The sequence below is a fragment of the Castor canadensis genome, chromosome 11 (genome assembly GCF_047511655.1).
Source record: "Castor canadensis chromosome 11, mCasCan1.hap1v2, whole genome shotgun sequence".
Lineage (NCBI taxonomy): Eukaryota > Metazoa > Chordata > Mammalia > Rodentia > Castoridae > Castor > Castor canadensis.
Window position 1 is genome coordinate 77343149 of NC_133396.1, and position 72089 is coordinate 77415237.

At 38.1% G+C, this 72089-nt stretch overlaps 1 protein-coding gene, 1 long non-coding RNA gene and 1 other non-coding gene across 3 annotated transcripts; 2 read left to right on the forward strand and 1 right to left on the reverse strand.

Moving 5' to 3' along the window:
* Nucleotides 1-747: 747 nt before the first annotated feature.
* Nucleotides 748-9069, forward strand: Ptgs2 (prostaglandin-endoperoxide synthase 2). The gene is made up of 10 exons (XM_020161849.2): nucleotides 748-937; nucleotides 1702-1818; nucleotides 1937-2080; nucleotides 2848-2991; nucleotides 3399-3580; nucleotides 4350-4433; nucleotides 4555-4801; nucleotides 5034-5320; nucleotides 5922-6069; nucleotides 6234-9069. Exons 1-10 carry the CDS (start codon nucleotides 853-855, stop codon nucleotides 6641-6643), a joined length of 1848 nt encoding a protein of 615 aa, XP_020017438.1. The 5' UTR covers nucleotides 748-852; the 3' UTR covers nucleotides 6644-9069.
* A 6460-nt stretch (nucleotides 9070-15529) lies between these two features.
* Nucleotides 15530-28272, reverse strand: LOC141414081 (uncharacterized). The gene is made up of 3 exons (XR_012439176.1): nucleotides 28116-28272; nucleotides 20326-20500; nucleotides 15530-16238 (listed from the first exon to the last, which is right to left on the reverse strand). It is a non-coding gene; the product is annotated as an uncharacterized lncRNA (long non-coding RNA).
* Nucleotides 28273-65390: 37118 nt separating this feature from the next.
* On the forward strand, nucleotides 65391-65596 carry LOC141414235 (small nucleolar RNA U3). The gene has a single exon (XR_012439303.1). It is a non-coding gene; the product is annotated as a small nucleolar RNA U3 (small nucleolar RNA).
* Nucleotides 65597-72089: the final 6493 nt, after the last annotated feature.

Sequence of the window (72089 nt, forward strand, 5' to 3'; positions counted from 1 at the left end):
GCAGTGCAAAAGGCGCCCAAGATGCGGAGAACAGCTTTTCCTAGGTTAACAGCAACTCGGCGACACATGGCCTGTGTGGACACCGAGTCCAGCTGCTACGTTTCATTAGGCAACATACCAAATCAGAAAAAGGTGTATGTTTGTGTGTGTGAGAGCTCCGTATCCAGGAGCGTCAGAATCGTCACTAAGATCAAAATGAGCCATGTCATCCGTTCTGTCATGACAGTGACTCCCCGGCCCCCAAAACAGAGATGCGGACTCGGGGCGGCGCGAGGGGTGAACTGCGCTCCGGAAATTCGGGGCCGCTGAATGAGGATCAGGGATGGTGGATGAGGGATGAGGGGAGAAAGCCGTGTCCGGGCTCCCGCCCTCGGCTCTGTCACCAAAGAGGTCAGCCTAGGCACTGGCTCTCGGAAACTCTCCGGCTGTGACCCGGAGAAAGGAAAGGAATCCGGCGCAACCCCAGCGCAGGACGGAGACCTTTGGAAGAAGAGAGGGATGAAAGAGAGGAGGCGGGGACAAATCCAAATCGCGTGGCACCCACCTTGGGGCAGCAGACGGTCATTTGCTGGGCTTCCGATTTTCCCATTTGCGTGAGTAAAGAATCTGCCCCCACCCGGGCTTACGCAATCGTTTCAAGTGGAGAGGGGAAAAAAAGTTGTAGGGGGTGCGGGTAAGGAGAGGCGGGCAGAAGCCGTCATTGGTCACGTGGGCTCGACGTTCAGGCATAAAAGGCAGCTTCTCTCCGTTAGTGACCAGTTGTCAAACTCCTCGCAGTGACTTTCAGGAGCTCGTCTAACTCCAGCTCTCCAGCCAGAAGTCCGCAGCCCGTCCGCGACGCCTCTGCCCACCATGCGCCCTGCGTCCCGCGCCCCACGCCCAGCGATGCTCGCCCGCGCCCTGCTGCTCAGCGTGGTCTTGGCGCTCAGCGCTGCAGGTGAGTTCTAACCCCGCGCCCCGGGGGTCTCCTGCATTTCCTGGGTCCAGGCTGAGTTTCCACCCAGATCTCCTCCATCCTGGTGCCCCGATTTCCCTCCCAGGGAAGGGGCTGCAGAGCTGGAAGGGAGAATGAGGCCAAAAGAGCTGGGAGGATCGCGCCGTTTGCCACCAGCTCTTATGGCATCTCTAGGACCAGTTATTGCACCGGTCTGAGTGTCAATCATCTGCGAATAGAAATACTGATACTAACTTGCAGGTGTCATTATGATAAGACTGGATATGATCAGTATATGTGACATGGGCGTGTGCGGTGGTGCAACTGTTACCCACTGGGAGTAAATGTTTCAAATGAGGTTTTAAATGCTTTCTTGTCCTGGGAAAGCCCAGATTCTTTTCTAAACTTTTTTTCTTTGAATTTCCCTTAAATTTTAACTAATGTACTAGATCCGTTCATTTTAACTGTGAAAGTGTGACTTATATGAACTTAAAAAACGCTAACTTGAACATCTAAGGTTAACTGTGGAAAAGGTTAGTAATGTAAATTATCAGGTTTTTACCCTTATTTAGAAAAGGATATTGGTATGTCTACATTATGAGCATTCTGTGAGGCGGGGTTTAAAAATTCTTTTTCCATGACTGCCTGTGTATTTCTTGAATTTATTACTGTAAAGTTGACCCACAGTTAGTAAAACAATTAAACATTTACAAACGCTAGGATGATCCTGAAGAATGACTTGTGTGCTCTTCCTCCTTTTATTGTAGCAAATCCTTGCTGTTCCAACCCATGTCAAAACCGAGGGGAATGTATGAGCATAGGATTTGACCAGTACGAGTGTGACTGTACCCGGACTGGATTCTATGGAGAGAACTGCTCCACACGTAAGGCTTCCCTGGGGTTCCCTCATTTGGAATGGGGCAACATACAGTTACTATCTTAGAGATTTGCATCCCATAATGAGCCCTGTTAATTTCTCCCTCTTGTTTCCTCTTTTTGCAGCTGAATTTCTTACAAGAATAAAATTGCTTCTAAAGCCCACTCCAAACACAGTACACTACATACTTACCCACTTCAAGGGAGTCTGGAACATCGTCAATAACATTCCCTTCCTGCGGAATTCAATTATGAAATATGTGTTGACGTGTAAGTACAAATCTCTAAGATCTTCAGCTTCCTCAAAGGAAAATAATGCATTCTAATTCTGTGCATTACTAAATCTAATTCAAAAGAATAGTTCTAGCTCTGTCTAAATGACTTTAAATATACTTTTTACTTGCCTTCTACCTCAAAGGCCCAGAATACTGACATTTAGTCCCATATAGTTTATACAGTTCTGTCCAGCAGTCAGAATTCTACTCACAACCCTACCCACCTCTAACCTCCACTGTTGGGCCAGATTTGTGAAGGAAGTGTAGCCTTTTTGTCTCTTGAACACCCATGGACCACAGAATTGTTTTGTTGTTGTTTTTTCTGGTGGAATTGGGAATTAAACTCAGGGCGTCACTAGGCAGTCACACTCTTACCACTTAAACCACTCCATCAGTCCCACAGAATTGTTTTAAACATGTAGCACCCATTTAAATAAACAGTTACTTTGAACTTGAGTCAGCAAGAAAATGACTTCCTATAAATCTAAAGTGCTGTGGCCAACTCTTTCTGTCATAGGCTTCTTAAGCAATGAGTGGACAGTACCTAAAAACCAAGGCTGCTGGAGCATAATGCCCTGTGTGAAGCCTGTATGTTTTATTAAAAGATTTACTTCAGTGGCAGTTGCACTTTATAGAGTGTAGTCTTTGTAAATCAGAGTATCATTGTTGGATTTAAACTCAATCCAGATTTTACAATAAACGTAAGCAATGAGTTGTTTTACATATGGAGCCTAATGAAACAATTTTTCCTTAAAATTTCAGCCAGATCACATTTGATTGACAGTCCGCCAACTTACAATGCACACTATGGCTACAAAAATTGGGAAGCCTTCTCTAACCTCTCCTACTATACCAGAGCCCTTCCTCCTGTAGCCGACGACTGCCCGACTCCCATGGGGGTGAAAGGTGAGTGCAAAGGGATGGTTGGAAATGTATTATTTGTAACAGGAGGTGCATTGCTACCCAGATAGTTTGGCCTTAAACTACCATTCATTTTTAACAATAGTATAGTTTTTTCTTTTTTGTGGCTATTCATAAAGAACTCTTAAAAGACTTAAACTATGCCATGAAAGTAAGTGCACATTTTGGTATAATGTCCTAAACTGAATTAGTGCTAGTTATATAGATTAAGTTAGTTAATAAATTGTTTCACAATTTATTATTATTATTAGAATTTTCATTTATATTATGATCCTCTTCTTAACTGTGTTTACTCTGTGAATGATGAATTTCCTCCTACATTTGCCTCCTGGCAGTCACTGACTCTGTCACTGAATCCATACATGGAATTTTACCTCATTTTCCTCCTTCAGGGAAGAAGGAGCTTCCTGATTCAAAAGAGGTTCTGGAAAAAGTTCTCCTAAGAAGAAAGTTCATCCCTGACCCACAAGGCACAAATATGATGTTTGCATTCTTTGCCCAACACTTTACCCATCAGTTTTTCAAGACAGATCAAAAACAAGGACCTGCCTTTACCAAAGGACTGGGCCATGGGGTAAGATGGAGTTCAATCAGAAGTATAGCAAATCATAATGAAATGCTAAATGTTCGCCATACCAAATAACTCACCCTCATTTTCTTAAAATGTCATTTCTATAAAAGCCTGAATGATGCTTTTTTCCATTTTGATTTGCTGGTTTAGTAAAAATATGCACTCACACAGACACTCCATATATAGATGAAGATGTTTTTATAATTTTGCATTTTTATTAAAAAATTTAAAAAGACAGCATTGCAAAATTGCTGTCTTCTAAAACATCACTATACTATGATTTTGCTGCTATAAAAAATAAAAGTGAGATTTTTATAGTATTATCTCTTGGATTTCAATAACATAGCTTCAATTGATAAGATTTTATTTTATATTAATAATAATTTTCTAATGCTTCTTTTTCGTGGTGCTAGGGATTTAACCCAGAGCCTTCCACATGCTAGGCAAATGCTCTCCAACTGAGCTGTCGCGAGGCATTTTTCTGACACATTTTTAGACATGACATCTGATTATAGTGAAACATGATATACTTTAGTTCCCTAAAGTACATGAAACTGACACCCATATAGGATACTAACATCTTTAAATACAAAAGAAATATATAAGTGTATAGCTCTGATGGATAAACAAATTAATTTGCCATTTTATGAAAAAAATTGTTTTCTTGAAATATTTTAAAGAAAGTTAAATCATCAGAATTTAATGATGAATTCTGTAAGATGCTTCATAAGATTGTTCAACAAGAAATTGAAATTTTTCCATAATTTTCTAGGTGGACTTAAGTCATGTTTATGGTGAAACCCTAGACAGACAGCACAAACTGCGTCTTTTCAAGGATGGAAAAATGAAATATCAGGTGTGTTCCCTGTGACTATCAAGAATTAGTTATGATTCATCCTCTATGCCTGTATTTTAAAGTCACCAGTGATGAATTTTTAAACTCTTTTATTAACATTTATTACTGTTATTTTTTTCAGATAATTGATGGAGAGGTGTATCCCCCCACAGTCAAGGACACTCAGGTAGAGATGATCTACCCGCCTCATATCCCTGAGCATCTGCGATTTGCCGTGGGGCATGAGGTCTTTGGTCTGGTGCCTGGTCTCATGATGTATGCCACAATCTGGTTGCGGGAACACAACAGAGTATGTGATGTGCTTAAACAGGAGCACCCTGAGTGGGATGATGAGCGGTTATTCCAGACTACCAGGCTCATACTGATAGGTGAGCAAGGAGAGAAGATAATTTGAATAAAACCCTATCCCCAGAGATATTGTGAATAAAGTGTCCTCTACACTATTAACTCAGTCCAGGACCATGAGTGCTAATATAATACCTTTTCTTTTGATATTAAATGGAAAAAGATATAGAAGTGAAAGAATAGCAAATCAACAAAATTGCTTGAACGTTTGTGATCAGAAAGTTAAGGCTTTTAATTCTTTGTGTTTGCAAATAGGAGAGACGATCAAGATTGTGATCGAAGACTACGTACAGCACTTGAGCGGCTATCACTTCAAACTGAAGTTTGATCCTGAGTTGCTGTTCAACCAACAATTCCAGTACCAAAACCGGATCGCTGCAGAGTTTAACACACTCTACCACTGGCATCCTCTGCTGCCTGACACCTTCCAGATAGATGAGCAGGAGTACAACTTTAAACAGTTTCTCTACAACAACTCCATCCTGATAGAACACGGACTTACCCAGTTTGTGGAGTCGTTCACCAGGCAAAATGCTGGCAGGGTAAGCATTATGACAAAAATCAAGATAAGACACTGGTTGGTAGTTAGAATTTCTGCCACAGAAATTATTTTTCCTGTGTTATTAAAAGAATGGCCAGTTATTTTGGTAGTAAATTATTTTCTTGCTATAAGAAGCCTAAAAGATTTTTGAACAATCTAGTTTTAGTTCATGATTGTTAAATAATAATATACCATATGTGTCTGTATCCTAAAAATAGATATTTTCAAAAACTTTTAAGACTTACAGATTATAGAAATAAATATTCAGACTTCAATATCAGCTTAATTTTTGTCATTTTAAAAGGCAAAACGATGATTCTGAACTAGTGTCTCATTGAATTTTTTTATTGTTTTTTTTTTAATTTTGTGGTACTGGGAATTGAACCCAAGGCCTCCTGCATGCTAGACAAACACTCAACCACCAAGCTACATCCCTAGCCCTGCCCCATTGAATGTTAAGCATGGCTTCTGCTCCCATGCATGTAAGCATCTTTCCAAGAAATGCAGTCTCTTTCTTCCCTACTTTCTGCCTAAAGAATGCTTAAGGCAGGAGTAAATGTGCCTAAAAATTCCTGTTTTACACTTTAATCCCTTCTCCCCAGGTGGCTGGTGGGAGGAATGTTCCACTTGCTGTACAAACAGTGGCAAAGGCGTCCATTGACCAGAGCAGAGAGATGAAATACCAGTCTCTGAACGAGTACCGCAAACGCTTCTCACTGAAGCCCTATGCATCGTTTGAAGAACTTACAGGTGAGAACACTTTCTGAATGTCTTAAAAGAATCCAGCATCATATGGAAACAACCCAGAAGGTGGAAGCAAATTCAGTGAAGGGATAAAATGATTTTTTTTTTTAAATTTTGTGAGGTTTTACATTCGTTGTATCTCTCTCTCTCTGTTTTCATCACCTCTGCAGGAGAGAAGGAAATGGCTGCAGAGCTGGAAGCCCTTTATGGTGACATTGATGCTATGGAGCTCTATCCTGCCCTTCTGGTAGAAAAGCCTCGTCCAGATGCTATATTTGGGGAGACCATGGTAGAAATGGGAGCACCGTTCTCCTTGAAAGGCCTTATGGGTAACCCCATCTGCTCTCCTCAATACTGGAAGCCGAGCACTTTTGGGGGAGAAGTAGGTTTTAAAATCATCAACACTGCCTCAATTCAGTCTCTCATCTGCAATAACGTGAAAGGCTGTCCTTTTACTTCGTTCAGTGTTCAGGATTCCCAACTCACCAAAACAGCCACCATCAATGCCAGCTCTTCCCACTCCAGACTGGAGGACATCAATCCCACAGTGCTACTAAAAGAACGTTCGACAGAATTGTAGAAGTCTATTGATCATATTTATTTATTTATATGAACAATCTCTTTTTAAGTTAATTATTTAATATTTATACTAACTGCCTTATGTTACTTAACATCTTCTATAACAGAAGGCAGTAGTCTTCTTGAGGAGAAAGGGTTATGGTTGTAAAGATTTCTGTGTGACTCATTCTGTTTTATAAACCAGTGAGAAATGAGTTTTGACATCTTACTTGAATTTCTATTTATACAATGTTTTAACAAGAACACAAGCAAAGCTGTTTGAACACTTGAATGTGTTACAAGTTGGTGAAATGCTGCAAATGTCTATACTGTCCCTATTTCCAATGTATCTTTCATGATGCATTAGAAGCAATTAAGTTTGCATTAAGAACTTTTGGGCATTTATCTGTCACCAAACTACCCAAAAAAAGGGTACAAGTGCATTTTTAAACAAATTTTTAAAGGAGACTAAAACAATCACTTCATGTTTTTGTTAAAGCAGGCTTGAAACCATAATTTGAAATTTCTAAATTCACTTTTGAAAGCTTATTTTATTTCTCAGACTAAAGTTATTAAACTTGTACCCACATAAAGAAGTTCTCACAGATTTTAAATACCTAAAATCAGGAAAAACTATACTACAACTGCTGCTTAAAATATTGTATGAGATTTTGCTTTTTCACTAGGGAGTGAAAATCTATTGGATGTGATTGTTATGACTTCCTTTTAAATCAAATGCCACTGTGCCAAGGTGGTAGAACCACTGTACTACTACCTTAAAATAAGGATTTTCTTTTCCTTAATAAAAGATTTCAGAATTTGTTTATATTTACAAACAAAATCTGTAGCAGCAAAACCAAAAATCTATTTCTACATTAGAAACAAAGAATAAGAAGAATTCCAAATTAAAGTTCAACTTTGGTTTTAAACTTTTGAAGGAGACTATCTTTCCCTTGGATACTGTGCGCCTAGCACTCAACAGATTTCACTGTGAGGTTAATGAATTGCAAAGCCGGACTTGAGTAACAGCTGTCTTCGCAGATTTTCAATGGTACAGTGTAATTTAGCAGTCCATATCCCAGTGCAAACAGTAGCAGTGTCCTCATAAAACTTCCTAACTGCTTCAGTGTATCTCACACCTGAGTCTTAGCTGAGGATCCATTCGCCAAGTCAATCTCACCATTTAAATGCAGCCTGGCCATCTGCGTGCATGCTGCTTCTTTGACTGTTTTTTTTTTTTACTCTCCCGAACACTGTATTTCTTCTGTTTTCATTTTCCCAACTTTAAGATCAGAACTCTGTCTTTGAACTTCATTAATATTTCTTACTTGAACTTTTGCACATTTTCAGGAAAACCTCAGCTCAGAACTACTGTTTAACTCCTCTTGGTAGGAATAAAAGAAAAAAAGGTACTGTTTTAATGAAAGACCCCAAATTTTATTTATAACTAATTCAATAGGTTAGTACCTTGGAAAGAACTGTGAAGGAGTTCCTTCAGACAGGAAGAAAGTTCTGTTCCTGTTCTAATGATTACCCTTTCTTATTTGAAAATAAAACCAATTAGTGAGTAGTTCTGAGCATCAATAATAAAAAACCAAAAAATAATAATGATAGTAGATTTCTACATCTCATTGTCAGTTAACATTTTATGGTACTGTATATGATTTAATTTATTGAGGATTGTTATTTATGTTTTATTGGATATTGTATAAACTGTTTAAGCCTATAATCATTGATTTTTTTTGTTACGTCAGAATCAATATATCTTTTTGTGATTACCTCTCTGAATTATTATGTAAAATATCAAAGGAAAAGATTGGATTAAGACTCACAAATAAAATTTAAGGAACCTTAAAGCTTAGATTGAGATTTTTAAGAATAGAATTTATGTTGTTGGTATTTACCTGTACCAGACCACAGAGAATATAGTCTTGTTAACCAAAATGTACATTTCGAAGGTCTCATGGATGCTTTACTAACTCATTGAAACAGAATTTATTGAGAAAAATATTCTGTGCAAAGCACCCAGGATTTCACATTTTCAAATCAACCATTGATTATGGACAACATCAATATTTGTGTAAGTAACTGAAAAACTGTTAAGAAGGGGAAGGAAAGGAAATTTTAGTGAAGAAAAATTACTCAGGAAAATTTTCCTTTTAAGAGTTCATGTTTAAAAGGTTTAAATAATAGTCAACATTCTTGTATAAAAAATTTAATGACACTGATTGTTTAAAAAAACAAAACAAAACAAAACAACTCGATCATTACTAACATCAACCTGCTGACTGAACCTGGAATTCGGGTTGTGTGTGAATGTTTCAGTGTCTCAAACAAATGGGTATTTAAGTTATGTAAAATATAAGTTTTGACACAAATGTTTGTTTATTTTTATACTATTTAAGAATTGAAATTTTTTTCTGAAAATAAAATTTGATTGTTTCTATATGTCTTTGTCATGTAGCATTCTTTTCTCTAAAGCATGAGCCCTAAACCATAACCTTATGTTCCCGATCCATTCTATACTAAGCTAAGGGCTGGGGAGGTGGCTCAGGAGTAGAGTGCTTACCAGGTGTGTGCAAGGTCCTGAAATTGACTTCCAGCATTACAAAAAACAATAAAAACCTTAATAAAATGGTTCTGCCCTCAGATACATAGAGACTTCCCAAAGTCACTATTATCTCTTATTCACTGAAAACCTGTTGAAAATACATGCTACTGGACATAGGAACAGGCTTGTTTTCATTGCCCAGTCTAGAAGAAGAAAAGAAAAATATCATGAAAGGCAAAGAATAAAACAAATGTTGCTAAGGAGGTATAAAATAAAAAATGAAGTTCAAAAATGAAGAGATTAAACTGAGTTGTGCAAATCGTTGATACCTTGCCCATTGACTTCCTGACACTACTTTTGACATCTCCTTGGTAATTTCAATATCTCTGTGAACCATGGATATTGATATGGAACGTGGTACCTGGCCTCTCTCTGCCTTCTCCATTCCAGTGATGCCATCTTCCACCCTGTTCTCCACAATCGGACATGCCTTGATCTCATCATCATTAATTACTCATATCACCTCCAAAATTTTGATTTGAAGTATGAAATCAATTCTTTCAGCTTATCTATTTTAGCACTCGCAACCTAACTCACCAATTTCACTGAGCGTACCATCCATCAGCCTCACCAATTCATTCGTTATCACTTTTGTGATCTTCATTTATTTCCTGCCTTGTGCATCTAGCTCAGATTCCCTTGCCCATTCACTACCCATTGGTACAGAATTCTCTCCTGCTATTGTATGAAATTTACACATTTGCTTAATTGCAGCCATTCTCCTAAAGTTTCTTTTCTGGTTTCTCAGCAGCACTCACCACAAATGTCTATCTCTTCATTGAACTTTTTTTAATGGCTTCATGGTTTGATACTCTCCTGGTCTTTGTCCATCATGATAGAGCACCCTACTCTACATTTTTTTAAGAGCTTTTCCTCTTCCAATACAAGTTGATGTTTCTCAATCCTTTTGTTGCTTACACTCTTCCAAATTAATCATATCCAACGATCCTAATTTGAAACAATAATCACTCCCAAACTTAAGTCTTTAGAACCAACATCTAATTGTCAATTGACAACTACTCCACTCAAATTCACAAATTTAATTGCTCATCTTATATCTCTGCTCTCTTGTTCCGTATACCCCAAAGTAAAAGACACCACCATCTCCTAGTTTCTGGGCAAAACCTCTTTCTTCACTTCCACAGCCTATCTAGCAGCAATCCTGATAAGTTCATTCCACAAACAAATCCCTACATCTGTCACTTTTCTCCAACTCCCACTATAAACCCAGCCAGTGCCTAAATTAATTTGTTCTCCCTTTTCTCTTCTTTCCTCAGCCCAGACTATTCTTACAGTAGTGAGAGTAGATGTTTATGAACACCAATTGTATCATGGCTCCCCAGGGGAACTACATTAATCCCTTCATGATGATGGAGCCACCATGATTCAAAGCCCTTTCAAAGAGCCCACCACCTCTCAACATTTATATAGGCAACGAAGTTTCAATGTGAGTTTTGGGAAGAGCAAACCATTTCCAAACCATAGGACTGCCCTTGTTTCTGATATCATCATATTGGTTTTTTTGATTTGCTCACTAGCAATAATGCTTAAGGGGTTGCCCTTACTCAGAATGTCTTTTCTTCATATTTTCATATGGCTGTATGCTCAGCACTCAAGTCTCAGCTCAAATTTCCTCTTTCCAGAAAGGCCTCCTCCAACCACCCAAAGTAAAGCAACAACAAAGGCTGCTTCATATTCTTCATACCACTTGTTTCCATCTGACACGATCTTGTTACGTCCCTTCTCTGGAATTTTATGTCTGTGAGAGCAAAGGCCTTGTAGAGGCTATTCACTGCTTTCAGAACAGTGTCTGACATTTGAAAGTTCCTAAAAAATATATGATTGATAGGGCTGGGGGCAAGGTGCACAAGTGGTGGTAGAACTCACAAAGTCCTGAGTTCAAACCCCACTGCTGGCTAAAACAATAGAAATTTACTATCTCAAGTCCTGAAGGTCAGAAATAAGAAATAGGTTCTATGAGCTAAACCAAGGGGTCTACAAGGCTGTGTTTCTTCTAAAAGCTCTAGGGAAATCTGTTCCTTGCCTTTTCCAGATTTTCAAGACTCTACTCCTTGTATCGTGGTCTTTTTCTCCTCTTCAAAGCCAAAAGGGTAACACCTTCCAGTGTCTCTGACTCTGATTTCCTTGGGTTCCTGAAGACGACCCAGAAAAACCTCTACTTCTCAGTTCCCTTAATTTCCTCACATTTATGAACTCCACCTTGCCATGTAAGTAACATGTTTACATGTTGTAGAGATTAAGGCATGTTATTATTGAGGGGGAGACTTTTTATCATTGAGGGGGAGATTTTGCTAAACACACAATTCAACACAATCATGTTTTCATTCCTGGGAAATTATATTAGAATTGCACTCTTGGGCATTCATCTTTGAAAATTAAACACCTATATTCATGCAAGAACCTGTACGTGAAGGTTCAAAGAAGCTTTATTCATGTAAACCCAAATCTGGAAGCAAAACAAATGTCCTTCAACAGGTGATACATCCAACATCTTGGATGACACTAAGGGGAACTATGCAAAAATGTTAAATTAAAAAAAATACTTAAACTTTAAAAAAGCCAGTTTTTTTAAGTCACAAACTTATATAACATTCTTTTCTCTTCTCTCTTTCTTCTTCTTCTTCTTCTTTTTCTTCTTCTTCTTCTTCTTTTTCTTCTTCTTCTTCTTCTCTTCTTTTTTTGGTGGTACTGGGGTTTGAACTCAAGGCCTCATGCTTCTAGGCAGGTGCTCTACCACTTTAGCCAATCCACCAGCCCTTGGATAATATTCATGAAATAAAACTATAGGGATCAGGGATATCAAAGGATAGTGTTGTCAGATTAGGGATAGGGAATTAGTAGCTACAACAGTTAGTCACTACAAAGGAATAGCACAAGGAGCAAGTGTTACTCTGAATGAACAATTCTGTATCTTGACTGATGTGGTAGTTACACAAAGCTACATGTGTGACATAATTGCATAGACCTATACACACACAACTACATGTATCAATGGTAAAATCTGAGTAAACTTTGTGAATTGTGTAAAGTCAGCTTCCTGGTTTTGATAGCATATGATAATTATGCAAGATGTCAACACTGGGGAAGTGCTGTGAAATCTATGTGGTTCTTCCCAACATACACCCTTCTTTTCAGCTTTTTTTTTTTTTTTTTTTGGTGGCACTGGGTTTTGAACTTAGGACCTCGCATTTTCTAGACAGGTGCTCTTACCACTTAAGTCACTCCACAAGTCCTTTTGTGTGTGTGTGTGTGATGGGATTTTTCCAAGGAAAGGTCTCATGAACTGTTTGCCAGGGGCTGGCTTCAAACTGAGATCCTCCTGATGTCTGCCTCCTGAGTAACTAGGTTTACAGGCATGAGCCACAGGTGCCTGGCTTCTTTTCAACTTCTTGTGTTTATAATTACTGTTTTAAAAATTTTAAGTTTTTAAAGAGAAAAGGTTCAAGTTCATTCTTGAGAAAGGAATAGGTTTGTAAGTCATTTTTGTACCATGTGTTTTCTTTAACCCTCATCCAAACTGCCACAGTACATTGTGGTAGAGTGGATACCCCGCCCAAGGTGGGAAAATAGAATTCTTTTTGCTAATTTGGAATTAGGACAGAGATTCTAGTTTGTTCAGACAATTTTACAGGTGACACTAGTGTTGATGAAATCTGACAATTTTCTGATAGATGATATCAGAACAACTGAACTTCAATCTGAAAAGGAAGAAGCTCACACACCATAAACAAATTTTTCAAGATAGTCCATAAATGACCATGAAATAAAGCTAAAACTATAAAGCTTCCAGAGGAAAATCAGACATCTTCATGAATTTGGAGAGTAGGCAAAGAATTTTAGATGAGACACAGAAAGTACTGACAATTAAAGAAAAATATCTAATGAAGTAGATGTATTAGAGGTTTGTTTCCCACAGTGGTAGTGTTGGAAGATGGTGTGGACCTTGGGAGGTGGGACCTAGTGGGAGATCCTTAGGTCATTGATGATGGAAAGGTTTAATCCTTAGGTCATTGATGATGGAAAGGTTTAAGGTAGTTCTCAGGAATCCTTTGGTAGTTCTCAGGAGAGGGTTGTTATAAAAGCTTGAGCCTGTCTACCCAGTCTCTCTCTGACTTTCTGTTTTGAGATGTGCTCCTTCCTCCAGCATGTCATGGGGCTCCACCATAGCCTTCACCATGCTGCATGAACTTTCAGCTTCCAAAACTGTGAGCTAAACAGACCTGTTTTCTTTACAATGTTAACTTGCCTCAGCTATTTCATTGTAGTAATGGAAAGTAGATTAATACAATAGACTTCATAAAATTAACAAAATTGTTCAATAAAGGACTAATTAGGAATATGAGCAGACAAGAGGCAGGCACATAAAACAATAGTCACACTATACATACCTAACAAAGGACTTGAATATAGAATATATAATTAACTCTTCAACTCAATAGCAAAAAAACAAGCAAAAACTTAACTAGGAGTTTTACAAAGAAAAATATATGAATGCCCAATGAATACATCAGATGTATTCAGAGTCATTAGTTGTCAGGGAAATAGGAATTAAAGCCTTAGTGAAATGTGTAGTGTGTACTACTACACATCCACTAGAATCACTGAAAGGTAAAAAGACCAGTGTGATGGTTAATTTTATGTAGCAACTTGATTATGTTGTGGTGTCTATTCTTTTGGTCAAACACTCTCATAGAAAGGGACTAGTGTAGATATTCCTTTTTTTTTTCTTTCTTTCTTTTTTTCATAGTGCTGGGGTTTGAACTCAGGGCTTCATGGCTGCTAGACAGGCACTCCTACCACTTGAGCCACTCTGCCAGCTCATAGATATTCTTAAGAAGCTATTTCTTTAAGGTTAGCTGAGTGGCTCAAGTGGTGGTATGCCTGCCTAGAAAGCATTAGGCCTTGAGTTCAAACCTCACTACTGCCAAAAAAAAAAAAAAGCTGCTTTTTAAATGTGATTAACATTTAATTCAGTAAACTTTGAGTAAAGCAGATTTCTCTCCATAATATCATGAGACTCATCCAACCAGCAAAGGCTTTAAGAGCAAATACTAAGAAGTCCTTAAGGAAAAGGAATTCTTACAATTGAATTAGAATTAAAAACCATTTCCACCCTGCTGCTTGGGTTCAATTTTTTATTCACCAAGTCAGTGCAGTGACTTCTAAGGTCCTTCCATGAGACATTTGAAACCAATAGTCCAATAATTATGTTTTTAAAAAATTAATACTATGCTACATTTTCCCCTCTAGTTTTCAACAAAGTTGAAGTTTTTAATTAAAAATAATGTTTAAAATCACAACTGCCCCCAACCCTACCCTGAATTCTAATATACTATTAAGGCTTCAGACTTTGGCATAGACTGGTTATAAAAGAGAGGGGGAGTACTTTAAGATAAATAGTTGAGATGGAGCCACTGCTCAAATGGTAAAGTGTCTGCTGAGCAAGTGTAAAGCCTTGAGTTCAAACCCCAGTACCGCCAAAAAAATTTTTTTTGAAGGTATTACTTTAAGTTAAGTAGAATTTATGTCAACATTTCATATAAAATGAAATGGCCAAATTGTGTATGAGCTGAAAGCCCTGGAAAGAACTCCAAGGAAGAGATCATGATTTGGTAAAATTGAGGAAAGAGGAACAGTCAGTCAGTTCACCTTCCAATCAGTTTCTTTCCTAGATATCTCATCCCAGAAATCAAATGGAGACAGCCAAGGTCTGGGCTGCTCCTGTGCCTCAGCCTCTTCTCTGGGCTTCAGTGCGTGAGGGCTCTGCCTGGACGGCAGTCACTTGTCCTTTCATGTTTTCTATTGTTCCTAGTAGGTGATGCGGTTGCATTATAGCGTGACTTTTCCTTGGCTATTACCCAAAAAACCCTTTCATGATGACAACATTCACAAAGCACAGGGCGGGTACACTGAGCATGCTCTTGAAGGAATGTCTTCCACGTACACAGAACGGCAAAGGAAGCGAGGAGAAAGGGCCAATGGGTAAACAACCTACTCCTTTAGCAGAAAAAAGTTGCAGGTGATGCATGAGACAAGAACGTTCCTCTCACCCACACCCTGAAACCAACACTTTAAAATGCAAATTTTTAGTAACATTATCATGATATATATTATTTAGACTTAGCACACTTAAGTAATGGTCCAGTGTTGGGTTATTTGAAATGCTCTTTAAGTTTAAAGAAGCCTGCTCTAAAGAGCTTTTGAATGTCTGAAACAGTACAATTGAATAAAAGGTCCGATTTGGGGTGTTTAACACCAGATAGATTAATACGGATGTTCCTTTTCTCATTTGACTTCTCTTTATTCATTTAAAAGGTGTTGTAAGTATTGTTTAAGTGGATTTACATAAATAGGTTAGTGTACAGCAGAACTTGATCCTGGGGGCAATGGTGTATGTGGTATGATCAACTGGCCACTTTCATAGCGTCACGAGGGTAGCCAGGGCCTCCTAGCTGGTTTGTAGGGCTGAGTTGGCAGAGTTTCTAGAAGTTGCCCAGCTACTTCACAGGACCCCAAATGGAGGCAGGTCTAGAGATTGCATACTGCTGCAGGAGACTGTGTGAAGGAAGGCACAAGTGGGCCGGGCTCCCAGTCTGGGGCCATGCGCAGTGGGAGAACATGACTTTCTCCAGATGGAACTGTAGGCCTACAAGAGCTCTCAGGTTCTCCAACATGAGTGGGGGTGGTGTGGCATGAGTGGGACTGCTGGGGAATTGGCGTTCTGCTTTGTCCTCTGAGTGAAGTCCCTTTTGGTTCAAAGTTAATCTTAAGAGATAGGATGGTAGATGCTGTGTGCTTAGTTCCCTTCTTTATGAAGCCATTGTCATATATCTCCAGCCTCTGCAGCATCTCTGCCACATCCCCACTGCACCATGGCTACCCCAACCACTCCAGTGAAGTAGCTGTTGTTTTTTCCTTGATTTGATCCTTTGTTGTAGAGGGAAGTGAGCCAGGCACTCTAGTCAGTCACTTGATGATGTCACACCTACAAAGATATTTTAAAGAATATAAATGAACAGCTAGGTAAGAAATGCATAGGAAAATGTTCAAAATTGGACTTGATGGCAAGAGCTTCCATTCCTTACAGAGGCGGGGCATGCCACACTTGTAGCATGTGGATGTGTTCTCCATTCATGTAGAAGCTCTACAAATAACTGCCCTTTGGGGTTTGTATGGAGGCCTCATTACATTGATCAATTACATTATTGGCCACTGGTGATCACTGGAAACTTCAGCCCCTCTTCCCTTCCCAGAGGCCCAGATGTGGGGCTGAAAGTCCCAATGCTCTAATTATGCCTTGGTCTTTTTGGTGACCAGCTCCCATCATAAAATACCTTGGAGCCCCCAGCCACCAGTCATCTCATTAGCATTCTCGGAGATTCCACAGGTTCAGGGAGCTGTGTGCCAGGAACTAGAGGCACAGACTGTATACATAGTTCTTATTGTATTACACTACTGTACCTACCATGCTCCCAGAGATCAGCTGGTGCTTACAACAATTGGAATTGATGAAATTGTTTTTAATATAATAAATGAAAACCAAATAATACAAATCTAAAAGAAACCAAGTAAAGAAAAAGAAGGATAGAAAAGCAAAAGTTGAGGTAGCTCTATTTATTGTGAGGAATTTTTCGGGATGTTTTCTATTAAATGGTTTAAAGCTGCTAAATTTGTGATGGCCTAGAGAACAGTTTGACAAAAGAGACAATTATAGTTGATGTGGTGATACAGTCCTGTAATTCCAGCACTTAGGAGGTAGAGGCAAGAGTATCATGAATTTGAGAGAAGCTTGGGCTGTATGGTGAGACCCTGTTAGAAAAGAAAAAAAAGAAAGGGAAGGGAAGGAAAGGAAAAGGGAGAGAGAGAGAGAGAGAACAGAAAGGAAGGAAGGAAGGAAGGAAGGAAGGAAGGAAGGAAGGAAGGAAGGAAGGAAGGAAGGAAGGAAGGAAGGAAGGGAGGGAGGGAGGGAGATTGATCCAAGTACTAGTAATAACAGTTATTTTGTAAGACCTACTTTATTTTATCCAACCTGAGATACTATTGATCCAAGATATTCCATTATTTTACATACGACTAAGAAAATTATATAAATTAGTTAATTATAAGATGCTATCAACCATTAGATACATACAGTAGTTTTTAATGTTAAAATGCAAACATAAAATGTACATCTAAGAATCTATGTAAAACTGTTATAAACTTCATACTAAGTGATTATAATTCACTGCCTACAGAAATCACTTAAAGGACAAGAAAGCAAAGGCCCAGAAATCTCATAAAATATGAATAAAAATGAAAGAAACCTTTGGCTTAACTGATGCTTCTAAAGTGCTAAAGAGTTGGTTAACTGAGAGGGTATGCTTTGTTTGTAGTCTAGAAAGAGGTGACCCAACAAAATTGTGTCTGTGTGTCTATAAAATTGCTGACACAGCTTTGAGATAAAATAGAATTCTGATTCACTGGAGATTACAGTGTCAGAGCACGAGGTTAAGAAGATAAATTCCCCTCAATCTGTGACTCTATTAAGAAAGTCATGCCCATATTTATCAGGAAAAAAATAAATACTGGCTGTGAGTGGTAGCACAAGCCTGTAATCCCAGCTACTCAGGAGATGGAGCTAGGCCTTGGTTCAAGGTCAGCCCAGGTAAAAATTAGGGAGACCCTCTCTCAAAAACAAGGTGTATGTGGTGGCACTTAATAGGCTGAGGCAGGAGGGTCTTGAGTTCCAGGCTAGCCTGGTCTACACAGCAAGACCCTATCCCCCCCCAAAAAAAAGGAACAAACAAAAAAAGTGTGAGTGGATATGTATGTGTATTACTTATGTGAAAATTAGCCTGTATCTTCTTTAATTAGGGGATTAGAAGTCAGTAAAATAGAAAAAGTTCTGATAGAAAATGGTTTCCCCTGGATATTCCCTTAATTTCATGTAGTTAATACAACTCACTCAAACCTATAAATTCATGGATCTCACTAGGCAAAAACTGGAATCTGTAAAATCCCAAATGAACATTAAAAGACTATGGGGTCAGAAGAAGAAACACACTTTAATATACAGGAGGGGGCTGTATACTAGTAGAATTATTTTTCTTAGTTTTCCTGCATGTTATGAAAGAAAAAGCAAAAACTATCCTGGATCTCCACTAATTGTTGGCACTTACCACAAACACAGGACCACCCAGGGAAAGTCAGAAGTTAGTTTGTTTTTATTGTAACTGTTTTTTTAGCGGGTGGAGGGAGCGTGAATGGTTTAGGTAAAGGGTAGGAGTGGAAATGTTTATAAAGTACTGTAAATAAAGTGAGTTCTTACATAACTTCCTCTGAATGAATCTGACTAATATCTTGCCCGGTGTTTTCTTGGCTTCCAAGAAATCTTTATCAAACCAGGAAGTGGGTCAGCCAGACCTGGGGCAGGTAAGACAATTGGTCAGTATGGAAATAATTGAAAGGCTTCTCCTATAAATCAGTAGGAGGTTTGTCTTAGACTTAAATGGTTGCTTGTCATATCTCAGAAACTAATACCTGATTGGGAAAAAAAAAAGTATTTCTGGAGAGTAGTGGCTCATATGGGGACAGATTCCTCACTATAAAATGGCTCAGTGGGCTGGTGGAGTTGCTCAGGTGGTAAAATGCCTGCCTAATAAGCATAAGACCCTCAGTTTAAACCCCAGTACAATCAAAAAATATATAGATAGATAGATAGATAAGATGGATCATTGGCAGACCATGTGCTTAGCATGCAAGAAGCCTTGGGTTTGCGTCCCAGAACACACACCCACACACAAAAGATTTCTTATCTGACAATCAAATTTTGTGCAATTTTCAGAGAAATCATAATTTTGAAATAATAATTTCAACTCATTAAGACAGTGAAGCCTGAACATACCAGAAGGAGGAACAGGAGCAGTTTCCCAGGGAATGCTGATGATGTCATTTCAAGTCATGTTTACAGATTTGGGACAGGATTGGAAAACACTACACCAACATTTGAATCTGAGGACCATGGCTTCGTCTCATAGAGCCAGTTGTCGGCTGGTTATAGCTCATTGGCTTTCTTGTTCACCATTAGCTCTTGTACAAGCAACATACCTAATTGACCCCATCTGGATAATTTTCACCTGTTATTATCTCTCTCAAATTGGTGGCTTTATTGCCAAACCACTCACCCCAAACTAGAAATCTGGACTCATCCTTAAATATTCCCTATTACTCATTCCCAGTCTTGCCCAAGTTCCGCAGATACTGCTATCTAAATATTTTCGATATGCACCTTTATACATTTCCACTTGTTTAATCCCATCTTTTATTACTCAAGCTCTGAATTGCAATAGTCCATCTACAGTTTTGTCTCCCTCAAATCTGTCCTCACCGAATCATGGTTTGTCATGTTTACTCCCCCACCAACACTTTGTGTATGATTGTGAATGGTTGTGTCCATAACTGATTTTAGAAAAGGAAAATGTGTGGCAATGCTAATATAGGATTAAAAGACTCAAAGAAACTGAATATGTCAGGTATAATTACAAAAACTATTAGTATAATATCACAATTACGTCCATTCATGCAATCAAGGAGTAGTTAGTGAGCACTCACTGCTATGTGCCAAGGATGCTCAGGATTCTACAGTATACAAAGCAATAGACTCTCTGCTCTCCAGCAGCTTCTGTTCCGGGAAGGAGAAACAGATAACTAACAAACAAACAGATGGTGATAAATACCATAAGGAAACATCATAGAGATTTGGATAGGTTATTTTAATTAGAGAGGGAAGTGAGTCCCAATGGTTTAAGTGACATATGAACAGAGATTTGAAAGAAGTGAGAATCCTGCAGGTATCTCAGAGAAAGACATGTCAGGAGCAAGATATGCAAATATCCTGGAGTGGAAGTGTTTGGAATGTTTGAGAAATAAGGAGCCTGGTTGGTTGAAGTGAAGTGAGCAAGAAGGAAGTTATTGAAGACAAGGCCAGAGAGGAAACCACATGCCGGATCTCTCCTAATGATGACTGGAGTTTTCCTAAAAGTGATGGAAATTCTCTAGGGACTTTGAACAGAGCTCTAATAAGAACTGACTACCTTTTTCATTGTTACAAGTTACCACCTCTAGTATCGCTTCTGTCCTTTTCTGCTATCTTTATAAAGAGAAGATTCTTCATGATTGTGGATTTCATGGGATGAGTTTGGGAGATTGAGAATACTGGAGATCTTCAATCCAGGATGTGATCCATTCTCTCTCAATGCACAAACATGTCTAGGATAAAAAAAAAATAAATAAAGATCAATTTTACTTAGTAAACTTTGCTTATTGTTGACAGAGATTCTAACTCATCTATCTGAACTTATTTTGAACAAGTGAATATTAATATGCCTGATGTGATTATGCAAAAAAACATTCATTTCCTCTTTCCATCCCTACTCTGGGTAATATTACAAAGCATTCCTAGGATGACTAACACTAAGCAGTGCTATGCCCATTTTGTTTTGTTTTGTTTTCCATTGTGTACTGGCTTCCTCATGTGGAAGGAAAGATAATTGATGGTATTTCCTGATTACATACTTCCATCTCCAAGACCCAAAAGAGAATTCCTCTTCTCTAAGTTCCAATAAAAAAAATGTAAAAGAAAAACTTGTAGTTGGTCTACCTAGGATCTTATGCTTCTCCTTATCTCAATTACTGTGACTAGAGGAATAGATGAGCTCTCACAAGCCAGGTTCCTGTGGAGTGCAAATCCCAGCCTGGGAGAGAAGGTATTATGATGGTCAGTCTAGCAGGAAGGGAAGGGAGAAATTAGGCAACATAAAAGCACCTGCTGTATACAGCAAACAAAGTCTTTGACAACCTGAAGACCACTTAATTCTCTGACTTTTATCTTATTCCACCTTTTAATTCAAATTTTGTACTCCAAAGATAGAGTAGTTCACAAGATTCGAAGTTAGCAGATTTAGGTTTGTACACATTTGCAACTTAATTATATAAACCGGTAGTTTTTTAACCTCTCTACTCTTTGTTTACTTTTTGGTTTCTTAAATAAGATAAATAATGGAGCTAAAGAAAATAACACAAGGAAAACATGAAATAAGGTGGCAGGTATGAAATTTTAGGGAGTTGGTAAATTTAATACTTCTTTTCTTCCTTCAATTTTGTTTATATAGATAGCTGGGAATCAGGAAAGTGGAAATACCCTTTACATATCAGACCATGTCTTTCTGCTCAAAATCCTGCAGAGGTTTTCCACTTCACAGGGAGCAAAAGCCAAACTCATTATCAGCCTGCAAGGCCCTGAAATCATCTTCCTGAGATGCCCAATTGCCTACCACTCTTCTTCATCTCCTATGGTTTTTCTCTGACTCACTTCACAAAACCACACTGGCCCCAGTACTCCTCCTCAAACTTTCACAAAGCCTCCTACTCAGATCCTCCATCTTTGTTTTTTTTTCACTGCCAAGAGCTCTGTAAGCTCAGGCAGTGCACATGGCGTGCTGCTCACGTAGAGATGGTCTATGCTGTCATTGAGCTGATAGGCAAGTGAGGAGATTAATTATGCATTAAATGCATAAACAAACACATGCTATGATTATAAAGTGTGATGAGTGTTATGATAGAGAATCTGAGCAAAGACAATGGGGCAGGAGTGCTGGATTCTAAATGTTAGACAAGGGAAGGGTCCTATAAGTAAGAGCCACTTAAGACAGGAGTAGTGTACAGATAATAGTCAGAAAATCTAGATCATATTCAAGACCCATTCTCCAACCCAGGCAGACAAGTGAGCAGCAGCTGCAGTGTTCAGACACAGCCCACCACTGACAGATGGAATTCAGGAGCAGAAATTCAGTGTGTGTGGAACCCAATTAAAATGGAAGGACTCTAATGGGATTAGAACACAACCAAGATCAAGACGGACTCAGTCATCTACTGACAGCTAATCCTGGGGCCTTCTTACAACCCCTGCTCTCAGAGGAAATGGTGTTTATATAAGTGGGGTCCATTCTTCACTGCTCCATCAGAATGCAAGCAAGGAAGAGCCGCAGCTACACCACCCTGAATGACCAGTCTCTCCTGATCTGAGAGGCTACTTGGAAGGGAGAATGCAAATAAATAAGGATGACATTATGTTAGGTATAATCCTGGTTATTTTCAAAATCATTTAAAAATATTTTCATTTTAAATAACTATAGACTCGTAGAAAGTTGCAAAAATAGTACATAGATTCCTGTGTACCTTTGTCTGTCTCTTCATAAAGTGACATCATAGGTAAGTGTATTACATTATTGAAACCAGAAAATTGATGTTGCTATGGTACTAATTAGCTACAGACCTTTTCGATTTTCAGTGGTGTTACATGTACTCATTTGTGTGTGTGCCTCTATGCAATTTGATGCGGTGTACAGGTTCATGCAGCCTCAATCACAATCAAGATACAAACTGTTCTGTTGACATAAAGGAGCTCCGTATACCCCTCTTTCATAGTCATGCCTTCCTAATCCTGTCTCTGCCCCTAACAGCCACTAATCTATTGTTCATCTTTAGGGTTTTCACATTTTGAGAATGTTATATAAATGGCGTCATATAGTATGTAACCTTTTGAGATTGGCTTTTTTCACTAAGCATGATAATTCTGAGATCCATCTAAATTTGCTACATGTATCAACAGTAGCAAAGTAGTAGCTGAGTAGTACTCCATTATATAGATGTGCCAGTGTTTATTTAATCATTGAAAGACATTTCAGTACTTTTCTTCTCAATTTTATTTTAAAAATTAACAAACCTCAAGTCTTTCACTTTTACAAGGAATTTTCAATCTGCCTCAGCAGTGATTGACTAAGAGTTGCTGAGCAAAATGAATGCAATTAAAAGTGGAAGCAGGTGATTCATGAAAGCTACTACCATTTGTAATGAACACCACATAGATATCATTCTGAGTAAGTATGACTTTGCAAGAGGAACTTTTAAAATTCCCTGAACACTGACTTGCCATGTCAGCTCCTGTTGTATGAGAACCACCTGCCAAGGGTAGAAAGGGCCAAGAGACTGAACAAAGAGACTGACAGATCCAAGATAATACAGGGTGCAATTGATTAGGGATTTAGGGACAAAAGTGTGTCTTAAACAGCAATAAAACAGGAGGATCCCAAGGCACGAAGAATGGGTTTATAAACTAACCTATACAAATGGGCTACCACCAATTAGAATCTGCCTGACCTTTCTCAGAATCAGTTAACATGTCTGATGTCAGTGGAGAAACAATCAAGCATCAATGATCTGTCCGATATGCTTGAATGACTCTTTATTTTTTAGGAGGAAGGAATGGTAGAGATTGAACCCAGGGCCTCACACATGTTAGGTACACACTCTACCACTGAGCTACACTCTCAGATTCTCAATTGAATATCTTTTCTTTTGTTTTTTTTGTTAGTTTTTGCTTTTTGAAACAGAGTCTTGCTATATATTCTGGCCTCGGATTCACAGTTGCCTTGCTTCAGCCTCCTGAGAACTGCGTCAGTTGACTGGTTTGTTCTGTTGGGATTGGGATGCATGTCAGCACAAAGTGGTGGCTACAACCAAAATATCTACAGTCATGTCAAGGTTGATCCCTACAACTTAATTCTAAATTTAGTCAATTCTCAGGAGACTGTGATAGGCAGGAACAAGAAATTGGTGGGCATGAAGCATGAGGTTGGCCCAATAGAAAGGTTCCATAGAATGAGAATTGGTGGCTGTGGGAAGCGGTGTGAAAATAAGCAGAACATCACCTTTCTTGTGGTTCTGAGACAGGAAAGATGACGCCACAGGCATCATGGGCACTTCCCTTTTCCCTAAAGTTACCAGTAGCTGCTCTATCACTGTTACCTCAGTACCACGCCCCTTTGCACCTGGAAATGATCACCTCATTTCTGATTTTACAAAGCTATGTATGGAAAGAAAACAAAAGGTAATGCTCCCTGTTAGAACAAGTGAAGAAGAACGTGTTCCATTTAAAATCAAGTAAGTTTCGGTATACTTTAAAGTTAGCTTTAGGGCTGGGGATACAGCTCAGTAGTAGAGCATTTGCCTAGCATACAAGAGGCCCTGAGTTCAATCCCCACCACTCAGGGAGGGAGTGAGGGAGAGAGGAAGGGGAAGAAGAGAGGAAGAAAAGACAAGATAAGAAAAAATCAGACCTGAAGTTAGCTTTACCCACCTTGGATAAATAATGTACCCTGTCCAAGCATTTGCAAAACATAGAAACTTATTCTCCTAAAGACAAACAGAAAGTAACAAAAATTCATTGAATTTTCACTTTCATGATTTCATTGAATAAGTGCTGTGCCAAAATATTCTATGAGAAAGAGATTGTATAATATCCACATGAATAAATATATATTTTAGGTGCAATTCTTGATCTCAGTGGGCAAGGATTTAATTTAGTTTCTCAATTTACTAGAAAAAGCAAAAATCCAATATATACAACATAAAGTATATATAAATTATATTATTGAAGCAATTGCAAATATTTCTTGGACTGGAGTTATGGCTTATGCAATAGAGCATCTGCTTTGTAAGCATGAAGCCCTGAGTTCAAACCCCAGATCCACCAAAAAGGGGGAAAAAAGATTAAAATAAATACTTCTTAGTTCACTGACTTTCTCTATCTCAAGTTTTCCCTCACTATCTTAGTCCATATTCTGTTGCTACAAGAGAATACCTGAAACTGGATAATTTATAAAGAAAAGAGATTTATTTTAACTCAGTTTGGGAGCCTTGGATAGTCCAAGATCTGGTGCAAACTATATACTGCTTCACTTCTCAGTAGAAAAACAGTGGCAAATGATGCATGGGAAAGAGAGAATTATTGTGTTGCCAGAAGAATAATCCAGTCTTGAGAGAATTAACATAGTCTCAAGAGAAAGACTTTAATACATCCAGGAGAGCAAAACCCCCAGGTCCTAATTATGTCTTAAAGGTATCACATTGACATTAGCAAACAAATTTCAACATTGTTTTGATGGAGATAAACCTCATCCAAACCATGACACTCCCTCCATCTCTGCTACCCACTCCCATTGTTATCACTTAGATACAGTCATCAGACTATTAAATCAAACATCTTGCTCTGCAACTATGTCCTATTCTTCCAGCTTGCTTGTTCACACCTTCAGTGCAACTGCTCTGGGAACTCCCTGGGCTTTCCAATTCTTTACCACTGTACTCTCTCCATTTTTCTTAACTTCCTTCAGTCTTTTGTTCTCCCTCTTTTCAAAATAAGCATGATGGTCCATTATCTCAATAATTCTCTTTCCAAACCTTAAACTCCCTTATCCCATTTTTAATTCCTTGTATTGTAAAATCTCTAGAAGAAACTATCAACTTTCTCAAAATTCTTTCTCTACACTTTCCTCACATTTTCTTCACAGTTCATCCTCATGCATCAGAATTTTAATGGAAAAGTCTAACAAGAGAGAAAGCTGTACCTTTACAAATCCATGATTACTAAATTAAAATGTGCTTTCAGTATTTCTGATAATCCCGCTGTGTTTCACTGAATTGCTCACTTTCTCCTTCTTTCTTTCTTCAAACTTTTTCCCTAGCCCCATTCTTTCCCTTATTCCCCAACTTAATAGAGTCTAGCACAGATGAACTCCAGTAAGTTCTTCCTATCAAGGGTAGATAATATCCTTCTCCTGGATCCATTTTTGCCACCTTCACTCTTCACTTCTCTTCCAAATGTGCCTCTCCTTCTAGTCAAGGTTCTCCTCAACCTCACTCTATGGAGTCAATACCATCTGTTGAATCTTCTTTCCCTGGTCTCTACCACTTCTGCTCTAATAAGTCCTTCCCATTAGCACTTCAAAAAGAATGTCTAGATCAGAACTCCTTCTTTAATCTCACTTCCCACTTCCAGCTACCACATTCCCTCTTCCCCAGTTCACCATGTACTATAGTTTGTATATGTCTCCCAAAAAGAATGCATAGAAAATTTAATCCCCAATGCAAAAGTGTTGGGAGGTAGGGCCTGATGGAAGGTGTTAGGTCACAAGGACCCACTCTTATGAATTGATTGGTACCTACTATGAAAGGATTCAAGGATGTGAGTTCACTTTCTCAAATCCTCTCTCTCTGTCCCTGCCTTCCGTGGGAAGGATGCAGCAAGGAGGCACTTGCTAGATGCTGATCCCAAGATCATGGGCTTCCCAGACTCCAGAATCATTACCCAATACACCTGTGTTCTTTATAAAATATCCACCTCCAGGTACCGTTCCAGGAAGCACAAAATAGGCTAAGATACCATGTAAAAACAAAACTGTTCACTATAATGACTGTAGTTTATGGACAGTAGGTAGCTGTTGTGCCATGCTCCCTACTTATCTCTCTTTTAAGTAAAAGACCACACCTGCAACTACAGAACAGGGCATATGCCCCAGGCTTGACCAATAGTGGTCATTTCTGGCTTTAATGATTGGTGATAGGCCCTGAAACCTGTACAACTCAGGATCGAATAAGTTAAACAGAAAATACACTAGGTATTTTTGATTGTTTGATTTTTTTTTCTTGTAGTGCTGAGGATAAAAGCCATGGCCTCATACATATTGGCAAGAATTCTATCACTGAGCTGTATCCCCAGCCTTATAGTAGGTATTTCAGTAAAAGGATTAATTCAAGGAGCTTTACATAAATATTGGAAGGCTAAATAAGCAAAAAAGAAAAATAATTAACGTCTAGAGTTGAAGAAGCAGAAGAAAAGGGCCGAGAGAGACATAAGAGTTCATTGAATGCACTCCTGCAGACCTGGCCCATTAAGCTATAGGTAATAATCACCATCATCAAGTAAATTATCCCCAGTGAGTGATTGGGGTAATGACTTGCTGACAGTCATATGCTAAACTTCTGTGATCAATAATCCATTGCACAGATATCACCACATCCAAAATTCTCTTCCAATGAGTTCTTTCCACATTCCTGATTCAAACTGAGGGAAAGATTCCTGGATTAGAGTTTGTAGAATTTCTTTCTTCTCTTGTACAAAAAGTCAAGGGAGTTAAAGACTAGTATTAAACAGATGACAGTCCCTGCAATCACCCAGAAAAAGCATACACAGCAAAACAAAGCAAAAGAAAACAAGACTTGGCTCCTTCTCTGAAGGTCACTGCAGGCCAGCCAGTAAAAGCCTTCAGATTTAAACTGAGGAGCTCTGGGTCTTCAGCCATCTTTAGGAGAAAGTCATGAATATTGATTCTCTAAAGCAGATATACTACACGTTATTCTTTTTTAACAATCAGAAAATACTTGGTGGATCATTTTTAAAAATTTTGCCCCCTGTTTATTAGGTTGCTAGGGTTACCATAACAAAATGCCATTAACTAAGTGGACTAAACAACAGAAATGTATCTTTTTTACAGTCTGCAAGCTATAATTCCAAGATGTTGTTTTGTTTTTGGCTGTGGTCTCTCTCCTCAGCCTGCAGATGGCTGCCTTCTCGCTTGGTCCTTACATGGTTCTTCCTTTGTGCTCCCGAAATGCCTGTGTCCTAATCTCCTCTTCTTATGAGGACACCAGTCATGTTGGATTATGACCCCACCCTCATGACCTCATTTTATATTAATTACGTCTTTTAAGGACCTGTCTCCATAGACAGTCACATTCTGAAGTACTGGGGGTTAGGATTTCAGTATTTGAAGCTTGTGGGCAGGGGGACAGGTTCAGCCAAAAACACCCTAAAAATCAATTCTATACAATAATGATTCATACAGTTAAGTTAGGATGATTCAAAAAAGCAGTGGACATTCTATAGGATTGAAGACAGTTTTTTTTTTAATTCACCAGACAAGTTATTTTTAAAGAAATTAGTAAAATATTACATTATTTCAAGCCAAGCTACTTAAAAACTTACCCAAGAAGAAGTCTCATCTGCCTAATAAATACATTTATTGGTGGGTTCCCTTAACTTTCAGTCAGGAATCTTCATGGCAACAGTTGGCTGTGCTATCTACTGTACTTGTTCCGGTTCAGATCCTTTAAGAAAAGCCCTTGGAACTGTGTATACTGTTTACTTCTTACAGCCCTGCATAGCAACAGGATTTGGTATCTGCCTCTTTTGAAACGCTCCTTTCCACGCCCCTCACAGGGCCCTGTAGGAGAAAGACATTTTCCACCCATTCTGCTTCTGTAGCTTAGTTGCTGATTTTACCTATGTTTGTTTCCAAAATACTGCCCGTTATAACTTGCATAACTTGGAAGCAGACACATCTGCTCACTATGCAAAAGTCTATATTTACATGAAAAATTGTCTCCTTTTCCTGCAGGCGTCAAGTGGCAGTGCCATGCCCTTTGGAACCATTCATGGGGCTTGAAGGGCAGGGCGACAGCAGAGTACACACCTCACACATCATCACTGAAGCTTAAGACCTGGCTGGTCTCCTGCTCCCCAAGGGAAGCCTCTGTTAACAGACGGGGAGGGAAACCCTACATCTTCTATTCCAAGCATTCCTGTGGAGACTGGGATGATGCTGTGACCTGTCCAATAGAATGAGACTCTGCCTAGAAACAGTGAAAGCCAAACAAACTTGCAAACAAAACCTCCTTAATAAAGTGGCAAATCGTTATACTAGCTGACACCAAAAGTGAATGAGTATGCAGATATTAACTTCAAATCTAAAATCTAGCATTATTTATATTTAATGCAACAAATGGAGTATTTTAGAAATTAGATATAGGAAAAGTATTTTCCCCCAGAGCAACAAATGTGAACTATGTTACTAATGCAACATTTCCTTCCAGTCATGATCGCATCAGCAGTGTACCCAGTGTTGACAGGTGTGTCCAAGTTAGCTGGGGCCCAGATGGGTTAAGATTCGTCTTGTTTTCCACTATGTCTCTTAAGATAATGACATTATTCTGTGTGTGCTATGATATAACGAGGGGTAAGAAGACCTATTGTAACTGAACATATTTTCCTTTTTTTGTTCCTTATATGCCAGGATGCTCTGAGACAAATTTCAAATTCAACTACAGAAATTATCCTAGAATTATAGTATTTTTTCATTTTCTTTTCTTTCTTTGTTATTTATATTTTATTACCTTTATCTTGTACCTCTTTTGTACAGATAAATCAAATCCTTTGGGAAAGAAATCAAAATAAAAATTTCTGCTGGTGGTATTAAAGAACATGAAATATGAAGTGCAGTCTTATGAACATTGTCCAGGCTGCTTAGCAAATAAAAGTGATGGTCATTCTAATAAGATAAGTGACCATGTATGAAAACCCTACACTTAAGCACATGCTTCCAAGTCTAACTCACAATTTTTTCTCCATCTGGTCATTCATTGTATTGTTGAAAATGTATATTTAAGAAATCTGCATTAAATCAACAATATCCAACTGATATGATTATTGCACAAAAACACACAGTATGTAATGATGCATAGCAGTGGAGGGATGGGAGCACGTGAGGATGTCTTCTGCAATGAAGAACTTGAAACCGTGAGTCAAGCTTATTAAAAAAAAATACCCTTCTTTTCTTTTCTTCTTTTTTGTTTTTTAATTTTCACACCCTCCACCATTCTCGTTTATCCCCTCCTCCCCTTATTCAAGAAATAGTTTCAATAGGTAACTTTTTTCCATTTATATTCATGTGTACACAGTATTTACACCATATTCACTGTTTTACACCCTTTTCCCACATCCTCCCCCCTCCCACTGGTATCAACCCCCAGGAAGAACCTGTTCCACCATTCTGTTCTCCAATTTTGCAAAAGAAAGGAGAAAGAAATGACATTTTTGCTTGTTTAAGATAGCTACACAGGGAATTTCCTTGTGGTACTTCCATGTATATATGTATGATAGCCCAATTTGGTTCATTTCCTCTATTTTTCTTCTTTCTACTTTAGTCCCTTTCTTATAGACTAAACTGGTTGTTTCAACCAGTTTAAAAATTCTATATTCATTCTTGTATAGGAAGTACATCGACCATGTTTATCTTAACTTCCTCCTTTTCCCTCTGCCTCTTGTGTGTGACCTCCCCATACTGTGTTCTGTTTTTCATAATATTGCTACATTTGTTTTAGTTCTATATTCTGCCTATGAGGAAAAACATGTGGCTTTTGGCTTTCTGAACCTGGCTAACTTCACTTAAGATGATGTTCTCCAGTTCCATCCATTTATCTGCAAATGACAAAATTTCATTCTTCTCTGTGGCTGAATAAAATTCTATTGTGTATAAATACCACATTTGTCAGTAGTGGGGCATCTTTGCTCTTTCTATCACTTAGCTATTGTGAACAATGCAACAATAAACACGGGTGTGCAGGTGGCTTTGTTGTAACCTGACTTACATTCCTTCAGATATATCCCTACAAGTGGAATTGCTGGATTGTATGGAAGGTCTATTTTTAGTTTTTTGAGGAGACTCTGTACTGTTTTCCATAGTTAAACCCTTCTTTTCTTTTGAATCTAGTATATTCCACCTTCAAAGACTCATCAGTTTATTACAGACAGCAGACTTGCTCTCTATAATAATGGAGATAATGGTTAAATCTCATTTCTCTTAATATTGGTAGCTATAGTATATACATTAGGACACTACTAAATTTGTTGACCTGCTATAAAATAGATCACAGCGACAGTAAAATAGAAATGTAACCAACAATGTAATTTACTGTTCATAGGAATTTAATAGACCTCTAATTAAGAGAAGTCCACTGTATCTCGTTTTGAGCGCATAAATGAACCACTTTCTGTATGGTAATATAATAAAAAGGAATAGTTTGCTCATGTTTTTCAATGTAGGCTAGTGTATAACTACAAAGATCAATTCAATAAATGTAGACTATGACTTAACTAAATATGGTTTAATGTCTAGAAGTGTAGATGGATTGCATGTTTTTTAGGAAAATAGTCCAGAATTATATTTTCCTCTATCAAGCTTATGCTTGGAGTTCAGATAATCAATATTGTATATTGAAAGAAAAACCATAAACTCACTGGGCCTGGTGGTACATGCCTACAATCCCAGCACTTAGGAGGCCAAGGCAGGATGATTGCAAGTTCTGGGCCAGTCTAGGCTACATAGTGGAACCTTGCCTCAAAACAAAAAAGAAAAAAAGGAAGAAAAAGAAAAGTCATAAACTTTAATAGTAAACAGAGCTAGAGACAGAATTGAAATTCAATGACATCATTTTGGTTCAGATATAAATATTTATTTACTTATTTATTGTGATGCTGGGAAAGGAGCCCAGGGCCCTGCACATGTTAGGCAAGTGCTCTACCACTGAGCTACATCCCCAGCCCTAAGACGTAAATGTAAATAAAAGAACACTGTATCTTCAAATAAAAGTAGATCGTCAGTATTTTCACTTAACCACACTGCCAGTTATATGGTAAGTACTCAACCATGTCAGCTGGTCACATTGTTGTCGTGGTTATTATTATGATAAGAGTCTTTGATATCACCCTGCTAAGTATCCCTCCTGGAAGTCTTCCCTTTAAAATTATCTCAGATCCCAGTTTCTTCTGACATTTTCTTCATTCTTCTTAGGCAGTATCGGTCATGGGAACTATAGGGAATATCTCAATGATAATAATTATGAGAATGATGACAACAATCACTATGTTAATGGTGACAAAAGTAACATCTTCAAGTAAACCGTTTGTTAATGACAATGGGAATTTGGAGAATGTTCGGATAGTATTACAGTCAAGAATTCCAGTAATGCTTCAATCTAGTCTTTCACAAGTTATTCCTGCTCCCATGATTTCACAAAGAAATATGCACAAAGAGCAATGGGAAATGACAGAAAAAAAGTTTATCAGTATATTGTAAGCTGATCCTGTGCTTAAATTCCAACACAGAGATAACTAGCTAGTTGGGTTAGTAAATGTGAACTGGCAAAGTGCTTTTTTCATTGATGTAGATACAAATGCTTATTTCAAGGTCTTACTAACTTCAGGTTGCTCACATGGTACAAAAGACCAAAGAGATGAGTGCTGATGAATATTTGGAAAGACAAAGTAAGACAGTAGGATGGCTAGGATTATCTCTGAAGAAAACCCCTCAACCATTCTCTGACTCTTGTTTCATGGTGACAAGAAGAAGGAAGGAGACTCACAATTGGGAGTAGGAGTTTTTAGTATACCATAATCCCATCCACAGATAAGTGTGGTTCATCAGTGTCTAATATTTGGCTCCAACAGGATTATTATTCCCTTGGAAGATTAGGATTTCCATGGAAGAGGGATCAGGAGATGCCTCTCTACTTTGTTTTTCAATCAGTGGCTTTGTAACTTATTGAGCTTATAGCTCTACAACACATCAAGGAATGATAATTTTTCAAAAGTATTTGAAAAGTAGTAATGATATTCTGAGGTCTTGACTTTTAAACATTCTAGAAATTATATTATGAACTAGCTAGAAAGACTGAACACTTCTAAAAGATTCCCTCTCTCTGGATCCAAGGGCTTTGAATGATATAAATAAATAGATTTTACGGGGAGAGGAGAGTGGGACTGGGGTTTGAATCCAGGACTTTACATTTGCAAAGCAGATGCTCGACCGCTTGAACCACATCTCTAGTCCATTTTCCTCTGGTTGCTTTGGAGATGGAGTCTCTCGAACTACTTGCCCAGGCTGGTCTCAAATGGCCATCCTCCTAAGCCCAGTCTCCCAAGAAGCTAGAATTACAGGGCTAAGCCAGTGCCTTGCTGAAATAGATTATTTAAGGCCTTGATTATTGGATTAACTCTCAATTAATCAATAAAACATTGTGATTAATCATCAATAAGTATTTCTATGAACACAATGTGGAAACCCCCCATGGTAGCTTTGAAATCCAAAAGAAAACACAAAAGTCTTTTTTTTTTTTTTTTGAGTGTGTGAAATCAGTGCAATGATTCCTCACAGCAACTAAGACTTGGAGGGTAATAAACAACTGAGTGGAAAAATGTCTCCAAAGGCGAATTGGGGATATAATCAATGAGACAGAGAATTGTTACATAAGGGGCACTTGCAAATTTCTGGCCAATCAGCCATCTTACTATCATATAAACGATCCTGAAACAGCCATAATTGACAATTTTACTCTAATTTTTTTGATGTGAATATTAAATATATTTTCAAAAGTTCTGAGATTGCAAGGTAAATTTTAAAAAATGAGGAAAACCCAAGATTTTCCTCATTTAACCACAGAAAGCAAAAGAGACAAATAAGAACAGAACATAGAATTGAACTGGCTTCACTGGAGTTAAAGCATAACAATTTGTGAGCATTTCACAGATTTCCAGAAGTTTAAGTTACACTTCAATTGCTGGTTTTTTTAAATAGACTTTGCTTTAAAGAGTGTTTTTAGATTTCCAGCAAAATTGAAGGAAATGTACAAAGATTTCCCATTGGTTCCTTGCTCTTTCCTTTGCATAGTCTCTCTCATTGCAAATATCCCCCACCAGATTGTACATTTATTACAAATGTAAACGAAAGTATTTATTATAAATCTTTCCAAACTCATAGAATGAACAATACCAAGGTTGAGCCCTGATATAATCTATGGACTCTGGGTAATGACATAAATTCGTTGATTCTTCACAATTTTAAAATAGTTTTACATCATAAAAGAGGGGTTAAATTGGCTCAGTTGCCTTCATTTATCTTCAGAAGATGTAATCAGTGGGGCAGAGAATTGTTATATGACAGGGTAATCGGTGCTATATAGATGTAGAGAGAAGATTTTATGGGAATAGGGAAGGGGAGAAAGTCAGTCATGGGGTGGGAGGAAGAGGAGGTGTAGGAAGGATTCCAGTTGTAAAAGTTGTCTTTAAGCATGCCTAAGAGAACCAGGTAAGCAAGACGGTGTGAGGTATGGCAGGTAGAGGAAAGACAATTGTAGGTGGAGGGACAAGCCATCATACATGGAAAAATGATAAACTATGGCATGAATGCAGAGTCGACAATCCTCTGCATAGAAATTACAAGAGAAATTTTTTAAAAAGTCAAGTGAGAAAATTATCTGGATGCAGCTTAAAAAACAAGCAATTGACAAGTAGTGAAAATAAGTCATAGTGAAGAGTTTGGAAATAATTCTCTGATGATTTCTGAAAGGAATTAGAGGTAGCTAATTTGGAGAATATATTTTCAAGTATAGAAGTGAGGTAAATAAAAGGACCATTGTAAAAAATGAGTGTACTATTGAACTTTGGCAATGGAAATAGAGGAAAGGATGGAGGGACAGGTTAGGTGCCGAGGATGGGGAAGGGGTAATCATGATATCAATTGATGAATTCTAGAAATACAGCAAAGATCTAATTAGTTGGGGCAGCCTATGAGTTCAACTTTGCATATATTGAGTTTGAGACAACCAGGTGAAGCTAATCCATCACCAGTTAGGTCAAGGTAAAGCAGTGTGTACTCAGGAAACAGGTGAAGTAAAGATTTGTAAGTCATTAACATTCAGCTGGCAGTCCAGGCAACGGAATTGGAAACGGCAGCCCCAGGAGAAAATGTACCCTGAAGGGAGTGAATCACCATCACTGCATAATAGCTGAGCCATTTCTTATCTGCCTACTGATTGTACTAAAACAAACAAACAAACAATGGACAATAACAACAAAACTTAAAGGTTGATGGGGGTTGAGGCTTAGTGATAGAACACTTGCCTGGCACCTGCTTCAGGATATGTGCTGAAGGTCCTGGGTTCAATCACCAACACTGGAAAAGAAAATTTCCCCAAAGTGGGGTGTGGTGGGGGGGCTTGATCTTTTTTTTTTTTTTAAATTCTTCCTATCCTTTCTATTCTTTTTTGCTTTCAGTGTTGTTACCTGCTCTCCTGGCTGCTCTCGCACTTGGTCTTTCTACTTCCCCTAAGCTGCCTTTCTAGTCCATCCTTTGATGAAAACATTGTTTTCAAGTCAATCTTTCATAAACACTACTTCACCACTTCCCATCATCTTCTTCCCTTTCCCTTCCTCCTCCCCACACATTTCACAGAAAGGACAGTGCTGAGTTTGGGGGCTAGAAAAATCAGAAGTCAAATCTCAGTTCATGTTGAAAGTAGTATATTGAACTGTAGGGGACTGACAGTATTTTGAATTAAAAATGACCAAATATCTGCAGTTTCATATGGTTTAACCTGATAAATTTGTGAGCCTAGGCAAGTCAACGTAATCACCCTGAACTTAAGTCCAATTATCGTATGGTCACAGAGTAGGTGAACCCTGACTGCTCCAAGGTACTTTCCAGGGCTGCTTGCTAAAGTCAGGGACAGTGGAAGGTAGTTTACCCAACCTGGTTAGCAATTCCTTTTTCTTTGGGAGGAGCCCAGGAGTATGGATACAAAAATCCATTCTCTTTGGGTCAAAGCAGAGAGGAAAGAATGTGAGGCCCAACAGCAGCCATGATCAGTTGGATCTATTTATGTAATTTTCCTGCTCAGTAGAGATGGAGTTTTCACTGTCTCACTATCTACTGCTGACACCCATCTCTTCCCCAGTCTTTTCTGAGGAGTGTACTATTCTTTAGAAATATTATTATCACTAATTGTGCTGAGGCAATTTTTACTCATCTAAATCCACCCTTTATTCAGAATGATCTTGTCTACTTCTTACCATATTTCTTATTACTATGGATTGCCCAATTTAACCATCAGAGGTCACCCTCATGGAAACAGTTCATTGTACTCTAATGCCCAATTTACAATTTACATTAGTGGTTTGTGAACATTTTTAAAGAAGAAGTTCTATCATTTGAGAGAGAGAGAAAAAAAAAACAGAGAGAGAGAGAAAGACAGAGACAATAGAACATCATCATATAAAATAAGCTCTAGTTAGTTGAAGCAGGGACAGGGACATTAAGTGCCCCAAGACCTGTCTTCTCTTGCTCCCATTAGCTCCAGGACTCCGTAGAACACATCGTGAACTCCATAGTAGCATCTGAGGCTCTTTTAGCTTGATTGAATTTCTACCAGGTGTATACGTATGTATGTGTGTGTATGCATGTGTATGTTTACATGTTCATGTGTGGTTTCTATAGTCCCAATTCAGAAGCTGGTAAACAGAATCCATTAATAAGACAATACCCCTTCCAATGGCCCCTTGAAAAGGTAATAATGAGGGGAAAACCAGGGCATTAATTAAACAATCTGCATATAGTTTTCATGCATTTGTTGACTGATGTAAGAATTTACAAATACAGGTTGAGTAACCTGTATTTCTGCCTGGGAGCAGAAAGTTTTGGATTTAAGATTTTTTAGAAAACTTTGGAATATTTACACACACACACACACACACACACACACACACATCTTGGGGGTAGACCAAAGTCTAAACACAAAATTCAATTATGTTTCATATGCACCATATAAAATAATACATAAATGTAGCTTGAAGATAATTTTATACAATATTTTTAGTGTCCTGCATTTTGACTATGATCCATCACAATAGGTCAAGTGTGGAATTTTCTACTTCTGCTGTCATGTTGGTACACAAATAGTTTCAGATTTTCTGACTTTTGGAGTTTCCATTTGGAAGAGATTACTATTATTTCTGATTATATTTTCATTGGCCAAATAAAGAGAATATGGTATGTCTAACTTTGAGAGAAGTGAAAAGTTATCCTACAGTTTACCACAAAAGAGGACAATGATTCACAGATACATTCTTATCTTTAATTCAAGAGTTGTTTGGGGATTATTCACCATTTCTGAGCTTCCATGAACATGCTTACGTATCTTATTCCTTTAGAAAGAAAGACCTTAATATTTTCTTGGAACGAATGACCATGCCCAACTTCTAAACCTTGATATACTTTATAAGGATACTCATCAAATATTATGTTGATAATATACTGGCTCTATTACCAGTATTCTAAATTCCTCTTTAGAGCTATAAATATTTTGACCCATACCTTCCAAACTTAGAAAATCAATCCTTAAGTTTAGATAAGCATCAGTATAAAAACACGGTGCCATAGTTTTAAGGGACATAGCACACTCACTGCCAGACTCTATGAAATAATTGAGTCAATGATACAAGAAACATCATTGCTGTGGTACCGATTTTCTATCACTGCAGTGCTATACAGACACAGGAGAGCATTTGCCTATCATCTCATAACAACCGTTCTTGGTCCTTCAATTCTTCCCATAGGACATTTTGCACTTGCTTCACAAACACACAATTCTCTGCATGCCTTTTTGTCTCATTAAATTGCAAGCTCATTCATTCAACAAATACTTTTAATTTACTTTACCTTTTTTATTTCTGCTCTTAACACAGGGCCTAACAGAGATGAGGGTTTATCAATTTTAAATAAAGGACATTCATTATTATTGTTAATATTTTTCTAGTAGCAGAATTCTCATCTAATTTATTGAGCATTTTTCATATTCTGGAATTTGTGCTAAATATTTTACATATATTGTTAACTTCAATCTTCATGATATTCATGGGAAGTTGGCATTATTCTTAAGAGATGACTCTACTACATCTCTGATAGTCTATTTCCAATAAGCAGTTGTTTGCTATAGATTTAATTGTACCCCTCTCACCAAGCTCATATGGCAAAGTCTGAATCCCCAGTACTTCAGAGTATAACTTTATTTGGAAATAGTGTCTTTGAAGATGTAATAATTTGAGATAAGATGTAGTAATACTGAAGAAGAGTTGGATGACAATCCAATCTGATGGAAGCCCTTACAAAGAGGGGAAATTTGGAAACACACACACATACACACACACACACACCAAGTCAGATGAAGACTGGAGTTATACTCCCACAAACCAAGATACTACCAGTAACTAAGAGAAAGGCCTGAAGTAGATCCACCCCAAGTACCTCCAGAGGAATCATTGGTAGGCTGCTCCCAATCTCATGCCTCATCATCCACTTCTTATTGCACCTGAACTCATCTTTTTCTGTCTCTTCTTCAGCAATAGATAAAGTGTCTTCTTTCCCAACTATTAGCCAGGATTCTCCAGAGGATCAAAACAAACATGATCTATCTATCTATCTATCTATCTATCTATCTATCTATCCATCCATCTATCTATCTATCTATCTATCTATCTATCTATCTATCTATCTCTCTATCTATCTATCTATCTATCTAGTTAGCTAGCTAGCTAGCTATTGTGGGAATTTGCTCTATAATTATGGAGGCTTAGGAGTCCCCTGATATGTTATCTTCAAGTTGGAAACTGACAAAAGCAAGTGGTGTAAATCAGTCCCAGTCCAAAGATGTGAGATCCAGGCAAGCCAATGATGGAACTCCCAATCTGAGGTCAAATCTGAAAGGAGGAAGAAGTGAATTGGTTTATGTCCTCCTGAAGTCTGAAGGTCCATGAAGCAAGATGAATATCCCAGCTCAGAGAAAGAGAGAGAGAGAGAGAGAGAGAGAGACAGAGAGACAGAGAGACAGAGAGACAGAGAGAGAGAGAGAGAGAGAGAGAGAGAGAGAGAATACATCCTTCCTTCACTTTTTTTTTTTGTTCTATCCAGGCTGTTAACAGATTGGATGATGTCAGTCCACATTAGTGAGGGTGGGTATTCGTTATTAAATTTACTGATTCAAATGCTATTCTCTTCCAGAAACACTTTCATGGAAACATCCAGGAATAACATTTTTCCAGCTGAGTATGCCTTTATCCAATGAAGTTGACATATCAATTTAACCATCACACCACTCAAAAGCATTCCTTTTACTTCTGCCCTGTGTTCTATCACCTCCCTCAAAAACCATCTATCATTAGTTTTCCCCTTTTCTTTGTTATGTAATCTAGTCATTCTTATTGGATATTTGGCACCCTGTTTTTGGAGCTTGTTGTTACCTTTCCTTTTTTAATTCATACTTCTTTTGGGTCCCAATATAACACACACTGCTGGTTTTCTTTCTACCTCTTTGGCCTTTCAATTCCAGTCTACTCTAGGAGGCCCCTATCTCTTTTTTCTATCATACCTTAAGTTTGGAATGTTTCTGTCTGTGCTAGTCAGTTTTTCATTGCTGTGATAAATACCTAAGAAAAAACAACTGAAAAGGAGGAAAGATTTATTTTGGTTGGCAATTTCAGAGGTTTCACCATCATGGTGGAAGGTATGGTGAAGGAAAGTTAGTCACCTCATTGTATCTAGGAAATAAAAAGCAAGACAGGAAAGGGCCAGGCACAAGATACCCTTTACTAACATGCCCCTAGTCACCTGCTTCCTCTAACCAGGCCCCACCTCCAAAAGTTTCCATCATCTCCCAATAATGCCATTAAATTATGAATCCATCACTGGATTAACCCATCAATTAGGTCAGAGCCCAGTCAGTCCTTGTCAGTGATTTCATCCAATAGCCTTTAACATAGGAGCCTTTGAGTAACACTTTATATTCAAACCCTAACACTATCCTTAACAATTTTCTTCCACTGTCCCCTCTCCCTTGATCACATCCTCTCTGTTGACTTCAGTTGCCATCTTTTTGCTGATGATTTTATATCTTACCTAAAGTTTTTGCATACTTTGCTTGTTGTCAATAATTTTTAATCAGTATCTTTTCCCACATTCTTCCAGCATGTATTCATATACTACAGAGCCTGAAAAATGACTTTTCTGAGACTCCCTTGATTCTCAAGTTCTTTATGTGAATTAAATTCCACCAAAAAGGTACACTAGCAAGAGATTTGTCCTATACAGACAACTTGAATTTAGGGATGGGAGCAGATGCAGGAAATAAAATACTACAGATGTCTATCATATTGTGCTTAGGTGATAAGCTTGTCTGTGGTTGCCTGGAAACTTCAGAAGCATACCAAGAATTTTGAGGGAAATGTATTGTTAAAAATTTGAAAGCATGACTTACAAAATTTGCCTGTGTTTTTTTTCTAATTTTTTTTATGTCTAAAGCAACCGCTTGCTATGGTTTGAATGTGTTCTCAAAAATTCATATATTGAAAACTTAACCCTAATTTTATATGCTGATGGCATTTGGAGGTGTGGTCTTTGAGAAATAATTAGGGCTAGATGAGATTATGAGGTTGGATCTCTCATAAGAAAAGAGAGACATGAGCTGATGGAACCTTGGTTGCTCTTGCCACCTGATGCCCCCCACCATGTTATAATAGAGGTAAGAACGTGAAAAGAACATGACCTCAGCGCTAACGGTTATATTTCTTAGCTTCTTTTCTAGCAATGTGTGAACAAGTAACAAGGTTCTAGCTAAAGGATGAAAGTAGACACAATGTATGAAGCTATTCATGTTTCCTAAAACATTATCCATTTCCTACTGGTCAAATTCAGAACAGTCACCTTAAAACACAATGTGGAAACCACACCAATGGAACCTGGATTCCTGGGTAATCTCATGGTACAAACTGCCTTATGTGCTATGAACTGCCTGCCTTAGAAACTTGGGTAAGAGATAAATAAATCAAACTGTGTAAGACACTGCTAACTTAGCTACTGCCAGACTGGGGTTTGAACCTAGGAACTTGTGCTTGCCAGGCAAGTGCTTTACCACTTGAGCCACCCCTGCAGTCCTAACTTAGCTACTATACAGTAGCAGATGTAATTTTTTATTACACTGCTCCTTGTCCTCGTAATAGATCTTCCTGCTACACTCTGTCTCACCAGTCCAAGGATCCTCTAATATTATCTTCAAAACTCTTTAAAAAGTTTTTATAAGTTTGCAGACAGGAATGATGGTACCTTCCTATAATCCCAGCACTCAGGAAACTAAGGCACCACCCTGGTTACATATTGAGACCCTGTCTCAAAACAAAGAAAACTATCGTGAAAGTGTATAAACTTCAAATTAAGTTTGACATTTTCAATAATTTTGATTCAAACCTGTTTGAAACACATAATCAACCGAATCCATTATTTAGAAAGTAAAAGTCTACAATCAAATGAGATTTCCTGATTGAGCAGTTTTCCCAGTCACTGTGTCAGTGTTTGTTTTAATGTCATATATATAAGTAACTTCAGAAAGAATTTAAAAACTGAAAGAGTAATAAGAACTACCCTGAGAAACTCCAGGTTTGTTTAATGATAAACTTGGGTCCAGAGAAGGGAGTACCTTGGCACCTCCTGCAGGAACACATGAGTGGTTCTGGCTTCTATTAATGAAGGCACAAGAAAGGAGGCTTTATAAACACACTGCCCCACTGAAATGAGGCTGCCCTAAAATAGCAATAGCATGCCAGTTTCACTGACTATCCCAAAAAGGATAGGCAACATTAAACGTCCCTAATTAGGCAGTATTAAAAATATAATCACAGTTTAAATAGAAAAAAGCAGCATTTGAAATCAGAGAGATAACACTCAAGCAAGGCATCTAGAAAGTAGTTCCAAAATTATTTTATCTGCAGTGTCAAAGATTAGTAAAATGTGAGTTCGTGATCGGAAGAAATAGTTGAAAACAACAGTAGCTGGATTCAGAGACCGGAAGTAAATATGACGCTTATTCTCCTAGAGTAAGTTTAGAATTTGTGTTTATATTTTAATATCTTTAGGTCACTAAGAAACAGACAAACTAAGAAGAAAACTTTGCCAAAAAAAAAAAAAAACCCACAAAACCAAGCTGGGCAAGCAGATAAGATGATTGAAATTCAGTTGAAAAAAAAAGGAGGCACATACTCACCAAGAAAAACTTGTTGAGAATTTTTTTAATGGCTGCAGAGAAAAGAAAGAAAAGAGGGGAGGGAGTTCCAATGGAGATGAGCTGTTCTGGGAAGAATGACAAAGGCCTTTCCAAACACATGACCCTTATCTGGTGTGACAATGAAAAACAAATCTTATTTTCTTGGCCCGTACTTGGAAATTTGCTTCAGATTTGTGGCATGTGGACTGAAGGTGTGGCTCAAGTGGTAGATCATCTGCCTAGCAAGCACAAGGCCCTGAATCCAAACCCCAGTACTACCAAAAACAAAACTAAAAAATAATTTTTTGCTTGAATTTTGACTCTATAAAACCCAAATTTGAGTTAGCTAGAATTAATGTTATTTGTTTAGGAATAAAGTAAATTAGCATATGGTTTTATTTAATTTTTTTTAAACCAAGCTGCTATTACCAATCAGCTGGCTGCAGTCTTCTGTTCTACCAGAATAGAAATTGTGACTTGGCCAGGGGAAACAATTCTGGTATTGATGGTCCCATCAATAGGCCCTTAGGTGCCCAAGACCTAGGGGCTGGACTGGCAGGACCAAAGGCTTCCAGTTCTAAGCCCTGCAAGTGAGGAGAGGCTGTTCCACCAGACTTCTTCCAAGAGCAGGTGATTCATGGTTCCAGGTACCCAGATTGCAGTCTTACTGCTCTGGGCTTTAACCACCAGCGGCTATTGTAATTCTCAGCTTCCAACAGAGTGAGAGCTGCAGCAGGTTGTGACGGGCAGAGTTACAGCTTGGGCATTGGGACACTTAGCTCCTACAGCAGCTAGTGTCACAACTCTCGGGCTTAAGGTACTGGAACTCTTGGGACTTAAGACTTGGCAGCGCCTTGGAACCCTTGCAGTGATCAGGGCTACAGTTTCTTGTCTCTGGCTTTTTACAACCTTCTATCCTTCAGCTTGGCTCTCCACCATCCTTTGCCTTCTCTCCACATCTGCCATTCCTCATTGTCTCAGCCTCCTCGGCTTACCACCATTTCTGCCCCTAGTCTCTCTGTACCACTGCTCTGCTGCAGCTCCTGCCATCTCCTCTTTGTGTTAGCAGTTCAGTCCACTCCACTGACACTACTCTTACCCAAATACCCTTTGGGAATGGTAGGATCATTTTATCCTGTCTCACTATTATTGCCTGGAATTTAATGACTCTCTAATCTTGATGCCTCTGCTGTCTCCTAAGCTTTAAATCTCAGGCCAGCTTACTGGTTAGGGCATCCAAGAGGCCAAGGGCAAACTCCCAGGAGCTCAGATATTTTCCGTTAGTCATTCTTTCCAAATTACAAAGAAGCATTCTTGGTCCATCAAAAGTGGTGATGAGTTGGGCATGGTTGTGTACACCTATAACCAACCCTAGCACTGGGGAAGTAGAGGCAGGAGGAACATGAATTTGAGGTCAGTCTGGGCTACATGGTGAGAGTGAGTGCTAATGGCTCACTCCTGTAATCCTAGCTATTTGGGAGGGAGAAATCATGGAAAGGATAGCCATTCAAGGCCAGCCCAGACAAAAAGTTTACAAGACCCATCTCAACCAATAGCTGTGCATAGTATGCGACTATAATCCCAAACTATGTGGAAGGCTGAGATCAGGAGGATCGTGGTTCCAGGCCCCCATTTCAATGGGAAAAAGTTGGGCATGGTGGCTCACACCTGTCATCCCAGCAACTATGAGAAGCATAAAATAGGAGTGCTGTGGTCCAGGCCAGCCTGAGCAAAAATCAAGACCCTGTCTCAAAGATAACGAGAGAGCCAGGTGCTGGTGGTTCACACCTGTAATCCTAGCTACTCAGGAGGCAAAGATCAGGAGGATCACAATTTGAAGCCAGCCCAGGCAAATAGTTTCAAGTCTCTATCTCAAAAAAACCCTTCACAAAAAAAGGGCTGGTGGAGTGGCTCAAGGTGTAGGCCCTGAGTTCAAGCCCCAGTACCACACACACACACACACACACACACACACACACACACAAAACTAGAGAAAAGGGCTGGAGGTATGACTGAAGCAGTAGAGTTCCTGTATAGCAAGAATGAAGTCCTGCCTTCAAAACTCAGTACCACCAGAAAGAAAGAAAAAGGCTAAGCCAGGTACAGAGGCACACACCTGTAAACCCAGGATTTGGAAGATTACCAGGCCAGCCTGGGATATGTAGTGAGAGTATGTCTCAAAAACACTAAAAAGAGGCTAGCAGAGTGGCTCAAGCAGTAAGAGTGCCTATCTAAGAAGCATGAGGCCCTGAGTTCAAATCCCAGTACCACTAAAAAATAACTGAAGCTAAACAAAGCTAAAAGCACGAAGGTTAAGTGTGTGAAATCAAGTGAGGCTTGGAAATGGTGCAGTCAGGATTAGGGTGGGAACAAGATGACCTATGGTTAGGGACAGGGCAGTGAGCATTTGAGGCTAAGGAATCCAGTGAAGTACAGGAATGACACGGGCTGGGATGGGTTGAGAGGAGGCAAGTGTGTACATGAGTCTACACTGAAACGGAGCCCGCATGCTTCAAGCAGGAGCCGTGTCACCTTCAGTAGAGAGCAGGAAGAAATAACAATTCTGATTTTTATTTATGCTGTCCTGCAGATCTCAAGGTGAGCCTGCGATCCACAATAACTCTTATGTCAACTTCTGGCTTAAGTCTCCAATATCTGCAGTTTCCAGATATAGCCCATTCCTCCCCAGGATGCTCTTTCCCCACATCTGCTCATCTACTCAACATCTCAATGATCACTTCACTGGTCTCTGCACACACAGCAGCCTCATGACTTTCTAGTCACATGTCTCCTGCTCTGAGAGTGCCAAGCCCCTGAAGGGTTTAGTTGATCTTTCCTTTCACTTCTTGTCCTAAACAAAATGTTTTAAAGATAGTCCATGATATTTTATCCTTTCCATAGACTACAGATTCTGTACAGCACTTGTCAGATGCACAGTGAGTGAGACAGAATCTTCTTTAGTAAATACAAAACAGCAAAACCTAACAATAGTCAGATAATAATTTCTGTATAGTAGTCCTATACATTGCATGGTACTTTTCTTTGCTATGTGGTCTAGGCTGGCCTCGATCTCAAGATCCTCCTGCACAGACTCTCAAGTGTTGGGATTACAGGCAGGTACCACTATTCACAACTATACATAGTACTTTTAAAAGAGAAAGTTAAAAAAATTTAGTTGTAGCTGAGCACCAGTGGCTCATGCCTGTAATCCTGGGACTCAGGAGGCAGAAATCAGGAGGATCAGTTCGAAGCCAGCCCAGGTAAACAGTCCATGAGAACCTACCTTGAGAAAAACCCATCACAAAAAAGAGCTGGTAGAATGGCTCAAGGTGTAGGCCCTGAGTTCAAGCCCCAGTACTGCAAAAAAAAAAATTAGTTATAAAATAAATATTAAAATCAATGTATCCATGGAAAACTGAATAATGGCCTAGTTGACATGCCACTATTTATAGAGAATATACAGCAACTATCCATTAGAAGAACTGGAATGAACTCTCTTCATGCTTTGTGATAATGTAAGCTTAATTCTTAAGAGGAAGACCCAGAGCTAACCACAGAGAGAGGGCCATAAAAATGTTTTATCTTGTCACAAAAATACCATTGTGTACCAAAATATGCTAATGTGATCAATATTAAACACAATTCTGAATGTACTACTCCCCTTACTTAGGTCCTTAGTAACAGCCATGCTCCAAACTCATTGCTAAATTTTTACTAATCAGCTTTGCTGTCACAAGTCTTAGTGGCTTACAACGATGAGTATTAGATTTTCCCATGTTGCAGGTCATTTGCTATGACTCTCTTCCATATGTCTTCTTCTCACAGGACTCAGTGTAAGGAGCAGTCCCTATTGTGACATGCATTCTCATGGCAGAAAGTCAGATGATACATATAATAGTTCTTAAAGCTTCTATTTGGTTGAAATAAATATTATTACCGATTCATATTCACTAGCCAAAGCATGTTACATGGCCAAGTACAATGTAATGGGCTGGGGATGTAAACTCATCCTAAAGGAGACACCGCAAGTCACATGACGAGGGATAGGTTGTAGTAACATCTTATAAGAGGGTTGCCGCTATGATTGATAGCACAGTCTATCGCACATATTGAATACTGTCAGCCTTCAGATGTTTCTGAAAGGTTTCCATAAGGGAAGTGATTCAGATTTGTATTTAAGATTGATTAGCAAATTTTGAGTGGAAAAGAATGTTTCTAGAACTAGGAGTAGTGGTTCCCAGTTACAAAGGAGGTAGCAATAGAAGGATTAGGACTCAAGTCCAGCCCAGGAAAGGAAATTTAGTGAGATTCTGCCTCAAAAAAGCATGATGGGTGTGATGGCACATGCCTGGAAATCCCATCAATATGGGAGATGGAGGTATGAGAATAGTGTCTCCAGGCAAAAATACATGACCCTATCTGAAAAATAACTAAGCCAAAAAGCACTGGGAGCTTAGCTCATGTGGTAGAATGACTGCCTAGCAAGGACAAGGCTCACTGACACCGGACAGAATTGTGTGTGGTGGTGGCCCTGCCATTTCATTCTATGAAAAAGTATACTTGGAATGATTGCCAGTGACCTGTGAACTCCCTTTGCAATCCTTATCTTACTTGTGCTTCTTTTAGTTTTTGACATCTTTGATCACATTGACTTTAAATCTCACTCTTCCTTTGGTTCTAGGACCTAGCTCTCTCCTGGGTCTTCTGTGTCCTCTCTTTCTGTTTGCTCTCACACTCTTCTTTTCACCTTGAAAAGTTCTGCCCTTGGCCAGTATTGTCTTCCATTTTGCTTGGTCTGTGTTTTCTCCTCCATAATGTCAACTGTTTTCAGAGTTAAAATAATTCTAGCCTAGAACATTCTCTTGACCTTCAAACACATGAGTTTGTACTAGCCATTTTCCAAATACTTCATTTCCTATACCTCTAGAACTTCATTCTGTTTCCTCTGTCCAGAGCACCTTCTATTTTTACAGCCTAAACTTTATTTTCTTTTAATATTCAGCTCAAGTACTCCATCTCTAGAAAGCTCTCTGCAGCTGTCGGCTGAGGTGGCAGCCTTGTCTATGGAGTCCTGTGCACAGCACCTCAAGGCACTAGTCACACTCCATCATCCCTGGTTTGTCTGTTCCTCGCCCCTCTTAGAAACTAAGTTTCTTCAAGGATGCACCAGTGAGTATCTGCATAATTCTGCGACAATTTCATGTCTAATACTTCTAAATGATTGAAGAATGAGTGAGTTAATGAAAGATGGTGGAATGCTTTGAATCAGAAGGTAAATTTAGAGACAGAAAGGGAAAGTTAAGGAATCTTATGCATTTTTTTTCAAGAAAAGTTCAAGGAAGGTAATAATAGTGGTGTGGGAAGTATGAAAATACTCATTGTTCAAGGTTTTAAAAACTTGCTATGGGGAGAAATAAATACAAAAGAATTGTAGCAGTATTTTTAACATAATTGAGGATAGCTTATGAGAAGTTTTTAAATTGTAAAATTTCACTTTCATAATCATCGAAAAATAATTTTATTCTGAATTATATGAATAATCTCCTTATAACCAAATATCCTCTACAATTTCATCACACATGTTATTATCTGTGTTTATGACTAAGCTGTTGCCAAGAAAAGCTCTTTTAATTATTCTGCATCAGACTGGGAGTTTAATCAAAGAATCAGGACCATTGGGGCTCAATATATCTGTCTGTCTGTCTATCTACCAGAAAATTGTTTTTACAATGATTTAACCTTACACAATCATGTGAACTGGTTAAGAACCAGTCCCTGCAATTCAGTTGTCTGCATCTGATTCCAAAGCTTAAAATCCATGAGGCAGGCGGGCAGGAAGGAAAGGTGGGTGCAAAGTCAGGGAAACCAAGAATAAGCAGGAACTCGCAGTCACAGGCTGGTTCTGTGAGGACAGAGTGAAACTTGTGTCAGTTCTTGTCACCTCTGCCTTCCGTAGTGTGGGTGTCCTGGAGAAGTCAGGGTGCTTCTAATCAAACATACCGGTCTGCGAGTCAGAAGCTGTGAGGATCCAGAGAAAGGTGGAGAAGTTGGTGGGGGATTGTTCCAGGAACTCCCTTAGGTACAAAGATCCATGGACATTCATCTTTTTTCTATAAAATGGCATTGCATTTTCTTGTAACCTACACACACCTTCTCATATACTCTAAGCCATCTTTGAATTACTTATAATAATAACTTAACCAATGAAAATGCTATGAAACAGTTGTACTGTGCTGTTTATGTAGTAATGACAAGGAACAAAAGTCTGTACATGTTCAACATAAATCCACTTTTTTCAAAGCGTTTTTGATTTGTGGTTGATTGAATCTGAGAACATAGAAATGGAGGGTGAGCACAAATGATGTGGTCTTTGCCCAGTGACATCGCAGCCTGCTGTATAAACAATGGTAATGACAATGTAGTAAGAATTTTCTGTATGTTATGTGCTTCAGACATTTACTCATGCCACAGGGACTATTACGTTCCCAATTTACAGGTAGGGAAACTGAATTCCAAAGTGGTCAAATGGTTTATCTTTGGCCACACAGTCAGTCGGTTATAGCAGAGGCAGTGTTTGAAGGACTCACACGATCTAGCTGGAGATCTTCTGCCCTCACCCACTTGACGGCCAACTTATGAGACACCGGGAGAAAAGTTGCTACAGAAACTGTCACCAAATGGCGCTGTGGTCTGTGTCTGGCAAGCATGAAAGACCTATGCTGCAGCCATCATCATTATAGCGCTGCTTATCTGATCACATTTTGCTTGATTTGTTTTTTGCTGGTACTGAAATTAGAACTCAGGACTTTGTGCTTACAAAGCAGATGTTCTATTGCTTGAGCCACACTTCCAATCCATTTTGTTCTGGTTATTTTGGAGATGGGGGTCTTGTGAACTATTTGCCTTCCAAGTAGCCAGTATTATAGGTGTGAGTCAATAGCACCCAGCTTGAATGGATTATTTTTATTTATTTATTTATTTATTTATTGTGAAACTGGGGTTTGAACTCAGTGCCTACACCTTGAGCCACTCCACCAGACCTTTTGTGAAGGTTTTTTTTGTTAAGATAGGCTCTCAATAACTATTTTCTCACACTAGCTTTGAACTGTGATCCTCCTGACTCTGCTTCCTGAGTAGCAAGGATAACAGGTGTGAGCCACTGGCACCCAACCTGAATTTATTTATTCATTTGGCAATTCTGGAGCTTGAACTCAGGGTCTTCACCTTGAGCCACTCCACCAGCCCCATTTTTGTGAAGGGGTTTTTGAGACAGGGTCTTGAGAACTATTCACCTGGGCTGACTTCATACCACCATCCTCCTGATCTCTGCCTCCTGAGTAGCTAGGATTACAGGTGTGAGGCACCAGTGCCCAGCTTTAATTTATTTTTTATAGCTTCTTTTTTAATTCTATGTTGTATAAAGGCTATTAAGGAGTATAAAGGATTTATCTATCATTTATATTTGAATGCATAATTTTGTAATGAAAATAATTAAAATCATCATGGCTCTCAAATAGCAAACAGCTTCACTCATATTGGGGCAAGCTTTCTGTTTCTTGACAGAAAAAGAGGACGTGAGGAGGCATCATCTCTCTGTATATCATTAATAAGTTACAGGAGAAACAAGTCCATTAACAATAAATGAATGAGTCATTAATGAAGCCCATAAGGAAACAATTTTTAAATAGCCCTCAATCCCTACTATATGAGAGATGCCTTTGTCAGATGACATTGTATCTGTGAATTAAATGTGCGTGCAGTTTTTCTCATCTATTCTCAAAACGCCAGATTTTCACAACAAAATTGCTTCTTCCTTGTCTCTGGGGGCAGGTTTTTAGGATGATCCCAGCATGCTCTGGGTGACAAAGGCAGTGGGAATCAAGGCTATCTGTTAGGGAGACTTCTGAGCTGTCCTTGTGCAATCCTGTGTGTAATTCATTTGAAAACGAAAACGCACTTGGAGTTTTCTATGACAATGACTTTGCATTGCACAAGTTCCCAGCCGCTTTCAATCACTTAATCACTTCCCTTTTCCAGGGCTTGTCTGCTTCCTTTACCGTGCATTGTGCCTGGGGAGAGGCAGTGTCTACGATGTGAGGTTACATCCTGCCAAAGCTGCATGACTCCACTTGGTACTGATGGTGGTCGCTGGAAATCTGTTTTACCCAAAGTCTTCTCATCCTGGACAGGTATGAAATTCAGAAACTACAATTCTCTAAAGATATCCTCTACTTGTATGAAGTGAAAAGGACTCAGTAAAAGCATTGTCTGCAGGTCATGGCCACAGGGTGAGCATCTCCCACCCAGAGCTCTGTTGTGGATAATACTGGCCCCACCCACCACAGGTCCAGCCAAGTTCAGCCCTGCCTGGCCAGCTGCTGGGAATCCTCTATCATCTCAGAGTCCCTAATTTTTCCCAACAAAACTTTCCCAAGCTTTTTTTAAAACCTTTTCTAAGTCACATTGGCTCCCTGTCATTCTCACCACACCCTGACAAGACCCATCCCCACCCATTCCTAGTTCAAAACACTTTTGGGATCTACGTGCACTTTACTGTATTTGAGCAATAGTGACCAGTTCAAAGAAAATCATTTCCTGATGCCTCCACATAGTTGTTTTTCTCTGAGGGTCTAGAACTCATTTTTTTTGTGTGTCTTTCTTCCCTCTTTTTAAAATCTTTTCCTTAGGTTCCAGTTCTGCTTCTTCCACTAACCATATGATCTTATTTAAGTCACCTAATCTTTCCGATAAGCAGTTTTCTCATCTGCAATGTGTTAATAATAATAATAAAATATATCAATAGTCATAATAAGATCCAGTATGGTCAGGCATTCTTTTAAGAGTACACATATAAGCTCGGTGACGGCGGTTCACACCTATAATCCTACTTACTTGGGAGGCTGAATTTGGGAGGATCGAGGTTCAAGGCCAGCCCTGAGAAAAAGTTCATGAGACCCATCTCCAAACTAACCAGGGCAAAATGGACCGGAGGTGTGGCTCAAGCAGTAGAACACCTGCTTTGCAAGTGTAAAGCCCCGAATTCAAATCCCAGTCCCACCAAAAAAAAAGAGTGTACATGTATTGATTTTTTGATAATCCAAAAGGATGATTATGCCACACAATACTAATGTATCTGTTAAAAATAATGTTTAGCTGGTGCAGTGACTCAAGCCTATAATACTAGCTACTCAGGAGGCAGAGATTCAGAGGAGAGAGGTTCAAGAAGTTCACAGCCAGCCTGGGAAAAAAGTTCACCAGACCACATCTCAACCACTAAAAGCCAGGCTTGGTGGCATGCACCTGTTATCCCAGCTACAAGGAAAGTGTAAATAGGAAGATTGTGGTACAGGCCTTCTTGGCATAGAAAATAAGCAAAGCAAAAAGGGTCAAAAGCATGGCTCAAGTGGAAGAGTGCTTGTCTAGCCCTGAGTTCAACTCCCAGTGCTGCTATATATATGTACATATGTATACATATATGATTTATATACATATATAATAACATGAAACTACCAGACGTGGTGCCACACTCACCATCACTCAGGAGGCTGAGGCAGGAGGATCACAAGTTTGAAGCTAACCTTGGCTTCATGGCAAGACTGTTTCAAAAAAACAAAACAATAGTAACGAAAAAACCAACCAATCAAACAAACAAAATCCAAGTCCTCCCAAACCATGAAACTATACAGATGATATAATATTAAGTGGAAAATCAAATACACTATATATAACATGATCATTTACATTATAACTATATATTAGTCTATCTATATGTCTTTATATACATACACATGTATGAATTTTTACAAAGATGTATTTATACATCAGCTTAGTTTATACTAAGAAAAGTGACCTGATTTTAACCAGCATTCCAAAACTGGCAATTTAAGTAAATTAGTGTTGTGTTCAAGAAAAAAGAAATTTTGCTAAAAATTCTCTCTGTCTCAATCATGATTAAAAGTGTTATGTTGATATACTCCTTTGGTAACGGTCAGCTAAGCTGGCATTGCATTGTTTTGAATATCCCCAATGACAGCATAGATTTCTAATTTGGGAATGCTTGATTTTTTCTTTTTAACAATGGTCATTTGTCATCCCAGCTGATTAATACAATTGCTGATGGAGTTGGGCAATGCTGCTTTCATCAAAACTGCATCACATACACCTTGCTCTCATTCAAAGACCTGTGATTTTTTCAGAATGTTTCAGATGCAATAGAGCTTCAAAGGTGTTTCAAAATTCTGTTTCGAAACTATAAGCCCAATTAGGCTTTGAAGGAAGAAAGCTACATGAATAGTGTAGGTAATACCAAAGAACCAAATGAGCTCTGATTTCACTTTAATTTATTCACACTATTGTACTCAATGACTTTCTTATCTTCAGGGTCACAATGTCCCCTTTTTATACCTAACAAAAACTTAAGCATGTCCTCAATATTTTTGTTATTTTTTCCACTGTCCCTTGACAGATTTTTAACAAAGAATGCCTTATATCTACTTAACACTTAAACTTTATCTCACAAATACTTCAGAAATTTTTATGGTGGTCAGGATTTTTGTTTTTTTTTTTTTTCATTTTTCTTTTATTATTCATATGTGCATACAAGGCTTGGTTCATTTCTCCCCCCTGCCCCCACCCCCTCCCTTACCACCCACTCCGCCCCCTCCCTCTCTCCCCCACCCCCTCAATACCCAGCAGAAACTATTTTGCCCTTATTTCTAATTTTGTTGTAGAGAAAGTATAAGCAATAATAGGAAGGAACAAGGGTTTTTGCTGGTTGAGATAAGGATAGCTATACAGGGCATTGACTCACATTGATTTCCTGTGCGTCGGTGTTACCTTCTAGGTTAATTCTTTTTGATCTAACCTTTTCTCTAGTACCTGTTCCCCTTTTCCTATTGGCCTCAGTTGCTTTAAGGTATCTGCTTTAGTTTCTCTGTGTTAAGGGCAACAAATGCTAGCTAGTTTTTTAGGTGTCTTACCTATCCTCACCCCTTCCTTGTGTGCTCTCGCTTTTATCATGTGATCAAAGTCCAATCCCCTTGTTGTGTTTGCCCTTGATCTAATGTCCACATATGAGGGAGAACATATGATTTTTGGTCTTTTGGGCCAGGCTAACCTCACTCAGAATGATGTTCTCCAATTCCATCCATTTACCAGCAAATGATAACATTTCGTTCTTCTTCATGGCTGCATAAAATTCCATTGTGTATAGATACCACATTTTCTTAATCCATTCATCAGTGGTGGGGCATCTTGGCTGTTTCCATAACTTGGCTATTGTGAATAGTGCTGCAATAAACATGGGTGTGCAGGTGCCTCTGGAGTAACCTGTGTCACAGTCTTTTGGGTATATCCCCAAGAGTGGTATTGCTGGATCAAATGGTAGATCCATGTCTAGCTTTTTAAGTAGCCTCCAAATTTTTTTCCAGAGTGGTTGTACTAGTCTACATTCCCACCAACAGTGTAAGAGGGTTCCTTTTTCCCCGCATCCTCGCCAACACCTGTTGTTGGTGGTGTTGCTGATGATGGCTATTCTAACAGGGGTGAGGTGGAATCTTAGCGTGGTTTTAATTTGCATTCCCTTTAGTGCTAGAGATGGTGAGCATTTTTTCATGTGTTTTCTGGCCATTTGAATTTCTTCTTTTGAGAAAGTTCTGTTTAGTTCACTTGCCCATTTCTTTATTGGTTCATTAGTTTTGGGAGAATTTAGTTTTTTAAGTTCCCTGTATATTCTGGTTATCAATCCTTTGTCTGATGTATAGTTGGCAAATATTTTCTCCCACTCTGTGGGTGTTCTCTTCAGTTTAGAGACCATTTCTTTTGATGAACAGAAGCTTTTTAGCTTTATGAGGTCCCATTTATTTATGCTATCTCTTAGTCGCTGTGCTGCTGGGTTCTTACCTATACCTACTAACTCCAGAGTATTTCCTACTCTTTCCTGTATCAACTTAAGAGTTTGTGGTCTGATATTAAGATCCTTGATCCATTTTGAGTTAATCTTGGTATAGGGTGATAAACATGGATCTAGTTTCAGTTTTTTGCAGACTGCTAACCAGTTTTCCCATCAGTTTTTGTTGAAGAGGCTGCTATTTCTCCATCGTATATTTTTAGCTCCTTTGTCAAAGATAAGTTGGTTATAGTGTGTGGCTTCATATCTGGGTCCTCTATTCTGTTCCACTGGTCTTCATGTCTGTTTTTGTGCCAGTACCATGCTGTTTTTATTGTTATTGCTTTGTAATATAGTTTGAAGTCAGGTATTGTGATACCTCCTGCATTGTTCTTTTGACTGAGTATTGCCTTGGCTATTCGTGGCCTCTTGTGTTTCCATATAAATTTCACAGTAGATTTTTCAATCTCTTTAATGAATGTCATTGGAATTTTGATGGAAATTGCATTAAACATGTAGATTACTTTTGGTAGTATTGACATTTTTACTATGTTGATTCTACCAATCCATGAGCATGGGAGATCTCTCCACTTTCTATAGTCTTCCTCAATCTCTTTCTTCAGAAGTGTATAGTTTTCCTTGTAGAGGTCTTTCACATCTTTTGTTAGGTTTACACCTACGTATTTGATTTTTTTTGAGGCTATTGTAAATGGAATTGTTTTCATACCTTCTTTTTCAGTTTGCTCATTGTTAGTGTATAGAAATGCTAATGATTTTTCTATGTTGATTTTATATCCTGCTACCTTGCTATAGGTATTGATGATGTCTAGAAGCTTCTGAGTAGAGTTTTTTGGGTCTTTAAGGTATAGGATCATGTCGTCTGCAAATGGATATTTTGACAGTTTCTTTACCTATTTGTATTCCTTTTATTCCTTCTTCTTGCCTAATTGCTCTGGCTAGGAATTCCAGCACTATGTTGAATAGGAGTGGAGATAGTGGGCATCCTTGTCTGGTTCCTGATTTTAGAGGGAATGGTTTCAGTTTTTCTCCATTAAGTATAATGCTGGCTGTAGGTTTGTCATATATAGCTTTTATAATGTTGAGGAACTTTCCTTCTATTCCTAGTTTTCTTAGAGCTTTTATCATGAAATGATGTTGGATCTTATCAAAGTCTTTTTGTGCATCTATTGAGATGATCAAGTGGTTTTTGTCTTTGCTTCTGTTAATGTGGTTTATTACGTTTATTGATTTTCGTATGTTGAACCACCCCTGCATCCCTGGGATGAAGCCTACTTGGTTGTGGTGAATAATCTTTTTGATGTGTTGCTGAATTCGGTTTGCCATTAGTTTGTTGAGGATTTTTGCATCAATGTTCATTAAGGAGATTGGCCTATAGTTCTCCTTTTTGGAGGTGTCTTTGCCTGGTTTTGGGATAAGTGTAATACTGGCTTCATAAAATGTGTTTGGCAGTTTTCCTTCCCTTTCTATTTCATGGAACAGTTTAAGGAGGGTTGGTATCAGTTCTTCTTTAAAGGTTTGATAGAATTCAGCAGAGAATCCATCAGGTCCTGGACTTTTCTTTTTGGGGAGACTCTTGATTGCTGCTTCAATTTCATTTTGTGTTATAGGTCTATTCAGGTGATTAATTTCCTCTTGGTTCAGTTTTGGATGATCATATGTATCTAGAAATCTATCCATTTCTTTTAGATTTTCAAATTTATTTGAATATAGGTTCTCAAAGTAGTCTCTGATGATTTCCTGGACTTCCATGGTGTTTGTTGTTATCTCCCCTTTTGCACTCCTAATTCTACTAATTTGGGTTTTTTCTCTCCTCATTTTAGTCAGGTTTGCCAGGGGTCTATCGATCTTGTTTATTTTTTCAAAGAACCAACTTTTTGTTTCATTAATTCTTTGTATGGTTTTTTTGGTTTCTATTTCATTGATTTCAGCTCTTATTTTTATTATTTCTCTCCTTCTATTTGTTTTGGGATTTGCTTGTTCTTGTTTTTCTAGGAGTTTCTAGGAGTTTGTTAGTGTTGACTTTGTTATTTTCCTATGCTGTAGCAGACATCTGTCTACTTATCTGAATTTCACAACTCCAGTTCCCTTCTTCTAGTTAATTGCCAATTGAAATGAATCTATACTTTTCAACAATTTCATCAGTCTTGGGAGTTACTAGAGAAATACATAATTCATAACCATAGAATTTTTTCATATCATTTTTAAAGAATATTACTGTCATTATTTCATCCCTAGTAGTAACTTTGCCTTTTTTCCCCAAAAGGCTTATATTTTATTTTTATTCCCAAAGGTTTTAATTGAGCTATCAACATGTAGCTAAATTTATTGGTTCTACCCAAGCCTAAATCAAGCACATGAGCTAATTTATATTTACATAATCCTTCAAAAGAAGAGAGCTAATAATTATTTTATGCTTATTATATGCCAAACGCTGTGTATTTTGCTGTACATTTAAATACATTATCTCATTTAATCCTTACAACAACCCTCTAGAGAAAATAATATCGCCTCACTTTTGCTAATAAGGAAACGATAACTCAGAGGAGTAAAGTTACTTGCCCAAAGTAACAGCTAGTAAATGGTAGAATTTGAGCCCAAGTTGTCTTATTTTGAACAATATCCAGTTTGGTATTTCGTTAGTGAAAAAGGTACTCTATAGTGTTCTCCAGCTACGGTATTGAGGGCTGTTTTATCAGAGAGCGGTATACTCCCAAACATATTTTGCTTTTTCTTGTCTGTAATGAATTCCCTCCAACCCCCTGAGTTCACCCAAACCATGGCTGTTTAATCTCTTACACATGTTCCCAGTGTCTGATATTCAAGACATGTAGCAGTTGGCCTCTACCCACTATTTCAACAGCATGTCCCACTAATTTTATCAATTCCTCTCCTTGGGTATTTATGCCTCCTCTGATTTCCAAAGCACTATTGTCTATACCTCTCATGTGTCATGTAGTATATACAATGTTTTAGTGTTGTTTATCTTGTTTACATGTTCCATCTTTCCCAAACAGATAGTCAGCCTCTCAAGGTCAGGCACCATGTCATACATGTTTGTACTAACGGTGCTTAAAATGATGACTTACATGCATTAATAGCCTCCCCTGGATTATTTCTTATTGGTGGATATTAAATCGTACCTAGTAAGGGGTTTCATCATGACCCTTCCATACATGAGCATAATGTATTTTGATCATATTTACCCTTCTGTTACTTTATTTTTAAAGTGTAAAACAAGAGAATGTCCTGAGATAAGAAAGTGTAAAGTGGGAGAATAGAACCCCAGAGTTGGGGGGTCTAAAGAGAAGGTGCCCCTACGCTTTCTTATTCCCCCTTCTCTTCCCCTTGTACCTTCCTAATAGTTCCCCTTTTACTTTCATAACCTTGGTTGTTTTGTTCCATTTTGCTTTGTTTTGTTTTCCCCTAAATTCCACAAATGAGAGAAAACATATGATACTTATCTCTGTGGAACTAGCTTATTTCACTCAAAATGATTATCCACAGCGCCATTCATTTTCCAGCAAATGGCATAATTTCATACTTCTTAATGGCCGAGTAAAACTCCAGTGTGTGTGTGTGTGTGTGCGTGTGTGTGTGTTTGTGTGTTCATATATGTGTGTACATATCGTGTTTTCTTTACCCATTCATCTATTGATAGGCACCTACTGATTCCATAATTTGGCTTTGTAAATCATGCCATGATAAGCAGGGGTGTACCGGTATTTCTGAAATAAGCTGACTTTGTTTATTTTGTGTGTATACCCAGAAGTGGTATAGCTGGATCATATGGGAGTTCTATTTTTAATTTTTTTGAGGAACTTCCACACTGTTTTCCATAGTGGTTGGACTAATTTGCATTGCTACTAGCAGTGAATTAAGAGTTTCTTCCTCAACCCATCCTCAGTAAGTAACTTTCAAATGTCAAGTACCTCACTTACTTACCTTGGAGCTCTTCTTGCTTTGAGGTGAAAAAAATCTTTTAATTTGACTATAGATACAACACAATAATGAGCAGCAAATCTTAAAAGCTCTGTTACTTCACTTTGAAATCCAATACAGCAACACTCTCAACTTCCTACTTCACCTCCAGCATGTATTTGGCTGCACTGTGGTTTATCTATGTCTCTTTCATTCAATAAAACACAGCAACTTCCTGGTTTTCAAGATTAACCACCCAGCCCATTGTCAGAAAGTTGCCCCACCATTTAGATCCACTCATCCTTATCATCAGTGCCTCTTTTCACCCAGCTTTTACCACTTAGCATTTAAACATGCTTGAGTCTCTTCCATTGAAAGTTGAGAGAGAAAGAGACATATGTAAAGACAACCCTGAGTCCTGATTCTCTTCTTAGCTTCTGACCAATCATTTGCCTTTTTCTCTAAAACAGTTTTCATGGTCAAATAGCCTTTACTTGCTCCCTTAATTTGCTCACTGTCATATTTTTCTCAAGAGGTAGCATTTAGGCTTTTGCCCCAATCATTCAAGTGAAATGGCTTTAATTATAGTCACTAGCAACCAATCATTTCCCAAACACAGTGGAAATGTTTTAAGCATCTTATTTGACTTCGTTGGCTTTGTGCTTTTTACCACTCTGCACCACTTCCTTCTTGAGGCCTTACTTTGGCTTCTGTGAAGCCACACTCTCTTTGTTCTCTTTCCCCCTTCTGTTATATATACTCATCATTTAACATTTGATGGGCCACCATAAGCCTGTTTCTCTTCTCCATCTATACATTTAGACTGATCATCTATTCCTGATTCAGGGCCTCAACTACTCCTCCACCTTGTGGCATCCTACACTTTGAGCCCAAAGACAGATTTGTTTTTGGGATGCCAATATGACTCATCCACAAATCCTCTTATCCTCTGTGCTCCATTTGTGTCAAATGACTTGATCCAGATGTTCACATCAGAAATAAGAAGTCCTCCAAGAATTTTTCTCTCTTCCTCACTTTCCATATCCACTGAGATTTGGGTCCTGCAAATTCCATTTATCAAGTACTTCATCAATCATTAGTCTAGGGCTTATTTTTTACTCCTGACCAGATGCCTCTCACAGCCTCACTGGATCTGTGCTGTTAGTCTCATGCCTTCCAGTATATCCTCCCCAAACCATCACAATAACCTTTCTAATACACAAGTCAATAAGTGCCCTTCAACTTCCAGATAAAATCCAAGCCTAAATCTCTACATAACCTGGCTCCTGTCCACCTTTCACCTAATCTTCCATTTACATTTCATTGGCATCCCAAGATCTGTTTACACACTCAACAACTTGTTTTGTGAACGTGTCATACTCCCTGTTTCCAAGCCTTCCCATTATTCCTGCATCATTCCTCTCAAAATACTATTTCTGCTTTAGGAACATGCCAATTTCACTTCTATCAAGATTTACCTTATCTGAATTTTTCTGACCTATTGCCCAGAAAGGAAATACGTGAGCTTCCTTTGGGATTCCATGGATATTTGCCTTCTTTATTGCACTTATTATAGCCCCATGCTGATTTGAAAATTATGAAACTAAACCCAAGCCACATTTAAAAATTAGAAAGGAAGAACTGAAGGGAAAGGAAATCTAGTAGAAAGCCCATTAAGATAAAACTAGTGGAAAGTCTAGGAAGTAGCTGGATGTAGTGGTTTAACCAGTGCATTCAGGAGGCTGTCTTTTTCTGCATCATTAGTTTATTATTAATTTATTTATTTATCTGAGGACTGAGTCCCACTATGTAATTCAGGCTGGCCTTAAACCAGTGATGCTCCTGCTTTAACCTCCTAAGTTTGAAGTACAGGTGTGTGCCACTACACCCTGCCTCCTTTCTCCATCTTTATCTTTTTGTTCTATGTTTGCCTTACCCTCAGAGAGTCTGTTATCTGCATGGTGGTATAGAAGGCCACCAAGTGCTTTCTTGAAAATTGCATCAATCCAGCTATGGTCACATGCCTGTATTACTGAATGATTGCTTTGGTGAGGACAGTGAGATAACTCTTCTGGCCAGGCTTAGGTCATGTGTCCATCCCTGATGCCATGGTAGCAGATAAGGTCAGTGTCCTCCAAGCCAAAACCTGACACAAAGGACAAATGATTCCACAAGAAAAGATACTGGACACAGAAAGGAACCTATATCTATTACACCATTTCCATACTATATTATTAGCTTGTATTTTTGTCTGCCATACTCATTGAATTGTGAGCCTTTTCAAAGTAGAAATTATATTTTTATCAGTATTATTTTTATTATTAGTATCACTAGTACTAAACATTAACTATATCATATAATGGGAGATTTAAAAATGTTTGTTAACTAAATTAGTTCTTTAAATAACTATCTCTCTTTGCTGCACTAATCACAAATCTACATTTAGGTCATTTTTGTCTTGTCATCTTAGTAGCAGGGGTTTGGTGACAGAAAGAAGTTGTGACCGGAGAAAATAAGACTGAGAAACTGGAATTTCAGACCAGTCATTCCTGCTTGCCTGATGTAAGATCCTAGGCAAGGGATTTTGCTTTTCTGCACCTCAGGTTCCTCAGTCTTAATGTGGATCACCAGTTTTCTAACCAGAGCTTAATAATTAGTGTTAGAACTTGAAGCATTTCTTACAGAGTCAGATATATAACAAATACTCAATAAATATTTGCTCTCATTACTATAATTACTGTTTCACATCCAGAATAGAAAGACTGGTGCTGACCTAAGCTTTATTTGTACTGTCAATGTATGGAAAAGGGTCTACAGGTACAATTGCTACAAGAGAAAATATTTTAGCCTTCAAGTAACAGAATATTCACCTAATAAGGGATTAAAATTAAAAGGATTTATTAGTTTACATAGTTAAGCATCTAGAAACTACATGGCTATAAGCAGATTGTTACTTCTGTGGCTAAGATAAGTAATGAAGCATCCAGAGTATTTCCACCTTTCTGTTCGGTCATGCTCTGAGATAAATGCTTTAAATCATAATATGATTAGTCTACCCTAGTTATCTACATGGTCACAAAAGAGCTCGTGAAGCTCCTAATATCACATCCTTACATTCTGTGGGCTAAAAACCAAGGAAAAGACATACTCCTTTCCTTGGATCTCTTTAATAAAGAACCTAGAAATTGCCAGGCACCAGTGGCTCATGCCTGTAAGCCTAGCTACTCAGGAGGCAGAAATAAGTAGGATAACAGTTCACAGCCAGCTTGGGCAAATAATTTGTGAAAAAAACCAACACAAAAAAAAGGGCTGGTGGAGTGGCTCAAGGTGTAGGGCCTGAGTTCAAACCCCAGTACCTCAAAAAACCTTAGAAAATTTCCTAAGAAGCCTCCCTCTCCCCAGCCAATTACTATTACATATTATCCATCAGAATTGGGTCACAGTGAGACTACTTTGATCTGCACAGACCAAGAAAGAGTTATTCAAATTAAATGAAGACAGTGTGCTTTTAAACATAGTTAAGACCCTTCCAATATGGAAGAGGGGAAATAGCTTTAGTGCTGGCAAAAAATGAAGTCAGATATATTTTTAAGCATTTTCATAGCAATACATGTTTGTCATTGCAGTTCAACACATCAAGAATGACTATAGTAAAACTACTATTTTTTTCCTTTTGCCTCTGTTTTATTCCCATGTTTATGTAACAGTTAACACTTGGAGGGGTATATGCTTTCAATTTTCATTTGCTTAAATGGTGACTTGGCTGCTTAGAATTGAAATATGATGTATATATTTATAATACCGTTTTGTGGTGGGTGCACATTCTTTCCACAATATAGTGAGCGCCATTATCACTTGTTGCCATTCAGCTCCAAATCCACCCTTCCTTGCCCTGTGTGATCCTGGAGCTACCCTCACAACCATTTCTCCTCTGTCAATAGAGGGCGCTAGAGGGACACCTGGAGGCTAGATTTAGAGGAATGGGATTCCCTTACTGCCTTCACAGTGCTGTTTCTGACATTGGCAACTCAATGATGGGTCTGAAGGAGGCCTCATAGCCCCTCTGACAAGTTTTTCTGCCACAGGGCAGAAAGGTTGATCCTATGGACTCGTTGTAACTACCTCCTCACTTGTTGCCACCAGCAACCTACATGTTGCTATGACAGCCACATCCTCACCAAAGATCTGAATCTGTCTTGGGCAGAGGGAGAAAGGCTCTTCTAAACTCATTCTTCTTCAGTCCAAGGAACAGGAGAAGCTTTCTGTATTTTCTATTTCTGCACGTCTTAGAATTATCTCCCCCTTTTTTAGTAGTTAACTACATTTTACTGGTTAGCAATCCTTATCAAAGTTTCTCTGTTCAAATTACTATTGTGGTTTCTTTCTTCTTACTGAACTCTGACTAACATAGGTAGATGTGCCATAATTTTATTTAAGCATGTTCCAATTAATTCAATATTTATGGTTTTGTTTGTACATTTTGTTATTTTTTGTATTTTCCTTCATCTGCAGAATCTAAATTTCAAAAAAAAACAAAGCATGATTGCCACGCATGGGGGCTTACACCTATAATTCTAGCTACTTGAGAGGTAGAGATTTGAGGATTGTGATTTAAGGACAATCCAGGCAAAAATTTAGAGAGACTCCATCTTAACCAATAAAGAGCTAAGTGTGGTGGCATGCATCTGTCATATCAGCTACACAAGAGCACAAATAGGTGGATCATGGTCCAGGCCAGCCCTTGGCTTAAACTCAAGACCCTGTCTCAAAATAACCAAAGCAAAAAGTTCTGGGAGTATGGCTCAAGTGGTAAAGCACCTGCCTAGCAAGCACAAGGCCCTTGTACTGCCAAACCCCAGTACTACCAAAAATAAAAATAAATAAGAGACATGAAAGCAGAAGCAGCACTATGAGGAGAGTAGGGGGCCAGCAGGAAGAAGGAAAGTATAAGAGAGGGTGAAGGAGAAGGCAAATATGATTTGAGATCATAGTATTCAAATATGAAAATACAATGAAACCCATTATTTCATAAATTAATTTTAGAAAGTCAGTGGTACTAGTTATTATCATGAAAGAGAGTAGAAAACAGTGCTGAGAGCTGAGCCCTAGAAGAAAGAATCCAGCAAAGGAGACAGGAGAATGAAGCAGGTGAAGGAGCTAGAAAAAATGATCCCATGGAAACCAGACAACATCCTCAATTCAAATAATAGTAACACCTTGATCATATTTCTTTGATTTCAGCTGCGTTTTGTTTGTTTTGTTTTTGAGACAGGGTGTGGCTCTGTAGCGCAGGCTGGCCTCCAACTTGCAGTTATCCTCTCTCAACCTCTGAATGCTGGGATTACAGGTGTGAACGTATAATCCCAAACTCATATTTTATCTTTTGTAAAAGAAATGCTTAGAACTTGGTAAATTGGGTCAAATGATTTCAAATTTTTAATACATTTTACCAGATTACTTGCAAAAGCATCAGTGTTAAATTGATGATAGCATATTGCAAAATTCCTACCAGAAATATAGGTCAACAAGAGTTCCAGAACTAGCAGATAACCTGAAAGCCAAGCAGAAGACGAGGCTGACACCTAATCTGGCTGTAGTAATATTGGAACACAAGTGGTCCACTGTTCACCTGTAAACAAGATGCGTAAGGTAATCTAAGAGTTGGCACTCAAGACACTGAGATCCCTGACACTCTTTGGCCAGGTCATAAGATAGCCCAGAAAATGAGCTGTCTAGTCTTACAAGAGAAGACTACATGACTCCATGGTCTGAACTATGATGGAGAAGGCAGGAGATGACCACATTGAAAACCAGTATCATAATGTTTATTACCTATTTACATGTCTGTCTGTTCTACTGGGAAATCAGTTCTGTAGTTTTTATTTATATTATCATTGAATTTGAATACTAAAGTCTTGTGGTTTTATTTGAAATGTTTGCAGAAAGTTTATTTTACTATAAATTCAGAGAAGAGTGGATCAGAAAGCCATGTAAATGAAGTAGAAAGAAGAAGGAAGGAAGGAAAGAAGGAAGGAAGGAAGGAAAGAAGGAAGGAAGGAAAGAAGGAAGGGAGGGAGGGAGGGGAATGAGAGGGAGGAAGCAGGGGGAGGGCAGGAAGGACGAAGGGAGGAAGGAAGGAAGAGAAAAAAGGAAGGCACTTCAGAGGAAATGAGAAAACTGAATTCAGTATTTTCAAAATGATAAAATTACTACAGGATATCACAATTAAAACAGGGAAATAAACTTTACATTTTAGAAAGTAAGATAATTATCTTTTACAAGTTATGTGATCTTCAAACAACATTCCATCCTGTTTTCCAAAGTATGAGATATTGCCTGGGTCCATGTATATCTGGATACAAATAACAACGCACATTGTAAAAAGTGTTTCAAAAAATGACCATGTTTATCGGAATAGTTTAAGACAAGTCTCATTCCTCAAAAGAGAAATAAATTAAAACCAAATTTTGATGGACTAGGATCATCTTTTTTTACTCTATCTTTTTCTTTAGGGAGAAGATTCACAGTCTGGATCTTCATGTTTTTGTCTTTCTCCCTTGGGTCTTCTTCTTTCTCTACTGCCTTGCACATACTCACCATGTCCACTCCATCCCAAGGCCATAGAATTGTGAATTCTTGCCAACATCTTACTAGGTCAGGGACCATAAAAACAAATGCCTTCAAGAGTCAGGTAGAAAGTGTAAATGTGTAAAGTGACAAGGTGCAGTTAGAATGCAACAAACAAAATAACTCATGGCTGAAAACATATTAAGCAACTGTAGCCATGGGCTGCCAACAATCTCAAAAGTATATTTTTGTATCTCTTTGAGCAAATTCTTCAGAGAAAGAATCTGAAAAGCTTGACTTGATGTATAGATTATTCCCTCTGGCTAGGTGTCAGTTTGTCAGTCAACTAAAGGCTCACGTATTCGAATGCTTCAAGTGCTATATGTCAGAGGAAAATCCCTTGGAAGGAGCTCCAGCATGGTGGGGTTTTGCACCTGAGGCACAGCCATATTTAAATGAGCCAAGTATTCCAAGATCTAGTTGATTAATCCAAATTTGGCCATACAAATGATTTTACTCCAACCATTTACCAAGTTAAAAATAAACTATAAAAATCTTTGTTTACTCAAAATTCATTCTTTCAGTGAATAAGATGAATAACTTCATGGAAAAAAAATATGATCATTCAGTTCGCTGTGACTTTCTCCACATTGATTTCAATTGAATGAGATTGTTGAAAGAAATAAGATATTAGAACAAGGTCTGGCACACTTTTTCTATAAAAAAGAAACAAGAGTTTAGAACAAAGTCTGGCATACTTTTTCTGCTTTTAGAAACACATTATTAGAATAAGGTTTGGAATACTTTCTCCATAAAAATCCAGAGAGTAAATATTTTCAAGTGTATAGGCCACAAAGTCTTGGTCACAACTAATTAACTATTACAGTGCAAAAGTACCCTGGTAACAGGAAGATAAATAGCCATGGCTGAGATACAGTAGAACTTTTATTTATGGGCACTATTGATTGAATTTCATATAATTGCATGTCATAAAATATTACTCTTTTGATTTTTTTTCTTTTAAAAACCATTTGCAGCTCAGAGGCCAGATCTAGCCTAAACCCATAGTTTGCCAAAACTATGGTAGAAGAAGCAATTTTATACCAATGGAAGGAAGATTCATTTTACAAATCACTCCTTTCTTAGTGAAAGACTCCAAGAAATATCAGAAAGACTCTACTTTCAGGGATCATTTCTATAATCCAATACTAGAGAATTTTCTCTGAACATAGAGAGCACAGGAAACCAGGACAAGGAGGAGGGGTACCACTGTTCTCTTGGCTCTTGCTGCTGTGCTGAAAATGTCATTTACAATTGATGATAGATATTTTCTTCCTTTTGGGGAGCAAGAGGAGAGTACATGCTGTCTGAATAGTTTCTGTTAAGTTTGTAAAAGAAAAAAAAGTGAGTGAAAACAAAGAAAAAAAAATTAGAGTCTCATGGAAAGAAAATGGCAACAGGAAACAAAAGGCTCCCAACAAAAATATTTTGTAAGCCAAAACTTTCAATCTCAAACCATAGTCTGCAAAGAAAAAGGTGGTACTTTCTACAGTATGTGAGTAAATGCAGGGCAGTAAAACTTACTTACAAGGAAGAAAACATTACCTGTATTAGTGGAAAAGCTAACCATTGGTGAATCACCAATCTTTTCCCACCTTGGAGTCTTTCCTGCCTCATAACCAGTACGGTTTCTCTAAACTTAGATTCATGTCTATTGTAAAGACTTTTCTGTTGCTACTTTCTGAGGCATTATGTTAAGGATGCATACTAGATGGTCAGTTAAATATATATTAGCATAAATTCAAAGCTAGAGAAAATGTTAAGGAGAGAATGTATGTATTGGTAGACCAGTAGACCTTTCCCAGCAATTTGAGCAACATATGCAAATACATGACAAAGCCACAAAGACTAACGTGTTAAGTGATACAATAACTTAACATCCTTTTGTGGAGACTATAGCATTAAGACACTTTGAAGCTTTCTGGTTTACATATTCATTTTCTTTGGTGGCATTGGTGTTTGAACTCAGGATCTCATGCTTGCTAGGCAGGCACTTTACCATTTGAGCCATTCCACCAGCCCTGTATTACATTGGGTTTTTTCAAGATAGGGTCTTGCAAACTATTTCCCTGGGCTGGCTTTGAACTGTAATCCTCCTGATCTCTGCCTCCTGGGTAGCTAGGATTACAGGCGTGAGCCACAGGTGCCCAGCAAGAATGTATATTCTTTATAATTTTTTTTGTTGTTGTTATTTTGAAATGTGTAAGCATCAACTTAAACAAAGTTTAATTCAGTGTAAATGACATACCCAGAATAGTTACTGAAAGACAAAATAGAGTTATTTTAGTATTATACCTGCCATTTTTTCTTAAAGTACATTCTTTACAGCTAACTGCCAGTGCCATTATCATAACTTGTTTTTAATATTGTACCTTTTTTATTAAGCTAAGTGATTAATTTTAAAGTATTATGTTACCATTATTAATGTATAAAATTATAATTGCCATTTCATTGCAACTTTTTTTGATTTTGGGGGATTTTTTGGTAGGACTGGAGTTTGAAACTCAGGGCTTTATACTCACAAAGCATACACTCTACTATTAGTTATTTTTAGATGAAGGAATAAGAATGCTTCTGATTCAAGGAATTTGTCATTAAGCTGTTTCCTCTTTATGCTGTATGTAACACAAAAAATGTCCTGAATTGAACTGCCAATAGCTTCCAGTTTCTGCTGATATTAAAAACATTTGCAAATGTTTAGTTCTTGTATCTAATTTGTGCTTGTTAAAATGTTTACAAAGCTTATTTTTACCCGAGATGCAATTTATTGTGATAAAGCTTTGCAGAATAAACATTGTTTATGACACAAACCTTGCTTATACACGTTTCCTGTATTGCTTTATCATTTGCACCATCGTGATAAACCACCCAAAGAGATGAGAAACTCCAGTGTCCTCACACATGAATGCCAGATGTCGTCATCTTTCCTCAAAAACTCCAGAATCCCCGTGTCACCTCCAGCCCTCCTTATCCGTCCAGCCACATTCATGATGAGCCATTACTTCATAAAGTGACCTCACACATCAACTCCTTGAACTTTGTGTACATTAATAAAGTCAGAGTGATTTGAAATTGGGGAAAACCTCATACACTTTCTGTGGTTGATTTCTGTAATTCTGCCAATTTTTTTTTAGCATTAGTCAACACTACATTACATGCTCAGCGACATGGCATAGTTTCCTAGCTTGGATGTTAATACAGACAGCATAGTCAAAAAATGGAAAATTTGGTTTCTGGTCATAATCCTTAAAGTCTAGTCATGAAAATATAAATAAAATATTATCATTCAGAAGAGAAACTGCCTGACACTGTAGAACAGGCAAGTTCATATTACAAGTACTATATTTTCTACTTTAATTAAGGCAGTTATTACTTAAATGTTTTTAAAATTGAAAATGAGAATATAAATATGAGGAAAGAATTTCATAATCTTAATTGAAGAGTTCAGAGATAAACATATTTCTGGCAGGAAATTACATGCAAGACAGAAATGACAATTGAGATTTCTAGTTTGAGTAAAGGGTAATCTTTAATAAATCACTAAAAAATGCCTCAGTTCCTCATCTTTTAGTTTCCAGCTCCAGTTATCAAGTACTAAATGAGAAGGTGGCTATAAAGCACCCAGCAGGTTTTTCTTTCTATAATTAGCATATATTAATTGTACAAAATGAGTCTTGTTATGAAATTTTCATATATATGTAAAATATACTTTGATCATATTCACCACCATTACCGCCTCTCTAGCTATTACTCATCCATTTTGCTAATTTTGCCTGTTCTTCCTTTTCTAGTTCCTTTAAGTATCTTTAAGTATATAATTAGGTCGTTTGAGATTATATACATATATTATTTTTTGTTTGTGGTACTGGAGTTTAAACTCAGGGCCTTGCACTTGCCAAGCAGGCATTCTACCATTTGAACCATGCTCCATTTGTTTTTTGCTTTAGCTATTTTTCTGATAGGTAGGTTCTCAAGTTTTTGCCTGGTGCTGGACCCAAACAATGATCCTCCTACCTTCACCTGTCACATAGCAGGGGTTATAGGTGTGCACTACTATGCCCAGATTACTTGCTGAAATGGGGTCTTGCTAACTTTTTCCCTGGGCTGGCCTCTGAATGCAATCCTCCTGATCTCCACCTCCCAAGTTTCTTTTTCTTAACATATGTAGTCACTGATCTAAACTTCCCTCATAGGACTGCTTTTGCTACAGCACGTGAACTTTGGTATTCTGTGTTTTGTTTTTGTCAGGGTATTTTCTCATTGCCTTTTTTACTTCCTATTTGGCCTAGTAATTGTTTGTGAGTATCTGGTTTAATTTTTGTAAATTCGTGCACTTTTCTGTTTGTTTCCCTTATTGGTTTCTAACTTCTTTTCACTTGGATGATTTCATTCTTCTTAAATGTCTTAAGATTTGTCTTGTGGTCTGCTGTTGATATATCCTGCGTGATGTTCCAAGTGCACTTGAAAAGGAAAACTATTCTACAACTGCTGTAAGAACTGTTTTCTATGTCTGTTAGATCAACTCAGCCTGTACAGTTGTTCAGTGCTGCTATTTCCTTGTTGATTTTTGATCTGCGTGACCTCTCCATCACAGACAACAGGCCACTGAAGTCTCCTGCTGTTATTGTATTATTGTATTGTATGCAGGTCTCCCTTCAGATCTATCAACATTTGCTTTACATATTTAAGTGCTATATTTGTAATTTTTACATCTTCCTTTTGAATTGAACCTTTTATCATATAACAACTGTCTTTGTTTCACCCCCTGCTCTCTTATGGTTACCACTTTCATGGACCACTTTCAGTCTGTGTATGTCCTTAAATCTAAAGTGAGTGCTATGTTTTAGAACTGGCTTGTTTCCTAAAGGTTCATTACTAGACACTTGCTTGCCAGGTGGCAGTACTGAGGTGGTAGATCCTTTAAGAGGCAGAGACAGCTAGTAGGTAAATCAGGTCATATGGGCTCCACTTACTCTGGCTTGTAAGGTTTCTGCTGACGAATCTGCTGAAAGCCTTTGTCTTGTGGAAATTTATGTAGCCCAGACTGGCCTCAAACACACGATGTAGCTCAGGATAGTCTTGAATTCACTATTCTCCTGCCTCAGTCTCCCAAGAGAGCCACTAATCTGACCTTGTGGAGATTCTCTTCTATGTGACAAGCCTCTTTTCTCCAGCTGCCTTCAAATTTCTCTTTGTCTTTGACTTATTACAATTTAAGGACAATGTGTCTCAGTGTAGACATCTTCAGATTCAACCTATTTTAAAATTTTATGAGTCTGAATGTCCATTTTCCTTCCTAGACTTGGTAACTTTACACCCATTATTTCTTTTCTCTTTGCGTTTTTGTTGGTTTGGTTTTTTTAAAGACTTTTTTTTATGGAAGACTCAGATTTATAACAAAGGTACAGACATGTCTCATATACTTCTTGTCCCCAGACATATATATGTATATGTATAACCACCCCATTATCAAAATCTCCCCACAGAGTGGTACAATTTTTTTTCACAATTGATGAAGTGACATTAGCACACCACGATTATCCAAAGTTCATAGTTGACTTTAGGGCTCTCATAGGACAAATGTAAAATGACACATCTACCATTACAGAATCGTATAAAAATTTTCACTGCCCTAAATGTCCCTGTCTCCACCTAATTATCCTTCCCATACACAAACCTCTGGCAACCTTTTCAGATCATCTTCCTTCACTTACCACTATGACCAGTTCCTCCATGTCTTTTTTTCTCACTTGATAGCTCATTTTTTAGTGTTGCATGGTTATACCATAGTTTATCTATCCATTCATGTAGGGAAGGATAGCTTTCTTACTTCCAAGTTGTGACAAATGTGAATAAAAGTGCTATAAACATCTGTGAGCAAGTTATTGTATAGACATGTTTTTTATTCCTTTGGGTAAATATTGGAGAATATGATTGCTGGATCTTATGGTAAGAGTACATCTTGTCATGTATAATTATTTTTCTACTTACTGAATTATATTTACTAATGTTTTGTTGACTATTTTAGATCTATGTTTATGACAGATATTAATCTGTACTTTTCTTTTTTATAATATCTTCGTGTGATTTTGATATAGGGTAATGTTCATTCTGAGTCACAAAATATCCTGACTGCTTCTGTGAGCTGCTAGATATACTACAGGATTGGTACAATTTCTTCCTTAAATGTTTGATAGAATTCACCAAGGAGCCCATTTGAGACATTTGATTTCTATTTTTAGAAAGTTAATAGTTGATTGAATATCTTTAATAGATATAGCCATATTCAGTTAGATATTTCTTCTTGTCTGAATTATTTTTTCAAATAATTAGTTTGTTTCATCTAGGTTATCAAATTTGTGGTTCATAGCATTCCTTTATTATCCTTTTAATGTCCCTTATTTCATTTGTAATACTGCCATTTGTATCATCTTTCTTTTTTTCTTAGCCTGGCTAAAAGTTTATTGATATTTTTGATCTCTTTAAAGAATCCTTTTTTGTGCAATGGGCTTCCTTCCTATTGCTTTCCTGTTTTTAGTTTTATTGATTTCTACTTTTATTGTTTCTTTTCTTTGTATTAAATTTGTTTATGATTATGCTTAATATACAAAATAGGCATAGTAAGAGGTGGACAACAGTAACTAATAATAAAATAGAAAAATTATAACAATATTCTATAAAAAAAGTTAGTGAATGTGGTCTCTCTTTCATAATATCTTGTTGTAATGTGCTTATCCTTCTTCTTCCTATGATGATGTGAGATGATACAAGGCCTTCACCATGACATTACTAGGCCACTATTGACAATTGAGAGAACATCGGAAGAAGGATCATCTGCTTACAGTGACCCTGGATCATTGAGCCCATGATGATGCTGGGCAGGTAGCATACACAGATGGATTCACTGGGCAGAGGGATGATTAACTTCCCAGGTGGGACCAAGTAGGATGTCACAAGTTTTCATCACACTACTCAAAACAGTGCACAGTTGTTGTTTTTTTTAAATGTGGTGTTTGAAATATAGTTATACAGGGAGATTCCTTGTGTTGTTTCAATGCATATATATATATTACAACCCAAATTGGTTTATCTCTATCAGACCTCTTCACTATTCCCTAGTCCTCTTCCCATAGTGGCCTCAGCCAGTTTAAGATTACTTTATTCGTTCCTACACACTGAGTACTTCATCCACATTGCATTCAAGTTTTTGGTTTCCTTCCCTTGCCCTGTTTCTCCCATGCACAGTCTCCCCTTAGGGTGACCCATGTCCAGTAACACTGCTACATTTGTTTTAGCTCTATAATCCTCATCTGAGGGAGGACATGTGATTTTTGGCCTTCTGAGCCAAAAGATGTTCTCCAGTTCCATCCATTTACCTGCAAATGACAAAATTTCATTCTTCTTTGCAGTGCACAGTTTATAACTTATAAGTTGTTTATTTCTGAAATTTTCCATTTAATATTTTCAGACCATGTTAGACCACAGGTAAACCTCAGGAAGTGAAACCATAGGTAAAATTCACTGATATATTTTCTAATCTGATGATAATCTTCTTCATGTCACTCTTTTTCTGCTTCTTGGCTTCACTCTGGCCTGAGCCAGTCTTGGTTTATTAACCTTCAGGGTACAGTGTAAACTATAGTGTAATACCATTTCCCCAGTAATATGATTTCTCTTTAGACTGTATAAATATACTGCCTTTTACTAATTACAATATTTTGGACTTGAAATGCCCCCCCACCCGTGCCAAAAAAAAAACTCCATACATCAAAGGCTTGATTGATCTCTAGCCTATGGTGCTATTATGAT

Coding starts and splice junctions, on each gene's coding strand:
- Ptgs2 (XM_020161849.2), top strand. CDS start 853: ATGCGCCCTGCGTCCCGCGCCCCACGCCCAGCGATGCTCGCCCGCGCC. Junction 938..1,701: donor CTTGGCGCTCAGCGCTGCAG/GTGAGTTCTAAC, acceptor CTTTTATTGTAG/CAAATCCTTGCTGTTCCAAC. Junction 1,819..1,936: donor TGGAGAGAACTGCTCCACAC/GTAAGGCTTCCC, acceptor CTCTTTTTGCAG/CTGAATTTCTTACAAGAATA.